This window comes from Gobius niger (genome assembly GCF_951799975.1).
Source record: "Gobius niger genome assembly, chromosome: 12".
Taxonomy (NCBI): Eukaryota; Metazoa; Chordata; class Actinopteri; order Gobiiformes; family Gobiidae; genus Gobius; species Gobius niger.
In genome coordinates this window covers 19702239-19756418 of record NC_136863.1, presented here as the reverse complement: position 1 = coordinate 19756418, position 54180 = coordinate 19702239, and the positions used below count along the sequence as shown (strand labels likewise).

Here is a 54180-nt window from a genome sequence, read left to right as displayed (position 1 = left end):
TTATACATCCAATTACATAATGGAGATAATTTCACTCAAATGTGGCTGTAAATACTGTTGAAGTGGCACTAGCCTGCAGTTAGCTTTGCCCGCTGGCCTGTTAGCTTCTGCTTCGTGATTCCATTAGTGTGTATTGGTGACTCTGACTCGGAGGCAGGAAAGCTGTGGTTTCTGGCCAGAGACACCAGGGGGAGATGAAAGACCCCCCAATCATCCCATTAACACTTGTATTAACCCCAGAGGGACTACGAAAAGGATTTATTATGGTAAACAAGTTACTTAGTTCTTCTTTTAAGTGTACGTGCTGCCTCTTTCATTGTTTGTGAACAAACAAAACAGGTTAATGCACTCTTTGCATCAGTTCCAAACCATGACACAGCTTGTATCCTAAAAGAAACGGTTTATGTAACATCACGATAAAATTCACTGAGACAAAGGATTTGCCATCACCTCAAAAGTCAAACGTTGCAGTTTTTTTCAGGAAGGGCATCGGGCTTGTATCGGATTCTAATGGAATTGTTGACACCACAATGCAGTTAACATCTCTGCCTCCTCTTCTGTTTACTCAAGGAAAAATGCAGCCCACTTGTTGGCCTGGAAGTGACTTTTTAATGCACCATTTTACTCATTCACACGGAAAAAAAGCAAAACGTGTAAATCCTATTTCGTTTTTGTCTTCAGGCTGTCAGATATGTAGATTGCTTATGTGGTTAATTAAAACTTCACTAAGCTGAGCACAAAATGTCAACAGTCGGTTTCCCATTTTAAAACCATTCTTAAGAAACACTGCTAACCATGAGGAAGTTACAGCAGCTCAATGTTTAGATGATGCTGTGCTGTAATGATAAAACGGGGTTACTTGAGTGGAACGCTTATTGTGGGCGCGGCGTGAATGTTTGAAGTTTATTATGGCTGTTATGAGATGGAAGTGTTTGCAGATTAAACTCTTAGCATACAGACAATCGCAGAGCAGTGGATATTTTGCTGTTTTAGCCATAATTATTCTATTATGTAACATATAGAGGTGGCAAATCTAAGCACTAATAAATGGTGGAGATAATGTCAAGAAGTGCATCTAGTTTCCAGGTTCTTCTTGTCGCACTTCATAAAAGTGTGTTTTCCATGTGCACACACAGTATTTTGTTTATTGCTTTTAAAAGGTAGCTATGCTTTGATTGGTTAAATCAGCATGTCACTCAGCAGCATGAGGGAGGCTGACCAATGGGGAGAGTGTGTGGGGAAAGTAGAAAAACAATCCTTGGCAGATTACAACGGAGATACGTTCACAATTTACTTTTTATTGTCATATTGCCCAGGCCTACACAGTGTCTCAACAACTGAGTGCAAAGGAAAAACAGTCTATTAGGGGTCAGCAACATCAACCCCTCCTATATTGAACCTCTGGCCCTCGAGAGGATTTTTGATAAATATTATTACACACATCAGAGATCAAATGTCTTTTAATCCTCTAAAATGGCTAGAAACGCAGTCATTTGTTTCTCCTTTTAGGTCAAATACGATACACAACCCTGCTATTTGTAAAAAGTGGTGTTTGGCCGTCGGTCTTTATCCTTCACCAAGGAAACTTGCCCTTCCCTTGGCCGACAGCCAATAGGTTTTTGTTTTTTACTATAGGTCAAAGCTTAAGTATAGCGCTACCGATGCTTGGTCATGCAAATGCCAGGATGATTTACAGCTGTGCATTTGTAACACCTCAGCCACAAAAAGCATTGAGGCTGCTCCAACCAAGCAATCAAGCAAGACGTGGCATATCCAAGGTGACTCAGGGGTGTTGGATAAATTCGATTTGGGATATTTCACACTTGGTCTTGCTGTCAGATTTAAAACCCATATTGGCACCTGCTTGAGTGAGTGAGTCCTTTCCACTTTGTCATTTAAATGAGCCTAACAGATAGAAAACTAGTGCCATTGTCATCAAGTGTGCTTTTTAATGTGTGTTATTGAAGAAAGGAATATGTCTCAAAACCTTTATTCAAAGTGTTATTCAAAGGGGGATAAAGATCATCTTTCACAGACACTAGTAAAAAGGAATGAATAAAGATTACACAAATGCATTACTTGAGTAAAAGCAGAAAATGTTGGAGTCAACTAAATGCCAACCTTGAGCTGCTGTGTTTTGCTCATGCCAACTCATCCTCTGCCCTGGATCTGATAGTGGCCTTTTAGTGCCCAGCAGTGATAAAGTGCAAGCCAGGGCGACTCTGTGCTCCAAAAAGCTGCCCTATCTCTAATCTGTGAGCTCCTGCCTCTTAAGAACATTAGTAAGGAAATTAAACTCTCTCAGTCTTCTTAATGTCATACCCATTGCTTTGAGCAAGGGGCTTGTGTATGGCGTGACAAAATGCTCAAAGCTCGTGAAAGTCTCCTGTCACGGTCTAACCGCTCTGCCCTTGGTTTGAACCACTCCTCGTCCGTAGCATAATAAGCTCACTTAAGTTCTGTATTTGAGTAGCGCTTTTGAGGATCTGTACTTTACTTGAGATGCGTTTTTGTTGAGATTTCTATATTTCACCACATTTGAAAGAAAAATGTGATGCCTTCTACTCCACTGTTTCCGTAGAGGCTCCAAAGTAGAAAGCAGAAAGTTGGCTGTGTTTTGCACGACTTAAAAGCCCTATCATGCACACTCCACAACAGCAGGTGGTGATGTTTAGATGTATTGTCAATGCCAGTATGCCACAGACTCGCAACAGAAGAAAACGTTTGTCCCCATTGTGTTGCCGTACCGGTGGCTCAGACGCAATCTGTATATTTTTGAAGCCACATAGATACTATTCACAGCACTTCTTTAACATGATTTGTATTTGCTGCTGATTACTTTCTAAAGCAAATCATGCCATAAACATCTAACTGAGCAACTGTACTTTAATTGAAATAATGAAGTTCTTTGACCACTTGTTTTTTCCTCACATTCCTTTCAAATGCTTTTGCAGTTGTCTCCGGGCTCGGAGGATGACGATGGCGAGGGGCCGATCTGTGAGAAGCTGGGACGTATCCAGTTCAGTATAGGCTACAGTTTCCAGAACACCACCCTCACGGTCAAACTACTCAGGGGACAGGAGCTCCCGGCCAAGGACTTCTCGGGCACCTCGGACCCCTTTGTCAAAATCTACCTACTGCCAGACAAAAAGCACAAGCTGGAGACCAAGGTCAAGAGGAAAAACCTCAACCCGCACTGGAATGAAACTTTCCTCTTCGAAGGTTTGTGTTATCTTGCATTCAGGAAAGCTAAGAGATTTTCAAATATCGTCGACTGGATGGACTGGGTTGATGGATTGTGCTGATAGGTTGTGTGCTACCAGTCTGACAACACAAGCGCGAGAAGAAGCGTCCGAAGACTCTGTCAACCCAGCTCAGACGACGATATTGAAAACCTCTTCTGTGATGGAATATTCTTGGAGAACAAAATGTAATGAACAGCACACCTATGATTTATTCTGACTGACATTTGATCACAGCTTCCTAACTTCACCCTTCACATTTATGTTGCATTTATCACACTTTATCGTGTCGTGTTAAACGATACATGCTGATAAAGGACGACAATACCACTTTTTGTTAATTGTTTGTGCCGAGATAACAAGATCGATGGAACTTCAAAGTCACCTCTGCGTCGGCTACAGAAACAGCCTTACATGTGGTTGAGATTTTAGTCTAGATGAAGTTTGCAGCCCAGTGTTTGATTAATGAGCTTGGGGCCTTTTAGGCATATTTACTGAATAGACTTTTTAAGAGGTGTTGCTCGTCTAATTTAATGTTTGGCCAAGAAAGTCCAAGCATGTGGTCAAATGTCAAGCCCACTCATGAGTCAGTAATTGATAATTACAGGGTTTTTGTTCAAATATGAATAAATTACTCTTGGAAACTGTGGGGGGAAAAATTGAGGTCTGTTATAAAAGAAAGTGTTTTTCAGTTTAACAATAGAAAACCACATAAACTTTTTGAGATTGTCAAGCTCTTTCCATGTAGAGCAGACATGCCAAAAATACAAATTAATCAGAATATTTGCACATAATTTTTTTAACAAAATACAACGATTGAAAACCTTGAAAATAGGGAATGTCCGCACTGTCATTTCGAGCCAGTTCCACCGAAAAGAGTGGCCTGTTTGATTTGAATGTGTTTCATTGTGACCATTGTGCCACAGTGACGCCGAAGTTAAAATAATTTCCAAAAACGGCTCAAGCTGCTGCCAGCGCTCAAACAACAAAGCGCACGCTTGATAAATGAATAGTATTGGTTTTGTGACACAAGCACAATGATCCCTCTGTTGTTTGGAAAAGTGCTGCCGATCTGAATTTTACTGCGTGACCTCTGACCCCGGCCACATTCATCAGTTTATTGTTGTTTTAGTATTTTAGAAATGCTCACATTATGAACACCGACAAACTACAATATCTCGCTGGTGGAGCAGAAGCCAAGTTTAAACTGCTTACAATAACAATACATCAAACCTGTACAGCGCTTTTGTGGACACTCAGAGACACTTTACATGGGTTTTTAAGGGTTGTTTTCTGCGGTTTGTTTTTGTGAGTCAATCATCATACAGTATTAATCTCTCTCAGCCTACCACCTCTTTAAGTCATTTATATAAAGGTGATGTCTCTCCCTTCCATCATCCTGCCATGTCACATTGCCACCCCTACATTCTCTGTAGCAGCAAAGCCATCAGCCACCTCAGCCTCTCCATCGCTGACCTTCACCAACATCATTGGCTAGAGCCAGACCTTAGACCAGATATTTTCCTTCTGGAAAATATTCTTTCTCCGTTCCTATTTGAGACAAAGGGCCAAAGTGTATTATCCAGAGTAAATGATTTGTTGCATCTCACACATTTCTCTTATCTATAAATCTCTTGTGACTGAAATAACACTGCAACTGTCGAAAGCAAAAATAAAAATCTTTCATTATTTCCAATGAATGTCTTGATAGACCAGTGGATCTAAGATCCTCCGCGGGGGTCATGGGATAATTATGGGGAGGCTCCAGATCAAAAAGGAGGCATATTTTCTTTGTAGTTTGAATGGAAAACATGCCCTGTGGGGGCTGCTAACACCAGCGGTTGTTACACTGGGGTTGGAATAAAAAATGGCTGAGAACAATATATGTATGTCAGTACATGCCTTCAGCTCGATCTTTGTCTAAATGCGAGAGACTGACTATGGTTAATGTCTGACCTGACATTGTCCAAATGTTTAACAGTGCTTGCAGCTTAAACTCTCCCGTCTTTCTCTGTAGGCTTCCCATATGAGAAGGTGAGGGAGCGGACTCTGTACCTCCAGGTGTTGGACTACGACCGCTTCAGTCGGAACGACCCAATCGGTGAGGTGTCGATCCCCCTGAACAAGGTGGAGCTAGGCCAGATGAAGACTTTCTGGAAGGAGCTCAAGCCCTGCAGTGATGGCGCCGTAAGAGCACACTCCTTCTGTGAACTTCCCTTTTAATCACATCCTCGATGATCATTTCACCTGGTTTGACATGTGGAGTTAAAGAAGTACCTTACATTTAACAGAACATGTTTACCAAGAAATATGATTGAGCTTGACTTTACAGCACAGTAATAACAGGGTAATGGGACTAAAGTAGAATGTGAATAAGGATCATACAACATACTGCAATTCAATCTTGTGAAGTTTAAACAAGACAACAGGACCTGCCATTTTTGCCAACGTTTTTTCTCTCCATCCAGAGGGCGTCCTCTTGTCAGTTTTCAGTGACTGCCCTGCCCACCAGAAGTAGACAACATGGGCATGGGTGGAGGGGGGCCAAGAGACAGAGGCAGTCACTGGAAACTGTCAGGAGGAGGCTCTGGATAATGAGCGAAACGTTGACATCTGGTCAAAAAAAATGTAATACAATAACATCACAGCCACCTGGATGACTGAGAATTCCACCATTCTTAATATACTGTAATAAAAACTTGGCCGTAAAGCTGAAGTTGTTGGAAAATCTTCATAAAGAATGGCTATCATCTACAAAAGTCCTGTAGAAGAGAGTGCTGTTGTCCAAGTGGCTGTTGTGTGCAATGAGCTCAGTGTTGCCATCTGTATTTGGCATACGAGCGTGACTAAGAGTGAGTTTTTACATCCCCCCGATGATGAAAATGCCGCATGAATCACTGTTCTTTGTGTCTGTGTCCGTTGCTCAGGGGAGACGAGGTGACCTGCTGTTGTCGCTCTGCTATAACCCCACTGCCAACACCATCACTGTGAACATCATCAAAGCACGCAATCTCAAAGCCATGGACATCGGGGGCACCTCAGGTATACTCAAGCTCGCTTAGCCTTACGCTTATGACAAGGAGCTCTCGCAGCTTCACACTTGCAATGACTGTGCTCTCAAAACATTGTTGCCCTGTCTGTGAAAAGGACAAAGTTGTCGGGCTCCTCGGCTGCGAGCTAAGTAGATAGTAGAGGTGACATCACATCAGCGCAGCCTCCCCGACCTCCTTTTGCCTCTTTGTATATCTATGAGGATCTGCAGACTCTTCGAAGCCAAAGGACTGTCAGCTCAGTCTGGGAGCACTTATGTGAAAGTAACAGGTCTCGCCATGAAGGCTTTGCCGAGGAAAAGAGGAAAGTGTCTGTTAGCATTACAGAATATGATAATGCTTCAGAACAAATCCCATGCCTTGTTTCCATAAATATCTGCTCATTTGTATTTTGCTCAGCTCTGGGAGATCTTGACCTTGAGCTGAGAGGAGGTATCTGCTTCCTGCTGCCTTTCGTGACTTTCACAATTAGGAGGATAATTGCAAACCTGACCCTACGAGTCACCATTCACGGGGGCCCCCTTATCTCAGCGCTGTTCAGTGCTTTTAATGCGGTTAATGCTCCTTTGTAAATACTTGTACATCTCATTAAGAATACTCTCTATATGTCTCTGTATAAGTTGAAAGCTTGATAAATAATGCCCATATTTTGAAATCAGAACAACATGGGCAGCAGTGGCTCAGGGGTTAGAGGCAAACTGTGCAAAATATTGTAAAAATATCAAGAATGATCAGTGTGGCTACTGTATACTTAGATCACCAACAGGCACTAGGCTTCTGCTGTCAATATGAAAAGTGAAAAAGCCTGTAAGGTGTGATGTACAGTGATAAGTACTGAGCAGGTGGTGAGTATGCATAGCTAAAGTGCAGAGTGCATGTTTTTTAACATAGTATTCTGTAATTATGTGTTGAACTTCCCAGGAGTCATAGAATTTAAGGGTGAAAGAGGAGTAGGGACGTAACGATTAACAGAAAATCGATTTAAACTGCTTAAAATGTGAATCGATGTTTATAAATAAAAGAATCGATGTTAAAGGAATAGGCCACCGTTGTTACATACTGAGATATGTTCTTACCTTAGACGAGTTCTTTTGTACCTCTCCTCCTCTCCTCTATAGCTCCAAATGAGGTGAAGATAGAAGCTACCAAAGCTCTTCCACGTTTTCCCTATTTAAATCTGGTTATATGAAGTGTTACACGATAAAGTATAATTACACAAAATTAAACAATGTGGATTTTCTAAGCGGATAAAAAGGGAACTATATTGTAAGACGTAATACTACCAGGAGTAGTTCGACATCCGCGCAGACTCAGTAATATCTTCACTTTACTGTGCGGATGTCGAAGTAAACCAATGGCCGCTGGCTGCTCTGCTTTATGACCACGGCACTGGGGGCCGCCATTGCTCCGCCATTGCTGTAGTACCTCCGTATCGCCACTAGGCCCCCATTGAAAAGCATTGGAGTTTAGACACCTTAAAAACAACTTTAACGCCTGGTTTCAATTTTTTCAACCCTAGACTAGGCTAGATATTCCTCCTGAGATAACGCTGGGTTACTCACAATTTATGAAACCGGGCTGGTTTTCGTAATATGAATTTTTGAAATTTAATGAGGGTCGGACTGTTAGCATTGGAGCAGTGCAAGCTACACGTCACGCAAGGGCCGAGTCTACGGTGAAGATCCCGCCCTTATGCCCTTTTTAGGCACATGCTTCGTCAGAGCTGGGGAGGAGGAGTCTGTAAATCCTCCATGAATTCCCCCCCTCAACTGTGGTCATTATGGTAAACGGGGAGGAGTGAGCAGAAGACGTCCATTATTTTTTATAGTCTATGAAGTAAACACATGCACGTGGAGGCATGGAAGCAGCAGTGCAGAAGTTAACGCACAATGACAGAAGTTTACCAAACTGACAAACATCTGACCGACCTGCTCTGATTCTGCCGAAATCCTCATCATGTCCGTTTGTCAAATAATCCAATATCTACAGAGAGCTGTCATGTCTTTTCCCTCCTTATGAAAGGCTGCACCAGGAGGCTGTGAGGCTTTCAGAGGTTGAGAAAAAACTGCACTGTAAAATTAGTTCTAAATGGTAGTGTTATGTTCAAACTGCAAAAAAAAAGTTTGGTAAATAAATATAAATCTTTATTATTTCAATATTTATGCTGGAAAAATATACAAGCACACATGTCAAAATGATCATAGTTCGTTTTCATGTCTTGTAACTTTTTTGTAATGTAAAGTTCACTTACTGAGACAGTTTGAAATTGAAATGAATTGGCGCTTGAGTGAATCGTTACATCCCTGAACACAAGATAATCGGGTGTTACGTTCTGATTCTAACTGCAGTCAAATCGGGTATCAGTTTGGTCGATTAATTGGACTTACAAATGAAAATGTTGTTGTCAATAGAATTCCTAAACCTTCCTATTCCATTTCCTCTTTTTCCTCCTCTTAGATCCCTACGTGAAAGTGTGGCTCATGCACAAGGACAAGCGGATAGAGAAGAAGAAGACAGTGACGATGAAGCGCTGTCTGAACCCGGTGTTTAACGAGTCGTTCCCGTTCGACGTCCCGGCCCACGTGCTGCGGGAAACCACCATCATCATCACCGTCATGGACAAGGACAGGCTCAGCCGCAACGACGTCATCGGCAAGGTAACGCCAAAAAAACACAAACCCGGCCCCGCCCGTGTCACCAGTAGCCGCGGTTTGTCCTCACTCCCGTCTCTCCCTCCTCTCTGTGGCAGATCTACCTATCATGGAAGAGCGGGCCGGCGGAGGTGAAGCATTGGAAGGACATGCTCGCTCGGCCGCGTACTAACGTAGCCCAGTGGCACGCTCTCAAGGCCTGATCGCACTGCCCCCCCAGCTTACACTCCGGATGCCCTCCCCCTCCACAGCCCCACCCCAAACTCTCGCTCCCTTCCTTATGCACAAGACTGACTTGCTGCCAGGCTGCGAAACACGGGTACAATTAGCCATCTGCTCTCTTAAACCTTTAAACTCTCTTTTGCTTTGCGTTTTGTTCCTCTGTTTCCTCTCTCTCTCCTCTCCCACAGACCGCCATTCCATAGTTTACACTTACTCGCCGATGGTCCCCCTGTTTCAGACTGTCTGTCCGTCTGTCTGTCCTCAGCAAGTTGTTCACGTCCCTGGCACCTTCCCTGGCTTCTTTTAATTGCGGTGTTGCCCTTGGTGCATTTTCTTCACACCAGGAGCATCCCAATTTGTTTTATGGAGGGCATCAGATAAACTGTTTTATGCCTTTTGAAATCTCGACTATAGGGTTATATTTAGAAGCCCTTCACTAATCCTGACTACTTGCCCAGGCACAAAGTAGCTCAAATATAAGCAAAATCTTCAGTCAAATGCTACAAGAATCAGCACATCTTCAGGCATAGAATCATCAATATGCTGGGTGCATATTGTTTTGACCATTTCAGACACTAAATGGCAACGTACCCCCATTTCCATGCTGTCTTTAGCTTGTACCTTCCGTGCCCCATCTTGAGGTCTCACTTCAGTTCTTGTCATTTGTCTCAAGTGTAGTGTGTCCATTCCAGTTCCCCATTTGGCTGAAGTCGTTTAAAGCAATCATTCAATAGTTCGCGTCGAAACCAGCTGAAGTCAGATGAAGTCATACCCCACCCGCCCCCGCCTCTCTCTCCTCTCTGCTTTATTTCTTTCTCTCCTTTTTCCTCTCCTCTGTGTTCTTTTACTCTAACCCCTTTTCTCCTTTGGCACAATATTAATGACCCCGCCCCCTCCCCTCGCGCTCCTTTTTCTGAGCCCTGCCCGTCGTCTGTGTGCTGTGGGTGCTGTGCTGTAGCTCCAAACGAAAAATAGAGATTATTTACGGGGAAAAAAATATATATATATACAACTGAACTTACCGGAACTTTCCAATGCTGGGAAAGACTTTTACAGATCTGCTCTTGATTCTTTTCCCAACAAAACAGCCTTGACGCGGAGAGAGAAAACAGAAGATGATTTGAGAAAAACACACGCAAATCCACCACCGATACTATGATGTCATTTTGTCGCAGGATCGCCAACTGAAGAAACCAAACCTTCCAACAATATTGGCATGAAAACAAGTGCCACTTTGCGCAGTTTAAAGTGTGTTTTCAATTGAAGCCGATGAATTCTTCTTTGTAGTGCCCTCTTGTGTTGAGTGTGCATGATTATGCGTGAGAGTGTGTTTGTTTGGGCAATGCAATCTGGGCAGAAATCTTCTCTTTTCTCTTTCTCATCTTGTGCTTCTCTTACTGCCATTGTTTCCCCGTCCTCCTTTTACTGCCCGGCCTTCGAAATGACGGCCCTGCGGGGGAAAGATCTATCTGCACTTTTTTGACAAATGTAATAACAATAATAATTCTGATGTTGTGTAGAGGATTTTAAAGGGAGAAGTTTGCGAGGGGGTGAGCCCGGGGGAAGCTTTAGTCTGTGTGTGATTTTTGTGCACTCAAGGATGTGTAGGGCTCCCATCCTTTTGTGTATATCTGTGTTAAGACTTCTTGTAGCAGGCTGTTGTGTTGTCAGACTGCAAAGTGCTGCGTGTCACATGTAGGTGAGCACTATAACAGACTGACTACACAATGGGCTTTGTTGCATGTTTTAGGACGGGTTTAAATAACCAAATTTCATAGTTACTATGTTGGGTTCAGTCTAGTTTAAACCAATTGGACTTAAGTTTGCTTCACTAGCAAGGACCACGCCACAACAAAGTGCAATTAAGATTTTATTCACAAGGTTATAGTGTGGAGTGAAACTGGGCGAGACTGTGGGTGGAGGCTCCGTCTCGGATGAACCCAGCTCTTCGGGACCCCCTTCTAAGCAGGAGAATCATTGCTGAAATGGAACAGACATGAAGGGAGGGAGGGTGGGGTCGACAGTTTCAAACAAACTGAGATGACGAGGCTTGGCTTGGTATATAATGGCTCGTGAGTAATTAGAGGCGTGGTTAGGTAAAAGCAGGAGCGGTTGGTGTGCAAAGTGTGATAAGTTGAGGCGTAGTCCTGCTCCCGAACCTAGTCAATAAACGTTGACTCCACGAAAAGATAAGCTTCATGTAAAGTGGCTTATGTTATAGATTTTGTTGTTTCTTTTACTTAATAGTTTGTATTAATTTTAAGAGGCCTCACGTTGGCACACTCTCTAACCAAACTGTGAGGAAGTTGTGTTGTTTGTTATTTATATGTATATTAGTTTATATGATGTGGCGATTGACTATGACAGACTCAGCAAACTAGCACATAAGCAGGAAGTGAATACAAAAGAGGAACACAATTGGACAAGAGACACACAAAGTCTTGGTCAGTGTTGTCCATATGTTTGTTACTGTAGCCTGTAGATTCAGCCAACAGCTGTTGTTGTTGTGTCTTTGGGCAAGACACTCGTCTGCCTTGCCTGTGTGAATGAGGTGTGTTAGTGAGTGGTTGGTGGTTCGAGGGGTTGATAGCTAATAGTAGTAGTAATAATAGTAGTATACAATTAGTAATATTATAGATGGGCCTTTGGAGTCGAACTTGATGCTCTTAGTATCACTTTAAATGAAAAGGGTAGTGTACAACATTAACACTGGCTGTGAATGTGTGAGGTGAGACACTGTGATGCTGCAGAAGCCGATTAGACATTATCTGGGCCCTGACGGTGTTTTGGGACCTGCCATTGTGTGCCAGCCCTGCTCCGTGCCCCTGTTCCTGTTCCATAAATATAGGCTATTTGGAGGTTCTCACACTCTTCCTCAGATACTAACGTTTCAGATAGTACTTCAGTTACTTACCTTAGTCGAATTTTACTCCAATGTACTTCAGTATTTTCAGTAGATAATATTTAAGAATTCCAAGTAGAAAGTACAGTGCTGTGGATTATAACTTTGTGACTTCAAAAACATGAATATATCACCTGAACTCACCACTGTTCAGCAGCACGATGGAGACAAACCTCTTTCCTTGCCGTGAGTCAGTGCACTGACATTACATCTGCACACTGCCACATTATCCAATTAGAAATGTCTTCTTCAGTTGTTCTGTGGTTGGCGCTCAACTTTAAACCAGGATCATGGTGCTGTTTATTCTAGTTACAAGCCTGCTTTAATTGTGTTCATTTCAGGAGCAGGAAAGACGTGGAATCGCACTAGTTTAGTGGCCGCTTTATTCTGGGTCAGCAAAGAGTTAATCCAAGTTTGAGTCTTGGTTAGGCTCAATCTTATTTATTCCCTTGTTCACTACGACTAGAGAGCTAAAGATCTTGCACATATGACCTTCAAAGATGTTTCTTGAATCACCTCATGTTTTCAGAGGTTGGATACTTGGTAAGAAATGTTTTAGCTCTCTGTCATTTCCAGGCACACCTAACTGTACTTGTTTTGATTGCTTCCCATTTTACCGCATATCCCTGCTAAAACCTGTGCCTATTCTGCCATGTGGTCCCAACTGATAAGATTTTGCCTGCTTTGCTTTCTCTGTTTGGGTCTAAAAAGTATTGTGTATTGTTTATTCTAATCTCGGGCAGGTTAGTCCTCTGAAAGCCGGGGCGAGGCTTTGCATCTGGACTGTGTTTGTTCATGTGGGGCCCGGTGTTGGACGCTTTGATGCACTGATCCAGTCCAGCACCCTTCAGAACAATTGGCCAGTCGTGGAACAGGGCCCACTGTTTTGACAGCCACTGCCTGGAGTGTCACAGTACATTACGCTCCCATTAGGTGGTCAGAAAGGAGCAATATCTTCCTGTCCAGACCTCAGCGACTCAGTCGTCTTTGGAGAGTTTGAATGGACTAAAAATTGTCCCAAGTACAGCAGCAGTCCCGGATTAGTGATTGCTAGCGTGATTGTAGCTGACATGTACTTTGCATTTAGAGGTGTGCAGCCGATAGGTTAATGCTAAAACCATCTGACTGAAACCTAAAATGACAAGGCTCAAAACATAAGCTTGTTTACAAACAGAAAGTTCATACCTTATGCCAGCATGATGCATCGTATCTTAAAACAAAACATACTATACATTTCAAACTTGAATCAGCACATAACCAGGCCCTACCTGGCATTGGTGTCATCAAAGGATGGATGAATACAAGGTTTTCTATCTTTTGGCTAGAGTTGTGTCTTTGTCCTATAACAATGATACAAGCCATAAAGGCATATTGAAAGTACACATTGTATTCACATTCGACAATCTGTCAGCAGTTACTCTTTATATGAAAGCAGAAATGTATTTCCCTGTATGATTTGTTCCAATGGGCTGGTACACAGTAAAATCAGATCCCTCACACTCTTAATGGTACCAGGGCATTTATCAATGTTCAGAAAGTTTCTCTGTTCATAAAATCAGCCAAAGTCACAAACATTATGTTCTTTCAGTGCCAGCAGTCAAACAGCAGTGCCATTAAGGATGGTGAGGCCAGAGCCAAACAGTATGAGGGAGAAAGCAATTTCAAAATCCCCCTTTTATTATCCTGCCACGTGTCCCGCACCTCTAAACTTATTGCATTTTGTTAGCGCCAGCCCTGTCATCTCTGACCTTCAGCTATTGTTGCCCAGTCAGGTCTTTTTAGATAAACTATTTCTTGGATGTTTTACTTTGAGTCTTAAATCATCATAAATTCGGTGACCGAAGAAGACAGAGAAGTGCCAGATTGATATTACAGTGCCAGAAACATTAGCACTGATATCAATCTGGGATTGCTCTGGTTTAAATCATTTGGGAAGAGAACAAACTTCTGGCACGCCTCCTTTTAGCTCCTTTTAGCTAATCACACTCAAGTGTCCAACAAAAATCCTCAAATCCATTAAATATTAAGTTGTGTGTTAGTGTCATGTGTGTTTGTCAGTCTGTAGCAAACTACCTTGTGTTTTTCTGTCATGACCGCATTGTTAATGAGTATCAATAAAACTGTTTGTTGGCAAATCTAACGCCCGCCCACTCATAGTAATGCCACGTGATTGGCCCAAACTCTGCTGTTTGGTTTCAAACACATCCACTGGTGCCGCACGATTCTGTTGTGTTTGTGAACACACAAACACCACAAGAATTCCGCTTGCAGGCAAGGTTAGCCAATAATTACAGTCTGATAACTGAAGTAATTTGCCACCATTGTTCCTGAATTAAGGCTTTCAGAAGTGTATCAAAACCATGGCCAGTTTTCCTGCTAATTAAATTACCGCTATTTCAGCATGTTCATGTTTTTAGTCTTTATCACAGCCATTTAAATGACAGCCTTTGTCTCTCAGGTGAAAGAGGAACTCATGCTTTTATCTGCAAAACTAATACATTCCCTTTATATGAAAACAACTGAATGAACTGAACACTCACAGGTATGAACAGGTTCATATACAATACTATATATTCTGTATAGAAGCAAAATAAAATCAATTGTTTGGTGAATTGTGAATAAATCAAGTTTAACTTCCAAAATAACTTGAAATATCGTCTAACATTTGCCACCAAACTATCTTTGACCATATGTAACTATAGGACTGCTGAATATAGCCGACTACTTCTATTGTTTTGTACTTCTCTCAGTTATACTCGGGACGTTCAATGACTCAGCTGTTGGAACGAGGCCTGTTTTGTTATAGTGCAATATTAAATTACTTCAGCTTGAAAACTTTTTTTCAACACAGGCTGGATCAATCCTTCCCTCAGTTCACCCTCTCAGTTGTTTTATGCATCTGGTGTGAAAACCGATGTGACTTCTCCCAATCAGGGTTATGTGAATGGTAACAGAATAAACAATAATTTGTTGTTAAGTTCACGTTTGATTGTTGGTCAGTGTGTATGTGTAAATTTGTGTGTTTCTTTCTTTACTAAAATGTGCTAAGAGATCTTCTGTTTTTGAGAACTTTGTGTAAATATCGTTGTTGCAAAATATTTGTTGTAAGCAGAGTTTTTCATTTGTCACTTAAAATGACGAAGAAAATGATATCTCATGATCTAAAGTGGTGATGTTGACGCTGATTTTACATGCCCTTCTTGAATAAGGGCTTTTGATGTCTGCTGTATTTTTTGTTTGAAGCATGGTGAGGTTTCGGCAAGAGATCCTATAAAAAAACAGGGAGGGGTGCTACCTGACACACCCCCGTCTCACTGTAGCAACACTGCCACACCCGCTCCCTCATGCTCCAAGGACTGAGTGGTCTCTAAATGTGGCCTATGATGTGCAGACCTTACTGTAGCCTATGGTTGTAATTTACAACTCTGATAAACTATGGTGTATAGGGTTAGAATACATGTTTTTAGTGTACAAGGTCTGGCAGTTATCTAAATACATGATATCCTCACTAGTATTTTACCAATAATCAAAGTATAGGTCTAGCACTATATATTGCCCAATGCGTAAGAAAGGAAGTGATTTGTCAATATGTTTTATGAGACAGTAGCCTTTAGAGCACATACACATGACAGTGCTCTTTGGTATCATCTTAGAGCAAAACATATAAAGGTGTTCCTGGAAACGCATCAAATCAGATCATTTCAGTCATATTTCTCTGAATTGCTCACCTCGGGAGCGAGATAGCCGCTTGGCTGTGCTCCTCTTCAGCCTGTTTGCTCAAAGGCTTGGGGATTTACAGTAATGCCATTGTGTTAGATGCGATTGGCCCTGTCCTGACACCGATGCAGGCTTCCTCATTGAAGTCAGAGATTAGTTCAATTCAGAGCCGTTCCTCCTCCTGCCGGAAGCCGTGTTTTTAGGTGGGCACATGTGAAGAGTTAGACCACTTCAAGATCCACTTTACACGTTTCAAAACCTTCTGCTACGAAGCACAAGTGCCCTGACGCATGAATCGCTGTGCTAAAACTTGAAAGTAATCCAAGGATTATGCCTAAAGCCACATTTAAAGCAAAGTATATCAAGAGTTGTTTTTAATCAGGACTTAAATCCTACAAAAATGAACTACAACTCTGCAAAGTTGGAGTAATGTGTAAATTTAATCAATGCAGTTTGCAATTTTGAACATACATTGCACTGATATCAAGTCAAAGTAGGGAGACCAACGGGCAACATTGCTTTTGGAACTTGGAGTTACCTGTATTAAAAAACTGCCCTGTGCCTTTTCACTATTTCCTGCTGTCAGAGAGTTGAAATCCACTTTATTGGAACAGCATGTCTCCACCTATACTTCGCCCTTTTTCATATGCTCCGGCCGCATGACTCTGCCCGGGCCTGTGTACATCACAGGCTTGTCTCTATGAAAGTACTTGTTCTGCTGTCTGCAATGAGCTGGGGTCATAGCCGTGATCTCTTGATACCAAACAGGAGACAGGGGGGCACAGGACAGGGCGGATAGGGCCTTGGCTTGAGTGGTAATAGCACATATAGTTTATGTCATCAATCAATGCACTGAAGCTTACTCCCTTGTTTTCCACCCCGTCTTCTGCTGCTTGTACTGTAAATAGACTTTGGTTAGAGCATCCTCTAACTTCTCTGCCATAACATTTCTTGATCAGGTAGGTAAGAAGCAATACGACAAACTGATCCAACGCCATTCTAACTAACACTGAGTCCTCTGTATTGCGGGGATGTCCGGGGTACCACTCCTGTTAAACTCTTGCCCTGACCAGCCTCTTCAACAAAGAGTGCCCTAACTTTAAAACACACTATTGTGATGTATACAATCTAATTTATTGTATTTATTTATGTATTTTTGCCAACTTTGTATAGTGTATAAATATCTATAAATATATGAAAAGACAGTACTGTATAGATTTTAGCTGCCTGGTAAGGTCAATAGTATATACTTGGTAGACTAAAAGAAAAAGCGTAGAGCTGTTCAAAGGCCAGTTATTGACAATTGCTTTCTGTAAAACTTAAGTTGTTTTATTTTTATTTTTATTTTTTAAATTGGCCGGTGGAAATCCAAAGTGTGTGTTAATTTTCCTGTCTGTTCATTCGTTAGCTATCTGTTGTTTTTCCTCTTCTCGAGACACAGCGAGGTTCTGGCAGCCAGGAGAGTGCATGGGAACGCAGACCGTGGACCCTGTTATACTGTAGTGACCGTTAGGTGTGTGCGTCTGTCTATGGTAGTAACTAGTGATCTCTGTGCAGTGCCTATAGCCCCCATGACCCCCCCTCCCCTCTCTACTTCCTCCTTCTTCTCTGGAGTAGTGTGCCGTGTGACGATGTACGTGCTAAAATACAGGAGCTGTACATATATATACTCAAGCTGGCAGTGGCCTTCATCCTCCTCTTGGGCCCCGCTACGCTGCTTCTTCATTACAGCGCTTAATTTTAATCCTCCACCGAGTATGGATTTCCAATTCGTCTACTCAATTGTTCATTTGCTCTCCCATTCAGCTACTAATACCTCACCACCAGAGTCTAATTTCCCTGTAATCCATGCTTTTCTCATCTATCTCCCGATTCTTCGGCCATTAGAAGTTGCCACATGAAACGTGCTTTTATTTTTCCCCTCAAGAATCCAGATATAAATTTAGCATCAATACACAAACGCCGAAAACTACTTTGCTTCTAACTTGCACCAATCAGGCATAACATTATGACTAGTGAAGTGAAAACAGATTTGTGTTTGTTCAGTGGAACAAGTCGTCAGTCGCCTTTCATTGTTGCCTGAGTCAGTGGTATTTGTATCACTGGTGCTTCTTCAGGAGGTACTCACAATCTTCTGTGCAGATGTTTTTCTTTTCTTTTGTGTTGCCTTCTGAGGACACACACCTTAAAACCACAGCCCTGTTTTTACAAAATTATCAAAATGGCCCAAAAATGACTGAGGCAATTATGCCAGGAGGCTGACGAAGTGGATAGTTTCACCTCAAAGATTAGAAATCCTGGTGTGTCTTGATATTACCCTCTTTTTTTGTTTTGCCTGATATAGTTCTATGTTTTGTTGCCTAATTTCCAAACCAAACTGGAGAAGGGCAGCTGCCAGTGTAAAGTGCACAGAAACATAAAGCAGCCATATCTGACGAGCACATTGTGGGACTTACTCTATGTAGCAGGAGCAAGAGACAAGCCTTAATGGTAGGACCAACTACAAAACGGAGCAGTGGGATTTGTGCATTTGTAGTGGACTATTCTTACCTTCCCTATCTCCCGCACCAAGTTTATTACTCAGTATTCAGATGTGTTGCTTGGTTGCTCTGTACATATCTGTGTAGTACTTCTGTTGGTGTCCCGTGTTAGGATAGTAGCGGGTTCTTACTGGGTTCTCCTCCACAGACGTCCTCCAACAAGGCCTGGATGCATTTCCAAAAACTTCAAACATTCCACTATGTAAAAACCATAACTATAAAAATTAGATGTAACATAAGCTAATCAGCAGAGGGACCAAAGCACAGATGTCTTTACCTGGAGCCATGTTATTAATAACTACACTCTGTGCTTCAGTCACTCTCTCTGTCACATTCAAGTCTAGCTTCTTCCTCCAGACATCGCACAAGCTTCACCTGCCTCTGGGGGTCAGTGCCAGTGTTTGTGGGACTGATGAAGGGGCTGGTGAGGTGGTGTGAGGTGGGAGAGCCCTGGGAGGCAGTAGACAGACTTGTCCCTGTGGCATGGGTCTAGATAGAAGATGGAGGATGTCTTGGACACATTGGCCAGTAACTCTTGGGTTTTGCGTTCCATGTTTTTGTGCCTCTCCTGTTTTTTGGCCGAGCGGACTGTGATCTTACCGGTTGATTTTTGCATTCTCCTCCACCCATCAGTGTTACTGAGTGTGTTTTGGGTGGGCGGAGTCTTAGAGCTGAGCTCTGATTTTGTTCCATATTAAAGAATCATTTTTACAATAAAACTTTGTTTTTCTCTTTTCTTTTGAATTTGTCACTATATACACATATACTCTAAGTGCCTGTGACATGCATTTGATCACAATTATGTTTAAGTAATGGTCTGTTATATGTAGGTTTGCATCAGAATCCTTATAAAGATGACATAGACATAAGATGCTTTGTGGTTATATCTAGCCTTCGAATTGACCGAGCAAATTATTCCTAATAAATAACTTAACTCTCTCCACTGGACAGTGATCAAGTCACTGTTCTTTGGAACTTCCCTTCTTCCTTTGTCACTATTTCAAAACATACAAATTGAGTCTAATGGTGTAAAACTAGTTTAGTTTAGTTTAGTTTATTTGAGCGGCTTACATTTTACAAATTTGCAAAAATACACGTTTAACAGTCATAGATGCTTAAAAGTATTAGGCTGAAGCAAGAGCGCCTTCAACATATTAAACATTTGCATTTCACAGTAATATGTGAGAACTGTATCCACAACAAATGAGAATTTAGCACAAAAAATAGTATATTCCTTGAGTAGACAAGTGTCCTCAAAAAGGTATTTCATTTACATCTGAAGAACATGACTCGAACGTATGTACTCAGTTGCTTACATTTCCCATAGGGAGGAATTATTTACATTAATAACAGCATCTATTCCAGATCTCTTTCCATAGTAAATAATGTGATTGTGTGTTTTTCCCCTTTCAAAAACGACAAAAAGCAGGACGAGTGTTTGCTAACTTGTAAGCCATTTACCATCTTGTTGTTTGCCAAGAGTTTCATGTGCTGCCATTCAAATTCAAAAAATTTTTTTTTTTGTGGTTGTTTGTTTTTTTCTACTATTATTATTATTGTTTTTATTTTTTTTTATTTTTTTTTTAATGATGTAACATAACCCACTTCCCCTCGTGCCCCCCCCCCCCCCCCCCCACTCTGGGGGATCATACTATAAAAGCATTAAAAAAATAAAATAACAAATTCAAAAAATCAATCTGCTGTTGATCAAAGTGCTTACCAAAGGTCCATATTGTTCAAAAAAATATTATAAACAAAGACAATACACAATATACAAAACGCTCAAATTGTGGCCATGATATGCACCAGACAGTGTTAAAAGCTTTTGTGTTGAAATATGTCTTAAGCAAGGTTTCTCTTATGTGGAGAGGCAGTTCATTCCATAGTTTTCCACAGAGAAAGCCCTGTCCCCTTTGGTCACACGAGATAGTGCTTTAGCCCTGATAGCTGTATTGCCCCCTTTGTTGCATATTTTAAATATATTCCTCCAATACATTCCTGCAACCAATTTTGCCTGGATCTGGAGGATGTCGCGGTATTGGTACTGGTATTGCACAAAAAGAGTCACGAACACCCACTTCTCCCCAGTTATGACATGTGTTAAAGGAATAGGCCACCGTTTTTACATACTGAGATATGTTCTTACCTTAGCTTTGACGAGTTCTTTAGGACCTGTCTGGTCTTCACCCGTGCCTTCAATCACGTAAACACAGCGCAGACGGCGTTAGCATTTAGCCTCTCCCCCACTCCTCTATAGCTCCAAAACAGGTCAAGATAGAAGCTACCAAGCTCTTCCACGTTTTCCCCATTTAAATATGGTTACGTGAAGTGTTCCACTACAAAGTATAATTACACAAAATTAAACAATGTGGATTTTCTAAGCGGATAAAAGGGGGGACTATATTGTAAGGCGTAGTAATACCGGGAGTAGTTCGAAATCCGCGCAGTAATCTTCACTTTACTGCGCAGTAATCTTCACTTTACTGTGCGGATGCCAAATTACTCCTGGTATTATTACGCCTTACAATATAGTCCCCCCTTTTATCCGCTTAGAAAATCCACATTGTTTATTTTTGTGTATTATACTTTGTAGTGTAACACTTCACGTAACCATATTTAAATAGGGAAAACGTGGAAGAGCTTGGTAGCTTCTATCTTGACCTGTTTTGGAGCTATAGTGGAGAGAGGGATGCTGGATTGGTAGCTACATGATCTTTAGACATGTTTAGCTTTTATTTCAAATTAGAGCAATTAATACTGTGGACATAATTACAGCACAATGGCACATGTTCTGTTGCTCCTGCCATGGTTTACAGATACTCAGTCATTTGCTGTTGTTGCCTTTGAGAACAATTAAAAATGTATGGTGTGTGAGCCACATTAGTCAGTCAGAGATAAATTAATCCCAGCTCTATGTTTCACAGTGAACCAGTGATTTGTTCTGTGTGGAGCTTGAAGACAGCGTCTCATGTAGCTCTTAATTAACTGCTGCACACCCGGGTCGCTCCACCTTTGACATTTCACACTTTAGACTAAATCAGGCCTTCATTACACCATTCTGTTTCTCGCAACATCATCAAACACATTATTTTTAATTTAATCTCCTTCTTACTGAGCCACACAGCAGCTTGTCTGGATGCTGTCAAGAAGCGTTTGATTGTAAAAGGTCTTTGTTTTACGCATGGCTTCCCCTCCTCGTCTATAGGGCCTACTGCCTCTGAATGCTTGGAAGATGACTCAAATCCCACCCCAAAAAGGAAAAAAAAGATGACAACGCAATTTAGCCTAAACTATGCAGACCAGATTTGCCTGTTTAGAAGTCCAAAGAAACAGATAAGCTTGTGAATAGTTGTGCGCTGGAGGAGAGCACTCAAGAGACACAGGATACAAAGAAGGGTCTTATGCTTCTGTCCTGAGCTTTATTCATTCCATTCTTTTCAAAGCCAGACAGTGAACCTGCTCTCATCCAGACTGGGACACACTGGTCTTGCTGGGCTCATATGCAGACACTGGTATTTGTCCCTCTCTGAACCGTGACAGACGGCTGCCAGCAAACCATGCGCATCAGCTCAACAGGAGACCCTCATTGGCATCACCTGTGTTTATTTTTAGCAGTGCTGTATCCACCTTTTGTCTTTTAAGCTGTCCAAGTGGCATCTCAAGAACAAACAGACAAGGAGCACCATAACTGTGGGTGCATCTGATATATTTGAAGGGATAATTAATTCCCAAAAGGAAACAGTTGTCAACACTGGAGCCATGTCTCTGAGACCTGTGCTATAGACAAGGCTGCTACAAATGCATTGGTTTGATGTAGCACCTGTCAGGACACTTTTATAGCCATTCACTCCGGTAGTACAGCGAGTGGCTAGCGCTCGTGCTTTACAGCTCGAAGGTCCCGGGTTCGATTCCCACCTGGATGGGGCCTTTCTGTGTGGAGTGTGCATGTTCTCCCTGTGTCTGCGTAGGTTTCCTCTGATTTCCACTACCACTAAAAACATGTACAATAGGCCAGGATGAATGAGAGTGTGTTTGAGAGTGCGCCCAAGGCACCATTCCGGTGTGGCATGTTTACATGCATGAGACCCATGTGTGTTCATTAGCATGCACTGTCCACACCAAATAAACCAATAAATAAATAATATATATAAAAAATATTTTCTTGAGTTCATGCCACAGCGTCTATTTAGGTCAGGACTTTGACTGGGCCATTCCAGAACGTGTATTTTTTTCTTCTGAAACCATTCTGAAGTTTTTTGCTTTTGTGCTTTGGGTCATTGTCTTGTTGCAGCACCCATCCTCTTTTGAGCTTCAACTGTTGGACAGATGGCCTCAAGCTTCTCTGCAAAAATATCTTGATAAACTTGTGAGTTCATTTTTCCATTGATGATAGCAAGTTGTCCAGGCCCTGAGGCAACAAAGCAGCCCCACCCCATGATGCTCCTGCACCAAACTTTACATTGGGATAAGGTTTTGAAGTTGATGTGCTGCTACATTTTTCCTCCACACATGACGTTGTGGGTTCATCAGTCCACAGAATATTTTGCTAGCAGTGCTGTGGAGCATCCAAGTGCTCTTTCATAAATCTCAAACATGCAGCAATGTTTATTTACACAGAAATGGCTTCCTCCGTGGTGTTCTCCCATGAACCCCATTCTTGTTCAATGTTTTCCATTTTGTAGACGTGTCAACAGAGATGTTGGCATGATTTCTGTAAGTCTTTAGGTGACACTCTAGGGTTCTTTTTTACCTCATTGAGTATTCTGCGCTGTGCCCTTGAAGTCATCTTTAGAGGGCAGCCACTTCTGGGGGTGTACTCACTTATTCCATGCTGTACTGTGAATGTTTGCATGCTATGGCCAATAAAAATATGATACAATGCAAATGTTCGGGTAGTATTAGTTTGAGCAGACACTGTTTACTCATTGGTGTGATTTTAATAAAGATCTGACCACATCTTATGACCAATTGAAACATAAAGAAATTCCAAATGGTGTACTCACTTTTTCTTCCCATTTTATCAATGTCGTAAAATGATGAATTTGTGAAAATGTACTCATTTTAGATTTATTTAATTCTCAAACTCTTCACAGCAATCATCTGGGAAAATACAGCCAAATACATTAAAGACATATGCTTTTACTAATGAGTGAACTGTCCCTTCAATGCCACACTCTCATTAATGTGGTCGTTACAGCTCATTGATGCTGCGGGGCAAACTTATATGAAGCCTGGAATCAAAATGGGATAATCTTGGACTGGCATCTGCTCTTGCTGTATGTGCATTTATAATTAGAAATGCCAATAATGTGCTCATTGTGCTTAAGAGAAAAGGAGCAGGAAATGAGACTGTCACTTCCAATGATGCAGGCGGTGCTTGCAGTTATTTTTCGTGGAGATAATGAACAGTTCCAGACTTGGGCGCGACAGCACGTCAAGCAACAGAGACAGTGGAACGGCAACTTTGGGCAACAGCTTGGTATGGAGGGGCGACTGGCAGCGTGGGACAGATGGAGGAGAAGGAGAGCACACAGGGAATGTGACAGAGGTGAAGATGCAGACTGCGTCCAAGAAAATTCAACGAAATGACACAAATGTGTGGATGTGGATGGCAGATAGGTACTGTTCAGTTTTTAAGCGCTAAGGTGTGTTTGTTTGCGGTCATGAAAAAATAAAACATTTGATTTTGCTTTTACTAAAAGGGTGCTTCGATGACTATAACTACGTGTAGGTACTTAATATTATGAGCATATGTAGACAAAAGGTCATATTTGGTAAATTCATGTGTTGGACGTTTTGCCTCAGCAGCAGGGCCAATAAAAACCTCCAGTGGGCGTGATTTAACTTATCATGGTACAACCCACCACTATTCTAAAAAAAAAAAAAAAAAAGGAAAGATTCAAAACCAAGGCTATTCCATGGCCTCGAATCTCGCTTTTTTTTCTAGTGAATTGTGGTGATCTTGTGCGAGTGAATGTTTTTGTGGTGTTTCGTCGTCTCTTTGTGGACTGGAGAGCACAGTTGTATGCAACCAAAGAGCTTCATAAATAGCTATGGAATGGGGTGGAAGCTTATTTATTTGTATACCACTTTTTCACACGACACAAGTCACCCATTGCGTTTCACACAGGGGATGTCATTTGCTCCAGATCTCAACAACTAAAGAGAGACAGAGGAGAATAAATAGACATCTGACCAAGACAAGCCGACCATCGTACACTTGTTGGATATCATGACACTCCTCTCTGAGGACTGTGCAAGACTGTAGTGTTAAATGTGTAACAATGATCCGGACAGAGCCTATTCGACTGGCTTTCCTGCAGCAGACCTACCGCACAGTCTAGTAGTCAGTCCTGCCTCAGAGAGAAGACTGCAGAGTCTCAATCAGTGACAGGTCTAACCGGCTGAAGGACAGATTCCTCCACCAGGCTGTCAGGAAGCTGAACTGTCCTCTTCCCTCCCTCTGCTGCCCCCTATTGTAGATACTGCATGAACATATAATAATTAGAGATAGATGATTACCTATTCAGCCCCATTCATAGTAAAGATCCCGAATCGTCTGTGAAACTTACATGGCTGCTCAATCTCCTTCTACGCTGGGCAAAAAGGCGAGAAGCCTCACCCTCGTAGGGGCGGAGCCTCCACAGAGCTCCAGCGCTTGATTGACAGGCTCTGGAGCCAGTCAATGCACTGAAAATGCTTCCACTATTTCGGGCTGATATACAAAAACCAGCGAGGTTAAAAATATTTCACCTACCCCAGCGTTGTCACAGGTCATAGCAATTTTTAGAAAAAATAAAACTCTTTAGAGCTTTTAAGCAGTTCTAGGTCTGAGGTCCCATTAGAATCCTGTCTACCAAGTGTCATTTGGAGTCGACCCTGGCCACAAGGGGGTGATATTACTACAATGTCAGCTCCCCGCCATGAGGACCATAGAAAAGCATGTTCCTTGCCCATTGTGTATGAATTAACAATTGCCTTTTTGCATCAAACGATTGAATGGAAACAACATGTAAATTCACTGCATTACATGTAGGCTTGTAGAACTGACAATAAAGATGATTGAAATGAATTTCGTTTAGTTTCAGCCTCTGTTTATGCTGTGTTAAAATGCATTTTGAACAAACAAACAAATAAGTACATACAGTAGTGTACAGTAGTATACAGTTACCTTATAATCATAACTTCTGCTAAAATAAACCAAAAGTTTCCGTGTTCATTTATGCATGACTATGGCCTAATGATTGCGGTATGAAGATACGTTTCTCTAGGTAACAGCCATAGACACTAACTCCAAGCTGAACATTTTTATCAACATGTCATGCGAATTTCAAGCCATCCATCATTTTACATAACCTTAACATCGCTGTCCGCGCGCGTTCCACGATCCACAAGCACTGAAGTACCACACTGCCATCCCGTGGTTGTACAGAGGTACTGTTCAGTCCAAAATTAGAAATAAAACACATGGCCTATTAATTACTTTCAAATACTACATCTGTTAAGTATGTTTCCTGCACATTTTTATCAATGACCAGCATAATAATCGCTGTAATTGGTTTGAAAACAGATCAAAGAAGAGTGGTGTGTAAGAATAATCTTCAAATGTTTGTCTTTATTAAAAAATAATTGAATAAACTTCAAAGGATAATTTAAGAAAAGCAATTCCAGCCATGAAATTAATAATCATTTTAACATCATGACAAAATGCTGAATGGAATGATTGTTTTATTTTGATTGTTTAGCAACGCTGCTATAGCAACAGACACCTGTTTACCTCTGAATATACTGTAACACATCAAAGGAAACTATTTCTACTGGTGCAGGTAATCATTTCCATGAGCATTTAGTTAGCTCAGACTCTATTTGGAATTTAGACAGTGTTTAAACTATTGGCCTGTACAATGTGAAAGCCTTTTTCAGCCATAAACTGTTTGTTGATGCGCTGTGGCCATGGCACACATGGCCTGAGTCAGTCGGCCTCTCTGTTGTGAGTGTAGGTTTTCATTACAGCAGTCACAGATGGCTGAGCAGAGGACCGGCAGTGTTGGAGCAACAGGCAGCAGGGGCCAGATCACCAGCAGCTCCCTGCGCCCCCCAAATCAGCCTTCACATGGTGAGAACTACATTGTTATGATACATATATAAATAATGACGATGACTACAGAGGCCATTGTGACTGTCCCAGGAAGGAAATGCCTTTCTGGCGAATCTGGCTTCACATCCAACCAGCGGCTTGTTCTTGGATATCGCCCCAGTTTGGACCTCATTGACAACCCTCAGTATGGGTAAGCATCATGCTGCCTGATCACCAGCTTGGCACGATTGGCCTCACAATGATGAAGCTCGATACTGCTCTTAAGTGTATTACCAATTTTACTAAATGGCATCACAGTTATCACCATGGCTCCTCTATAACAAATACTATAACCAGTGTACATCATTAGGGCAAGTATGAAATAACAGAAACATATTGCAGGTTTGTTTGCTCCAAGACTACAAGAAAAAAAGGGTCCATGAACATGTCAGAAAGCTGTAACCAATCATATTTGCTGCATGTTCCGGGTGTAGAAATATGCCTGTAAATTATCCTCAGCAGGTGGTGTATCGAAACAGCGAAACAAGTGCAAATGATAACGCCTATAAGGGGCTGGTGATTTGATTCGGGATTCTATGGGGAAATTTAAAGGATTATTTCCAAGTTACTGATGTGTTAGTGTGGCATGAATAATATGTTCTGCTTTTGTTTCCAGATTACTGTTGTCTGACAATTTCATCTCTCAGACCAAACGCCATTACCAGCCTTATGTTTATTACGATGGCTCTGGGTCATTACCAGGCCTCTTCAACAAATTCAGAGAAAGTGGCTTCTTTCAGCTGAACACCCCCCCTAAACCACTGTTTCAGGAAGAGAAGGTGTCAGTACACTGAATATACAATCATCAAATGAATGAAGGAATCAATGAATCAAATTGTTTGTTTATTTTTACAGACAGAATACCAAAGCCTATACGTGACACACCCCCTGGTACCAACAGGTATCAAGATTTAGAATTTCCAACTTTTAAGAAAAAGTATCATTTTAATTCATAATGTGGATTTGTATTGGTTTTAGCACCTCCTCAAAAAATCATCACTGTGGGTCAAAAAGAAGATACAGGCTTCACAGAAGAAAAGCAGCGGCAGATAAACACGTTTCTGGACAAAGCTTGGCTCCCTGTTAGTATTTTCGTTGGCTTGATCAACTAATTTAAGTTTATTAGGCTAACATATCACATTTTTAGCCTGAGCGTAGATACATCCACGACTCTGTGATGAAGACCGACTTCCAGGCTCCCTCTCCTTTGCAGGTAACTTGACGTTTAAAAGGGAAAAGGATTTCTTTTTCTTTTTTGGTCATTGCAAAAAGCTCCATTATTGTCTGCGTTTTAGGAGTCAGAGGGCATCCCCAGCCTACGAAGCCGTTCATCTCGAGAGACAGGATACACCCGAGGCGCCACTGCTCCTCTGGCCTACCCAGTGAGTATAAACTCACCTGCTGCTCTATGTACAGTCAGTAATTGCTGGGTACTGAAAATGTGCAAATGTTTTCCTTGATCATTTTTCAGCTGGATAATGAAAAGGTATTATTCATAAATCAGGCCTTACCTTTATTTATCAACTTAAAATAAAAAATACTCTTTCTGGCGATGTGTGCCAAATCAGAAAGAAGCCTGAGGGCCAACAAAAATTGGTCTGGGGGCCACATTTGGCCTCAGCACCTGTAATAACACAGATCCAGACTTGTTTCCAGATAGACGACCAGCTAGCTTATCAAATAAAGCGTTCAAATCATAATAACTTCCTGTTTTAATCCAGCATGCCAAAGTAAAAGCACCATTTTATTCATGAGTTCAGCAATTCATTAGCTCAACTTTCTTTCCGCCTGACTATGAACAGACAAAGCACTTGAAATGTGTGTATTTGATTATATTCTTGTAATGTTGCGAGTACCTGCTGAACTAATCAATGAGACGAGCTGTGTGCTTTATTTTGGTGTGCTGGTCACTGCTTGGGCGGCGTTATGCACAATTGTCAATTGGCTAGCTGTTGTAAAACAAGGCAGAAACATCTCCATGGAGACTGGAAAAGTTAAGAGTCAAGTCTAAGGAGAGGCAGGTTCACTCACAGTAAAGGCACATGGCTGGTGGGTCATGTATAACATAAAATACAGTATTTTCCCCAAGAAATAAATATTGAATAAGCATAAAACAAGTATATAAAGCTGAAAATCCTGATCAAAACAACACAGAAACCGTCGTTTTAACAGACTCAGGGAGTGCTTTTGTGCTTTTTCAGTCGATAAATTAAAGTGTTCTCTGGGAAAGGCTTGCATCCCACTTAATTTGACTCCAGACCCACCAGCTGAGAGACCCCGTCTTTGATAGTTGTGACGTCATATAAACGCTGCTTATATTATCTTCCCATCAGAGCTCCCTCCTGCCGTCGCCGTGGAAATCTCTTGCCCCCAGTCTTCTGAAAACTACAGGGGAAAAGGTCAGCTCCAGCTCATTACTGCAACATTGTGTCATCATAATCTTAAGACAGGGTTTTATTTCATTTCACTTATTTCTTTTTTAGGAGCCATCCGGGTTCCTCCACAATGCACCAAACCACAGGACATACCATCCCCTCACCCCTCTGCATAGCTCCCACTTTGTCACACATTATGACGACGTGTAAGCCTCTCGCATCTAAATGAATCATCAATCAAGCATGTTTTTAAACATGAGTAAAAGTCCTGTGTTTCAATATGCTCTTGCAGGTTTGGTCCGGATTCTGGCCTGAAACCCAAAAGGAGCCACACCGGAGCAGGGATCATCCATAAAAGAATGAACACAGGCTATAATCAGCGTGACACAGACAGGTATTGACCACAACATATTATACAAACAACAATGTATTTACTTTTATCTCTCTATTCTTATTTCCCAGGCTCATCTTTAGGAACTCAACCTCCACAGTGTAATAATGTTTGCACATCCGCATCAATAAAGACTGCTTGCTCTGGGTATTTCTTGTTCTTCGAAAGGAGCTTGTTGGGAGTATCATTATTCCATATATACATCATTGTGAAAAAACATAATCACTGGCTGCTGCACAAAAGGCCCGTCTCAAAGTGGATAATTTCCCCCTCTTTACAAAGTCCTTTTGTATGAAGTGAAAAGCCGCCAGTCATACATCGAGATGGAGGGCCAAAATGGAATGCCTTGTGATTAAACTTAGCGATTCGCCAGCACACAGTGACAGTGAAAGTAAAGTTATGAACAAAAGGATTATACAAAGTCATGGTTCATGTTCATTTTAGATTTTATTCAGACGAAGAGACTCACTGCCACAGCTGGTCACAAGATGTAGTGTATTACATCTCCAACAGCTTCTAGCCCGAACAACTATAGCCCTCATCATCACTACCTCTGCTGCCATTTCAAACACCCTAATGGATGTTACTTCAACCTACTTAGGCAAATTAAACTCCGGTGCTGTTATGACCTGTATGAGGCATCGACGTTATCACTGTATCTGCCTGCTCTGCAAGTGAAATGTTTGCATATTTGAGAGGCGCAGTGATTGCTCTTTTATATATCAGTTTCATGCAGAGTTTAGATGCAGAGCCACATGATCATAATGCTAAATATTTTAATCATGGCATAAATATTTCAGCTCTATAATGAGATGTGAGAAAGATACATGAAGGCAGAGGCAGATTGGGTTACACAGCGGCCCCACATGAATAATTGGTGCGGAGATGAGAGCGGAACAAGGCCCCGCTGCATGTTAGAGGCAGGGATGGAGAAGGTGTCGACAAAAGGACACATGCAAAGCTTCTGTCTGCTTAAAGATCCATCTTTGGCCTGTTTTCGTTTCACGGAGGGAGAAACTTTATCAGTCATAAAAAAAAAAAAAAAGTCTCTCATCTTCCACTTGAGTGACTGTGACTCTCTGTATCTTTCACAACAAATACAACCGGTCAGATGAAACCACATGATTGCTGAAAGTCGCTATTGCGGCTACCAATTGTCCAGTAGTAACACTTTTAAAAGCCCTGGTTTTTGCCTCCAAAACATAATGTTTGAGAGCAATGTTGACTCAGCATCTCATAAGACCCACTCACATTGACTGATGAACCACTACGAACATGAATATTAACAACATCAATAATGTATAAGTAGTTAATTGTTTAAGGTCTCCCAAGTGCAAGTAAAGTCTTTCTGATAGTTATTGCCTATTTTCTGCAACAATCTATAATGTATTTCAAGATGGCTTTAAGCCCTTTTGCCAAATCTCCCCATATGTGCCCCGCTTATGAAAGTATAATCCTATATAGGGTCTCTCATCCTCCTTATTGTATTCACGCGCAGTGTGCTCAGCTGGTCTGGGTCCTTCTTTTATCAATGTGTCTGCTTTATTTAACTTAGTGCATCTGTCACAGCTGTTTGCTGTCAGGTGTTCCTTTCTTTACAGATCCAACTGTACATTTTCCTTTCCTTATGACTCAAGGCAATGGCTAGCCTGATGCTTACATTTACCAGAGAGTCTTCTGTGCACCATTTCCAGTTTGACTAAGGGTGGTCCACACCCATAGGACGTTAGGGATTACTTCAAAGTACTTTTCGTTGAGAGATAATCCCCTGAAACTCCTCACCCTCAGATCTGGAGCAGGTGTCACCCTGTCCTGCTTGATCAGACTTTGATCAGACCTCTGATGTGACAGAAGTGGCACAGTCTCTAAGTCCTCATAGGCCTGAAACTGCATTGGTTATTACAGTAGCCTATTGGTAGATTTGCAACAAGCATAAAGACACAGGGATATCTTCTGTGGCCAGGACTCATGGTCTAAAAGAAAATGAAGATGTGAGAGCTGACTGAAAATATTATAATGTCTAGTGTCTAATTTGCTACCGAATTTAGGGACTTTTAGTCCTATTGAGTTTTAATCTCAATAGGACTTTCTTAGTTAAAAAAAGGTTTTAAAAAAAATTCAAAAATAAGACAGGCAACGCAAGGCAAGGCAAATCTATGTAGTACACAAGGCAACTCAATGCGCCTTATAATAGCCTAATAGCAGAAGTCTCAAACTACATTGCTTCTTCTTTTATATCATGTATATTTGTTGTGATTATTTGCATAGCCTAATCATTTATAAAACACAGTTATAACAGTGTTTAAAGCGTATTACCACTGCTGCGGTAATACTCTTCCGATGCAGTAGAGGGCACTAAATCTTTAATCACAATGGTACTTACAGCCCCGAGTGAAACTGCAGTCAGAAGTAAACACCATAGACGTAAACACTAGCGATGGCCACAGCTGACAGCGGCGTCAAGCCGCTCCAATATGCCATGAAAATGGCCAAATCCGCCATTCAGCTGGACGCCGGGAACAAGCACCAGGTAAAGGCAGGCTGGAGTTCACAGAGTTCTGGCAGTTTCTGGTGATACGGCTTTTTACACCCTCAGCACAGTGGACAGTGGAGCAGTAAGGGCAGAAGCCTGCGTGGGTGTGGGTGGCCTCATGATCCCCCACTGGTCAATGCTCTGTCATCATGACTGGAGATGTTGAGTTTTCGAGATGTGGGGGCAACTTGAAGCAGCTCAATGTGTGTGACTGTCCACTCCAGTCGTAGGCAAATTAGTTTAGTCTATGTGTGTATCTCTTGTTCCGAATAATGTTACCTGCTGAATGAGTCTGATTGTCAAGTTCTAAGTTCAGGCTTACCCGGTTTCCCAGTCTGTCACTATAAATCCGCTCTTGTTAAGGGCAGAGGCAGCTTCATAGAAACTAATATATACATTTTATTTTCTCCCATTACAGGAAGCCTACTGTGAATATCTTCGGATTATTCACTTCCTATCGTACGCGCTGTTAGAAGAGGCCACTTCCCAAAGTAAGAACTGTGACTAAATTCAAACAACGTGACTGTCATTCACCTAGTTTTGCTGAGTGGCCAAGATTATCATCCTAACTCGCCCCTGAATAACAACTGGGCACATTATTCTGACTGTGTGTAAGAATAGTTGGGCCCTGTGTCATTATACAAAGAATTGACATTTCTGCCTAAATGCCATGTTTTATTTTGTTTTGTTTTTCTTATTGTTTTTTTTTCTTATGTTACTAACTAGTTTCATTGAGTGAATATTTCCAACCTCAGTCCCAGAGTATTGAAAAATGGCATCTCTCTTGTGTCCATTTTAGAGGGAAATGATCAGAAGCAGGAAGTGGAGCGGATGTTGAGGCTGGCCGAGCAATGTCTGGAAAGAGCCAAGTCCTTTATAGAGAAGGCCACGGATGGCCCTGCCCAAACTACCTCCCCTTCTGCTGTTTCCGATTCTTCTGTGGCCCAATCAGTAACCCTCCAGCCTTGTTTTGTCCCTGTGACCAGTGTAACTAACTCAGGTGTGTTTTTTTTCCTCCTCCAATCCCCATGGGTCTCAATATGTCTCCTAAACCAGTGACGCAAATCAAAATAGGCCAATCTAGTGCAACATGACAAGTCTTTCAAACCAATCTCTTCTTTGCACGTTTGATCTCTCTTATCACAGTGTCCCCCTCTGATACTTCTGCTGTTGTCTCAAGTCCCAAGTCCAGCAGCCCGACAAAAACACATCGAAGGGTTTTGTCTGACGGGGGTGGCTCGAGCTCATCCTTCATCCCGCCAGAGGTTTTCCAACAACTGCAGACATTGCAGTTACAGGACCCCGGCAAAAAGTAAGATCTTAGAGTCTTTTTCATTTGAAACATGTGATTGTATAATAGTGTTATGTATCAAAGTTGTATATTGTTAAGTGACTTATAACGAAGATATGCAAGGTTTCACATTTAATCACGGCACAATTTAAATGGATGGTAGAAATATTTAGGCACTACATATCCTTTCTCCACTGTTTTGTAGGTGTTTTATATTGTCTTATAGGAAATTGGTAAATCAAAAAGTTCAAATACCGTGCTGACACATTCTCACGATATGCTAATCGACTCTTTATTTGTTTTGTTTGGTAGAGAGCTGACTCCTATTGAAGAAGCATCTCGTCAAAACCAGAAGCTCAAAGCAAGTTATGAGGCCCGTCTGGCCCGACTTACACCTGGTCAGGCTTATCAAAAGACCTCTTTAGTAAGTGTTTTTTGTGCACAAAGAGGAGATCGACATTCACAATCAAAACATGTGGTGCGTGACTGTTGTATTGACGCAACAAGTACTGCACTGACAAAAACATGACAAACAAAAAAAGACAAAAAAAGAGATGAAAACACAACAAAAACACCTAAAAAATGTGACTAAAAACGCGGTCACTTTTGTAGGTTTTAGCTCTCAAATTGCTTTCCAGTCGAGGAGCTTTTAGATTTGGGTAAAGGTGAGCTGGAGAAAATGCACTCGGTTCAGTGGAGTTTAAAGACACAAGCATAAAGAAAAAAACAATAACTCATCAATCAGGGTTCCAATTTTTAGTTTTTTTCAACCTTTGAACTTTGGATGATGTCATTGCTGTCTGGGAAAATTAAGCCAAAAAAACAAACAAGCAAAGAAATAGTTTGTTTTTCGTTTTTTTTTTTTTTTTAACAAAGGCCACTGTAGTTGAGCAAATAGGCAACTTTTTATCGCCACACTGTGGAATATTCCAGATTATATGTTGCTACATCACAAGAGTGAATTTGTGTAAAATTGAAACCCTAACCCTCAGCCACATCAACAAAGCCACTTTTGCCTTGAATTATCAATAAAACATTTGGATGAGATGAGGTCTGATTTTTTTTTTTTTTTACCTATTATTTGGCTGCATGTTGTCAGATAATATTAACTAATAATAAGGGGAAGAAATAAAACACCTTTATTTCATTTATTTGGTGAAAAATGCTACACAGTGTGGTCTTAAATTGCGCTTTGACCGATAGCTACGCGTATTTACTTATATGAGGGAAAAGGTAAATTCTAGTTTGCAAAATGCTTGTGTGGCCATAATATATAATTAGTATTTGTCTTTTACTATTCTGGACTGAACACGTTTCTTTAATCTTTAAATATGTTTCTCCAGTGAAAGCGCATGGCCTCGTGGATTCCTCTCTGGTATTTGCGCGCTTTCGCTTTTACTTTGAGTAACCAGTATTTCCGGTGCGGGCCGTGTGGCTGAATATCGTAATGAGGTCAAATCTGCAGCAGCAGGTTCATGTTGTTGTCTTTGTCCAGAGCCTCCTCTTGAAATCAAACTATCAGCGTTTTTGGTGCCGGAATGAAAGGCGAAACGCGCTGAAAGTGGATGTAAAGTTAAAGTGACAAACTCTCTGCTGCGCTCGCCATGACACCATCCATATAACGTTTATTCTTTGTTTTATTTGATTTTCTCATTGTATCTTTCGGCGTCACAACAGCGAAATGGAGCTGCGGAATTATTGGAGAAAACTCAAGACGTTCCTCAAGGTGAATTCAACAAGTGTCAAACAAAGCGTCACGCGGTGCTGTGGTCTGAGATTAAATTCATTTGTCTTGGGAACAGATTACTCCTTTTTTTTTCAGCGTAAATCTTCTTGGCTTTTCACAGTGACGATTGTTTTGCTGCCTTGGTGCAAGTCCTTGGGTCAAACTGTGTTATTTCGTATGATCTTTGCTACTGAAACTGTCTCTGTTCCAGGTTTTATTGGAACTTCTGACAGATTTCTCTGGTTATGAATTTGCAAATTGAAAAAGTGGTATTATTGTTATTATTGGTGTTGTTATTGGAGAACTGCAGTTTAAAAACACAGTTCAAATCAAACTCATAATTTGCTCATTGCACCAGCCTTAATTACTGTGGTGATGTTGTTGCAGACACTGACTCTCCAAAGGCAGATGATGGAGAACCTCATCATCGCCAGGGCCAGGCAGGACGCTGTATCCTCCTTAACTGGTTTATACTGATATTATATGACCATCCATGTTTCTGCATAGCTTCCTTTTCACCTGAAACGGGACTAAATTCAATGGCGCATTCAGGTGTTTTATCTGCGACTTTTCCTTAATGATGTTATGACATTAGCTTCAGAGAAAAATGGAAGACAGAAGACTGCGGCTGCAGGAAGAAGCCAACAGGTACAACATTGATCATTGGAAGAGATGAGTATATGGCGTAAAATTGCTATAATGTTGGATGTATGTTTTATTTATTTATTTTAGGAGATTTGCAGCATCTGGGGCTATGACCGTGGAGGAACAGGAGCAGAGGATTCTTTACACAAATGTGCTTGAATATGAACAAGACCATGTAAGCATCTCATTCCATTTATCTAAAATGTGCCAAGTAACTTACACAGGTTTTGCTTTTATTTTAGGATTGGCCAAAATTATGGAAAGCCAAGATTAAGATGAATCCAGACAATATGAATTTAATGAGTGAGCTCGTCTCCTGTCTGTTCAGGTAATGTACTCTCTGGCTCATCACTTTACACCAGCAGTAATGATTCCGAGTAAACAAATGGATGGACCCGGTTATCATCAAATACATGATTCACGTGTACTTTCAGCATTTGTCTGCCCTAAACAATAGTGTGATCAGTGTCATCCTGATTGGTATGGGAAGTAGGCGCATTGATATTGGTGGCATGTTTGTTTATGTTTTGACTTGTCAGTTTTATATTCCACTAAACTTAAGTGGATTTTGTCACGTAGCGACACACACATACACAACTTTGATTTTAGGTATTAGATGCATCTCATCTATGTCTGTGTTGGTTTCTGCTTAGTTCGATTCTATCTCCCACATTCTGGGCTTTTTAAAGAATACTCACCAATGAATGCATTTTTTATGTGTCCCTTCAGTCAGTCGGACCACCCGGTGGTAAAGCTGCTTAGAAAACATCAGTTTCGCATATACAACAGGCTCTACCCCATCGTGAGTAAAAGTGTCCAGAGCCCAGGAGTGGAGGTCAGAACATCCCTCAGCTCTCACAATCTCCAAGAGCAAGGTCCTATTTCATTTTCTGTTTTATCCTTGTCATGTTGAGTTGTTGTTTTGAATAGTCATTTTGAAGCTGACAGCTTAGTTAGCTGTGGAAAAAATGTTGTGTGACCCGATTAGTGATTTTATAATTTGGTTTACGTAACCCTCAGATTCCACATCTTTCGCCTGTTCGCTCAGTTCCACTCCGCTCCAGACCGCCTCTGAATAACCGCAACATAAACATCCACAACCTCTACTTCAGTTCGCCCCGGTCCTCTCAGCAGGTCTGCAGGTCCACGAGGAGTTTGAAGAGAGCATGCGCATTAGTTTGTAAAATAAAAGGCTTAATAAAATAACTCATGTCATAGAGGACCCCACCCCCCCATATTGTGGTGTAAAATAGTGACATTTTCATTTACTTTGAAAATCCGGATGTTGTTAGTATTCTTCTCCTTTCCCGTGGTGCAATCTGAACTGTGGAGCTTGATCCAGTCGGTCTCTGATGGAGCTGAAAATACAGTTTACATATTTTTGCATATTTTGAATGGAGAAAGAGGATGTGGAACCTGTTTCAATATTTACAATAGCAACATATTTGCTACGGAGTGCAGGGCGGAGCGAGGCAAACACAGAGAATGTGAAATCTGGCCGCAAGGGGTTACTACAAGTCACTACGAGACAAGTGAACAATCCAGTCAATATATAAGATCATGTTGTATGTGCTGTTGGTTCTCTCAGACACGCCACGAAGGATGAGCCACAGCATTTGCACCGAGCCATCGCTGTCACCTTCACACTCTCAAGACCACAATGTCCACCCGGGCCATGAAGAGGGGGAGACGACAGTGGACCGAGAGAACTCCTTTGAGGACCTTGAGCAGTTCCTGTCCCAGATTGACTGGATGCCACCTCAGGACAGAACAGACGACTGCAGTTTAAATCCAGAGCCCCAGACTCTTCAGTCAGACCAGGGTGATGTTCAGATCCTGGAGCTGGAGATGAGAGCTCTCAAAGATCACCTCAAGGCCATTGTCAAAGATATTCACATAGCCATCGGTAAGTCGCACAGAAGCTAAAGACACAAAATCCACGGTGTGCTCCTAGTATTGTGTAATTGGGTTCGACCGATATGGATTTTTGGGGTCCGGTGCTGATTTGAAGCCGATATATAGACGGATATTTTAAGTCATTTCAAGGGGTTAGATGGAAGTTGTCATTTTTATACTCAATACTACCACCACAGGTCTTACTCGTAACTGCAGTTTCTATATTAAGCTCATTGTACACATCAGGACATTGCTGGAGGAAGTGGGGGTAGAAAATATATAATTAGCATTTTTAAACTCTGTCTAGTCCCTTTAATTTCATGTTATTTTGTTTCAATCTCTCAAATAGGTTATACTTAAACATTTACTATTATAGTAAAGGTGTCAATTAAGGATGCACCGATCCGACACTGGTATTGGATATCGGAGCCGATACCCGAAAAAATGCGATATTGGGTATCGGCTAAAAATATCTGATACAGAACCGATACCAGTTTTGGCTCTCACCGTTTAAAAAAAAAAAAAAGTTTCTCTTCACCAACTAAATCTGAGTGGATATGGGCATGCTGTCTGTCATTTTAAAGGGAAGAACCTGGAGAATCGCTGAGTTAGTTTTAAAACGGTACTAAGTAGCTTGTTTACCATTCCGTAGTCCCTCTAGGGGTAATACAAGTGTTGATGGGATGACTGGGGGGGTCTTCATCTCCCCCTGGTGTCTCTGGCCATAAAACCACAATTGCAACTTTGCTGCCTCCGGGTCGGAGCCCACCAATAAATATCGGGTATCGGCAGATACTCAAACCCCCAGTATCGGTATCGGAAACACAAAAGTTGGATTGGTACTAATTTCAATCTTAGAAATATATAGAAATATATCTAATAGAGGTCGACAAATATATTTACATTATCGTCTATAATCCTGTGTATGATGCGTCTAAATGTGTCAGTGTTGAACTATGACAGCAGGGGGCACTGTTAATCTGTATGTATTATGTATGACTGTATGAGGGGCATAGGGCTGATAAAGGATGTTTTGTAGAGACTTCAGAGGGGCATTCCATTCCTGTTTGTACACGTTTATACTAACATGTTACGTGAGCGACCTTTCGGTGCCTCTTAAAGAATTGCACTAGTTTGGGTTTATGTATTTCAGATCAGCTCCTGTCTTTGTGTCTACTGTCTTTCGAGTGTCTGAACACTGCCACTTGTAAGGACCTCTGTCTGGCCAGCATTGAGGAAGCCTTCTTCACTCCTCTGTGGAGTGCCATGATGGCTCTCTTCAGGTAACACACCCTGAAGTCTTTGTCAAATCAGTTGTGTTTGCGTTTTGTGTCATGGCCACTGTGTGGCGGTGCTCCTCTGTCTGTCATCATAGATTCTACTCTTATTCTTGTGCTCTTTTTCACTTTCAAGCCTTGATTGTTACTTGCAAGCATATCAATAATATTAAAGCTCTGCAAATAATTATTCAGCTTTAATAATTTCAGTCTGTTATATTATTAGACCATGTACCTATTGAAAAGGGGTATTTCTATTAGGGCATTTAGGACCACTGATTTTTAAAGATCGACTTATTTGTCAAAATAGTCGAAGTAGAGTCGTCTGATGACGTCATCATATTTACAGCGGAGAAATAACACCTCATTTACATCGAGTACATTAAGTTCATGTCCAAATCCCTCATGTAATGCTGCAAACTCACATGTAAGCATAAAATATAGTGGCTTGTTTCCATTTCCTAGGTTTTAACTTAATTTTTAGGCAATGCTGTGTTACATATTAATAGCATTTAAAAAAAGGCGTAGCAGCAATTATAAACATAAAAGGATGATTAACTTCATTGTTCTGAGCCAAAACACTCCACAGCAGAAAAGTATTTTACTGACCCATCTATATCATTATAGTTTAAGTTCTGTTTGTCATTTAAGGATTCATTTTACTTACTATTATAAAATATCCAGTTTTATAAATGTACAATGATTGATGAAATGACCATTATCAGTATCGGTGTCGATATCGACAAAAATGACCCCATAAGTAGCGGTACTATATTGATTCCAAAAAATGCCCATCAGTGCTAGGCAGAGAGAGCGAGAGATTAACACTAGTCGACTAGTGCTGCAGTAGTCTACTAGTCTGTTAATGCCCTAATTTATATACCTTTTCCGTTTCTGCTTAATAACTTGTCTTGAGCAAAATGTTTGTATCCATCGCATGAACACGTTTCAGTGTCAGAGCGTTTCTGAATAACAGTCAAAGTGGTGTGTTTTTGTAGGAAGGTACACAGGGAGAGAGAGCAGGCATTTGTGGCCAGTGTGAGGCTTTACAAAGATGCCTCACCTGCAGACGTTGGTGTCCCACTGAAGTTGTTTCCTCCTGAGGGGAGCTCCCCACAGGGCTCGTACCCCTACCAGTCTGCGGTGCAGGAGCTCAAGCTGCTCATTAAAGACGGCTGTCCTCAGAGAAAACTGGATTGTATTGGTGCGTCCTGCAGTAAACTCTTTTTAATGTCTTAATTACATCATAATAATGTACTTTATATCATTCCACAGTGAGGACATTACGGCTCATTTGTGCATGCGCAGAAGACTATAGATGTCTCCACGAAGCAGAGTCTGCTCCCAAAACTGCTGCCATGTAAGTACATCCCCCATTGAACATGATCTTTCTTACTGATGGTCTACAAAATTGTTCAAACAAATCACAGTTTTAAATTTCCACACTCACAAGGTCATGAAATGTACCACTGGACAGGCATGGAACAGCCTAAATAATAACCAATGCATTATTAGAGGGATACTGTAGTATAGCAGAGGGGTCTCTTGAATGACAGTAACTTTTTTGAGAAACCAGCATTACACTGGACATTTCATATTGATTTGCCACAACATGATTAACTCAAACAGCAAAGCACATTTACACAATTGTCCTTGCAGTTTCCCTTTTTCAAAATAGTGTATCTTTTTTTTATTTCCCCTGGTAACTGGTTCAATTTGTTTAATATGTCATGTGCCTTTAATTGATTATGTATTATACAATAAATAAGGCAAATTGATATGGAAAAACTACCTAGAGGCAATGCCTTATGTGTGCAGAAGAGAGTGGCTGTCCCACAATTTGGCCAAAGTACCAAAACATGATGTGGAACTGGGTAGCTGCTCTGTCACTTCACATCAGTCCACTCTGTCAGGCCTGGCACAGCGGGGACTGTTGTAGCTTTATGCCCCCCACAGTGACGCTTCCTGCCCCGTCTGAAAGTGGGTCGTCATGTCTAGTTTTGGAGCGCACCAAGGGCCGAGGACGTCTGTGTATAATTGGTGATGAGTTAGACAAAAGCTCAGTATGGGCCAGAGCAGAGAGTGTTTGAGGACAAGGAACAAGCAAGAAAGCACACGCATCTTCGATCTTTCAATTGCCATTTCCACATGGCCACAACATTAGAGGAGTTTCTCTTATGACAGCTGCTACAGTATAATTTAGTATCATCCATCTTCTGCCCCGTTCAACAAATTAATCCAAGTATATCACACTGACCTGGTTGGACCCGCAGGGGGAGAAGATCCTGTTACATGTATCAGGCCCATTTTGGGACCAGAAATCCCCCTTTCTCACGCAAACGAGCATCAAACCAGAGTGCGTGTGAGATTCATAAACAAGCAGTCTGCACTGAGGGACACTGATGTCAATAATGTCTGAGATGTCACAATGAAAGTTTACTGCGCACACCAGGATCAATGTTATTTATTGGACTCAAGGTTGTAATGGGGATTGACTCCTCAGTTTAGAGAAGTTTGCTTGAAAATAATTTCATCTGCAAAACAATTGTTTTGGATTGTTTTGGCTAGGCTAGAAGAGTTAAGATTAAACTTTTGGCTTTGGGCTGTATTGGTCGTAGCATAATCAGCTAATTTCTTTTACTCATTGAGAACATCATTCTTTATTTTTTTTATATATTTTTTGGCACATCCATATCCAGGACAGTGTTACCCTAATCCATATTGATACAAATCAGCTTTATTATTTGTAAAAATGTAAAATGAATACCTTGTTAGATCGATCAGTATGTGGAAATCTCAGTTTCACTGAGTGGGCGGGTTAGAGAACATAGACGTTTGGTCCAGCTCACCGGTTATCCAATCCATCCACATCTTGTAGAATATGCTGCAGGGGGGTGTCTGGTTACATGTATGTGAGGTCCAGGACCCTCCTTTCTCACGCAAACTAACCAGTTTGAGTCAGGGCTGCGTGTAAGGATTCATAAACAAACACTCCCTGTCTGCACACAGGGAGAATGCTATCTGCTCTCATCAGGTCAAGCTGCAATTTGTCCTCCCCACAGACATTTGCACACAGAGAAACCAGTCTAATCATAATCATTCCCCAAACAGACATGTCATTTAGCTTGTGCTGCCCAATGGCTGTTTATCGTTACAGGCCACACAGTTTGATTCGTTATTTGCCCCACTTTGCACATCCTTTAGTCTGTCCAGATCCATTACATTTGTATGTTGTCTTGTGCCAACTTTAAGAATGCCTTCAGTAAATTACATGAATTGTATTATATCTGGTATTTTAAAGATATTATTGTTTTTATTTTGTGTGTTGTTGTTTTTTCTAAGACCTTGCTATCTTTGGCAATGGCTTTACCCTTAAAAGTTCAGGCCATTGCAGCAAATCACCTGCGTCTGGAGGTCGACCAATATATTATCCGGACGATATTTGGATATTTTACAATATCGGCTGTCAGCTGATCTAATGCCGATATAAGCCGATATGGACCGAAAATTACTTATTATATTGTAATATCCATCTTGCTCATGTAGAAAATGGGGACATTAGATGCTTATTTTGTCTGACTGGGAATCCCACGCAAAAACTAGAAACAGTTCCCATGTCTTTTGTCATATGAAGGGTTACCATTGTGTCTAAGTTTGGAAATACAATAAATTATGATTTTGAATGTGGTGTTTCAGAGGTGCGGACGATCTATTGCCAATCCTTTCTTTTGTGGCTCTGCGGTCCCAGTGTCCTCAGCTGGTCTCTGAATGTGCTGCTCTGGAAGAGTTCATTCATGAAGGGTAAGTCAGCCCAGTTCGGAAGTTAGCAATACATTATTTTCCTCTGAAAGGCCATAAAAACACCCCCTCGACTGTGTTCATTTTTACTTAAAAATACCCTACCGTTTCTTCCAACTTATCTGATGGCTGGGTGCAAATTGTCTCTTACATATAGACACCGCAATATGTCACAGCTGGACACAAATGGATCAATTATCTTAACTTGTTACTTGCTGTCCCCCCTGATCAGGGGATTAGGGTTAGTTTAGGGTCAGGGGTTAGGATTAGAGTTAGAGTTAGAGTCAGGGACACAGATCTTCCACATATTTTTATAAACTGGAAGGTCTTGGCTTTCAAATGAGGTATCACACTGGGTTTGGGATTTTCTGATTCATAATTGGAGAAAATAGCTCTAAATCTAACCCTCAAATGGCAGATAACAGGTTAAGGCTATGGTAACTGAAGTCATACCAAACACGTGAGGGGGTGATAGACTTACAAATAGATGTTTTAAATTGGAACATTAAAGGCAACATCTCGGCTGGTTCTCTATAGACTTGAATAGGCTTGTATTGTGGGCTCAGGTGGGGGCTTAAAACTTCGAGTTTACTTGGATTTAGCACTGGCTTCTGATTTTTGGGTTTTCTGTCAAAAAATATTGATACTGACTTCTGACCGCAAGTAGATGGATCTGAATTTCACAAAAAAAGGATTTAATGCGGTTTTAGTGATCTGAAATGGCCTTTTATTCTAGATGATCTAAAAGCCACAGCTGTTTTCTTTCAGATACCTAATCGGAGAGGAGGGCTACTGCCTGACGTCCATGCAGAGTGCCCTGTCATTTGTGGAAACACTACACACTGGAAAGTCATAGCTCACATAAGCTCACAGGTAAGCACAAATGAACGGCGAGACCTATGTCCAGCAGCCTCACGTTAATGTATTGAACAAGTTAGAAACACTGGGAAGCTCTTGACCCCAATCTGTACAGCAGACTGAAGTTCTGTTCTTTGGACTGGAGCAGTGGTGATGTGGACTGAGACTGATGAGCCCCTCACTGAGACGGGGCACACTTTATCTCATGTGACAGGATTAAGTGGCACTGCCCAAAACTCCAGTGACACAATGGTTCCACTGGAGCCAAAATGTTTGGAGCGGTCCGCCTCTGTAGTCTGACTCACTGCTCTGTCACCCAGCAGTCAGCAGAGATGCAAACAAGTTTGTTAAATATTTGCTCCACATTGAAAAGAAACTCTGAATAAATAAATAAATAAATTGAAAAACAATCTAGATCATTAAATAAACTGGTTTCTGTGGGTCATGCCTATATTATTGTTGATCATTTGAATAATTTGGGTGGGTCTCAAAGCGATGTCAGCTGAGAACTATAAGTGTAAAGTAACATGATATTGTTTGCTGCAGCAGTTGCTTAAAAATCCCATCTATGTTTTAGGGCTGATGGACTGAAGGAAGCCCTCTATAAAAAGATAGTGATGAACTCGTAATATCGTCTGGACTGAGCCTTAAGGACGAAAAACAACTGTGTTTTCAAATGGACTGTGACAGTGACCTTTTATTATTAGTTTTTTCTAATATTTTGTTGCTTGTTTGGCAAAAGGGACTAATGTTGTAACTCCATTCACGCACATGTTTTATGATTTTATGCACCTGATCTTTGTTTTGACACTGCACTCGCATCACGCAGCACATGCATCTGTGGCTAGGCATGTTTTTTGGTGACTGAGGGTTAAGCACTTGGTGTAATTTCAGCTTTTTTGGTGACTATGGACAATGCGGGTGTGGTTAATTCCTGCTCTCTTGCACTTAAGTGTACACTGTTTGTTGGACAATGTACCTGGATTGTATAGATAACCATTTCCTACCATTTCAGTCTTTCTTCACCTAACGCTTCACAATGTTAATGGAACCTGTTTGGAAACAACAGTAACAGTATTTGACACCAAAAATACTCTCTAAGTCTCTATATTTGCACAGCTTTTTTTTTTATTTCAATTGACCCAAGTATTTTTACGTTTACTGTGACCATGACTTAAACGTGGTTTTAACCACTATCTGGAAGTTAAGCAGCTATTTGACTCCTGTTGTATTAGTTTTTATTAGCCGTGTTTAAGCACACAGATTTGTTTTAGCACTGCTAATAAATAATATGCTTTCTACTACTGTGATGGAGAAAAGTTCAACTAAACTATGTCTTTTACAATGATTTTTTCAAACCATGTTTATAATATCATTAATTTGTCTGTTTGGGAAGCCCAAGTGAAGACTAGAGACAGTACCCTGACTTTTGTCGTATGAAGGGTGACCATTGTGTCTAAGGTGTGAATATACATAAAATTATACTATTTTCTGTGCGCCACAGACTTAAAAGCTTTTGAAATAGTGAAGGTTTTATGTTACTATATGATTATGATCTGAGTGATAATGCAAAAATTATTTAAAACATTTTACAATTCATTACTAGAATAACAATATAGCATATTAACCAGGATTACAATTGTATTGTTTCATAACATGTCTTGAAAAAAGGAATTGTGAAAACTTAACTTGACTTTTTGTCACAAAGCATTGTCATGTATAGTGCGCTAAAGGGACAGATGTGGAGAGCTTTGTTATGCAGCTACTTGAGTGAGCCTTAATCTAGAGACTCCAATATGCAATATTCATACATTTTAATGGCACATTGTACATTCTTAAATGATCTTAATGAGAGAGTAATGTATCTACTGTAAATGCATATGAGCATGATGAGGGAACAGTGCATCCTTTTGACGTAAATTACCATAAGCATAAAAGCTTAAACTGTTGGCCTCTTCGATAATACTTTCTCTCAAAGTAGATGTAACATTAAATATTTTATTTGTCTAAAAGATCTGGTTGATCCGACTGCAAACTACTGAATGTGAACAGCCCAGTAAGACATTTCAGAGATTATGCCAAGCTATTCTTTTTAGCTGGGTTTAATGACAGATTGTCATTGTCTGAATGGGATTTGTGTTTAAGAAACTGAATGTATGGCTCCTTTTAAAACCATTATTTGCTAGGGTTAAATAAAACATTTATTTCACGATCTGTCTCTCTTTTTTTTTTGGTCATGTTATGGGCAACACAAAAACATGACGCGAATAATAAGAGTGGTATTTTATTCATCACAGATTTTTATTTTGTTTGTTTAATCTGTGTTTGGGGCATCTGGAACTTAATGATAGGCACTTGACTGAATACTAGTGGAAGTCTGTGAGGAGAAAAGCTGATGTGCTTCATAGATCAGTTTGGATCCTGTCGTGATCCTCCTCTGTATCACTTATGTCACTCCCTCTCCCTGTTTCCCTCTTTGTACCCCTTTCCTCTGCTGTCTGTTCTTTTGGTCATTTCCAGTTCACTGAACAATTCCCACTGAGTTCCTTGGGTTCGTTACTGGTCACCAAGGTCTGTCTCTCTCAGATACAAACACTTTCATGTGCAGAAAGCTCCTGGCACTTTCATACTAAATACTCTTGAGCTTTCCAAAATGTGCTTATAGTTACTGCGAGAAAAGTAATTTTCAAATGTATGTTTTATTGGTTTATTTATCAGGGTCTTGCATTTGTAATACATCTCAGTGAGACATTTTAGGAACCAATTTGAAAAAAAGTCCAAGTCCAGCCTCTCAGAGGTTAGTATTTGTGTTCGCAACTGTAGATGCTGATGAGACTCCATGGTATGCTTAGTGTGACTCAGAACAATGATTCTTCCCTCATGACATTGTTGTCACCTCTTCAGTCCTCCTTTGCTCAGCGCTAAATGTCAATGGTCTTGTCCCACACCCATCTTGTGTGTCCTTGTGATCTTTGATAAAAGATTTACAAAATGTAGTTGTTACTTCAGTTCTAATTGCTCTGGACTAATGTCCATCTCGTCTAGTATTTAATTGAAACCACACGCATTTACTTAAAGGGGCTAGATGCAAGTTAGCCATTTTATACTCACTACTGCCACCTCAGTTCATACGTAACTGCAGCTTATATATTAAGAGCGTGCATGACGACAATTCGGACCCGAAGTAATACCTTTTTGAGTGACAGTGCAGGATTTTAGAGGCAGTTGTGGTGAACAGATCTGAGCTCATTCTACACATTAGGACATTGTTGAAACATTTAGGGGGAGGAAATTAGATAATTTTACCATTTTTAAACTCCGTATAGTCCCTTTAAGCTTTTACTAAATATCTACATTTAGGCTACCACCGTGTTTTAAAAGACAAAACGTGCATTTTAAGTATAAATAAACAATTCATATAATTACAAAGTATAACTATAAGCACACAGTGGGCCCGCATTACTTCCGTTTTTGATCCCTGCGGCCCCTTGCTCCCAGCCAAACAAAAGCCAGTTTTCTTTTCCAATTAGACTGAGATGCGTCATCTTCTGAGTTCATCAGTCCGCCTATGTCGGCTGGTTCTTGTTTTTCTCTTTTAGAAGAGCTAAAAAGGAAAGTTGGGGGAATTCTAATTTGTTATAATTGAGTTATCAGACAAACAAAAACGATGCCCCATCATCACCCAGCACCCTCCTCACCAAACCGTGATAATGCCGAGCGTTGACATGACCGAGGGAACAATGGGCCCACTGATGGAGCAATTTGCCCCTAATTAGTGTTTAGTTTATTTAAGGGACATGGCGCCCCAAATTATTACAATTAGAATATGGGGCTATACAGTGAAAGTGAAGGGGCGGGGTTTGGGGGTCATGTTTTCTATAGACGACAACTACCATCATCATGTTCTATAAAACGGTTAATCAACAAATAGTGCTTTCAAAAATCTATGATTGTTATAAAGTGAAATAACACATGACCCAATGCATTACTCAAAGCTGTGGAACTGACAGAATACCAGGACTTAAGTTTGCTTTTATTTGTGTATCACACTCCTAATCGGACTACTCTGAAATATGACTGAAATATACAACACACAATAGCATAATGCAGTTACTGTCCCACCAAAAGAAACTATGTAAAGGAGAGAGTGTAAAGTATGTGCGTTTATTTATGTGGGTTACAAAAGGAATCAGTGCTGACAATAATACAGGTAACATAATATACAGTATATATAATGGCTAAAACATCAGGCAGTTGACATGTTAGTGCAAAGACGGGTCACAGTGTACATGTCTGTGTGAAGCTGTGTGCAGAGTAATATCTGAAACCGAGTGAGGCAGAGCTTCGTGTCTATAGATGCTGGCTTTGGAAAATTCCCTTTAAGTCCGCGGGACAGTTTATGTTGTAAACCGAGTGGGAAGTGTTACGTCGTTCCACCAGAGCTGCCACGGCCTCCCCAAGCTCCAGTTGCTTCAGGAACCCAGGGGCCAGGGGCTCTGAGGTCGCCACGCCTGTGTCTATGTTCACCTGCAACACAAGAAGTAAACATGAGATCCTTTTGTTGTGTGTGGTTTCTCGTATATCTTTACTGGTTTCTTATTAATACAAAATACATAGTTATGTAGCAAATCACTAATAGTCAGGAGACCCGTAGTCGCTCTGTATCAGCTTAGTGTTATCTTTGGGGGAGGGATGGGGGGTAAGTGCCTGGTAGATTCAGACGTTGCATATCTCTGATCCAAGTAGTTTCTTCCTCACAGAGAGTACATCACCAGTCATTAACGTGTCATAGGTAATAGCTGACAAAGATGCAGTAATACTTGGAGATATTTGCAGGGGTACTGTCCTCAGATGTGTTCTAGTTGTTTGTATAGTGCACTGAATGACCCACCTGGTTGAGTTTGCATGGCACATCGGGGTACTCCTCTCTGAGCACCTGGCAGAAGGCAAGGCTGCTCGCTGCCCCCACTGTCAGAAACCCAGTCCCAGGCATCAGCAGCTTCTCACCTGCACCACCTTTGCAAAAGTAATGTTCAAAAGAAATCCATAAAATTTGTAAAAGTGTAGAGATTTTTTTTTCCAGAATTAAATAGATTTTGAGAGGCTTACCTGTGATAAAAGTGTAGGTGCAGTTGGGGTCATCGCTCACCAGTGGAAAGAAAGCCTTCCATGAGACAAATGTGCTGAATAGTAAACAGTCAATCACCTAAAATCAGAGAGGGTCAGTGGTAAGAGTCGGTCTATATGGCCTTTAAGTATCAGTGAAATGTCAGTAAATTAACTTAAATTAAAAATTAAAAATTTCACCAAGTCTTATCTACTACTCCTAGACATTTGCACTTGTTCATTCATTCAGTAAAGACATTTTTCCATTTGCACGAATCTCTATGCAAGGGTGGTGGATAACCCCCCAAAAGTCAATCAATCAGTCACAACTTTATTGGACAGGGACTGTTTTTGAAATAAATATCCAAACATAAAATCCGTGTCTTGTGTCATGACTATTTGTTAAGGATTGGCTCCATGTTAATCTTATCAAGCTTTAGAAGAGCCTGACTTGACAAGTCTCTCAAAGCGCTACACTGTGGTCATTATTCATTCACCATAATCGGTGGGGCCAAGCTGCTGTTGTAGCCACAGCTGCCCTGGGGTAGACTGATGGAAGCGTGGCTGCCAATCTGCACCATCAGCCCCCCACTAACCCACACACTCAATTCACACAGGCAAGGTAGGTGAAGTGTCTTTTCCGAGGGTACGACGACAGTGTGCACCAGAGGGAGCTGGGATTGGAATCGCCAGCCTTATGGTTTCACGAAACCCCACTCTACAATCTGAGCCACTGTCGCCCCATATGTGATTAAAAATAACACCACAATACTATATGAAGAAACATTTGTTCATTTGCGCAGACAAGGCATTGAAACATACAGTATGTCAGTTTTATGCTTGTGGTTGGACCCAATAATAAACCACTTCAAAAGATTAACATTTTGACAGTTAAAAGTTTGACCTCCCCCTCGATATACGTAGGTATATTGGTACTGTCACATGAGCTCAACCTATTGCTATACAGACAGTATCATTTCCCTCTAAATATTCCAATGCTGCAGAATTTAGCAATAATCTCAGGAGCCCTCACCCAGTGCAGGTCTTTGAGAGTCTGTGTGTGAGGGGGCCCTCCCTGCCACCAGCTGAAGCCGAGAGACGACACCACATCAGTCACTTTGCCCACTGTTCTCAACAGCTCCTGCTTCACCTGCTGTGCCCCATCCTCAGACCCTGGATAAAACACAGCATTAGAACAAATATTCTCAATTGAGATCAACCTTCAATGTGCTATATTACTAATAGAAAATAGTACATCATGATGATAATAATAATAATACATGCAGCATTTCTTTGCAAATTTCTGTTGTTCATGTGTTCATAAAACTGACAATTTATCAACAGTCATTTTTGGAATAGGCGATCCACGGAAATTGGTCCTGCAATGCATTTTGGGGCCCAAACCACCAGTTAAGAACTCTTGCATTAGAGGATGTACCTGAGAAATTGCACAAACCCTGCGTAAAAAATTATAGTGCTCTCCATTGTAAGTATTCTTTTATAAAATCCCTGTGAGCAATATCCTTTTCTAGATCTGTCTTGCATAAAAATCCATATAAATGGTTTATTCAGCTATTTTTTTTTTTTTTTTAAGAAATCAATACTTTTTCACTTCGACTTACACTGTGTTGTGAGGATATAACAAATTAAGGAGATTCATTTAGCCTGACAATTTAACTACATTTGTGCAATAATCCTGTAACATATTATTCTATGCATCGTATTTCCTGTTGTGCAGCCCTATGTGCACAGTAGGTGTGACAAGTGCCAGTGGCCTATATTACTGTCTTCACATGTGTCTGTGGAGGAACAAGCAGATGTCTAGGAAAAGCAGACTTACCCACATTACCGACTATAGTGGTGAGATTATCCTTTGTGTTGGGAGACACAAATGAGCGCAGTGTGTCCAGCCGACTGCTGTCTCTGGAGATGACAGCCACTTTAAAACCTGCGCACGGCAACACACATGTAAGTCCACGTTGATCCCTCTGACATGTAAAACAACGCCACTAATGGGCCTACATTTAATCTGTTTATTAAGGCCATATAAGGAAGAAGCGTGACACAAGAGCAGATGGCAACAGCAGACACTTTATGACATGAGAAGCCTGCAGACTCAAGGAAACCAACACCAGGTCCTGACTGTTATATGAAACTATACACAAAAATACTCCATAACCACAAACTGAAACAGCATTTAAATATTTGTTTGTAATACATATTCTTTGAATGCATTAGGTAGGCTAATAATGCATAATATCCGGGTAGTCCAATGAAACTGGTCCCGAAGTTACTATAAGCAAACTGCAATGGTAAATGAATGCAAGAAGATCAACGTGTAAAGTTAAAGATACTTATGGGGAATTATTACGTTATGCAAAACCGTAATAATCATTAGGCAAAAGGGAAAAAAAATGAGACGCGGACATCACTGGACCAACCCTTTCAGTCATTATTTCAATTTATTTCTAACAGAAGCAGGTGACACCTGTAGTATCAGACCTACCTTTGTCCAGGAGCGCTTTGACCACACCAGAGCCCACAGTGCCCGCTCCTCCCAGCACAAGGACCACCCGATCCGAGTTGGACATGCTGCAGATCCGACAAGTAGAGCTGAAAACTTCTCTGTTCACAATAGGAATACTACGTGGCAGCGGGGCGTCATTCCCTGTTTTAAGAGAGAGAAGGACCATGGATCCGCCCCCTTCAGGGTCACCGGGCAAGCCCCGCCTCCTGCTGCTACTGATGCTTCCATAATAATAACAATAACAACAACAACAACAATAAATGCATGATTATTAATGTAATGTCTTTTTAACGCACCACACAATATAGGACAAACACAACATGACAGAACAAGCAGGGCGTACTACTACTACTACTACTACTACTACTACTACTACTACTACTACTACTACTAATAATAATAATAATAATAATAATAATAATAATAATAATAATAATAATAATAATAATAATAATAATAATAATAATAATAATCAGAAGAAGAAGAAAAAGAAGAAGAAGAAGAAGACTATAATAATGCATCCTTGCATCGGAGGCTTATGGTCGGTTACTGTAGAGACAAACATGGGAAGTGAGATCCTTATGAAATTGTGAATTCCTCCAAACTGCCCAGTTACAAAAACTATGGAGACCTGATTGAGCGAGCTGTGTGTCACGTGACAATGTTTAGGTCGCGCGGAGCGGAACACGAGCGCGGAAACAGTCGCTAGCTGATAACTCGCGTGCCGAGGACAGGAATTGTGCTGTTTTTTTTAAATTGACAATCTGAAACACACACTGATCTGCGACACGGTAAGCTTAGGTGTCTTTGTATTTTAGATAAGTGTCAAAAAGTCGCTGTGTATAAGGGAAATGGGACATTTCTCCAAGTTGTAGCTTTAGCTGATGCTACATTCTGTTATTTTTTTGACTCTATCAACAAAAGCTTTTCAAGTAACAAAAGGAGACGTCTCCATTTTCAAGCAAAGATCGATAGTGTCATCAACAAAGATCGGCCCACCTTGTTCCTAACTTTGGAACAAAGTTTACTTTCTGTTTGAAGAGTGTCACTTCCTGAAGTGTATGTCTAATTAGTTTACATCATGAAAACCATAGGCTCGCCATATTATAACTGCACCAAAAACATTTTTAACGCGTATATTCATTATTTTTTGGTAATTAATCATGGCATTGCAGTCAATAACAGCATAGTCTTTGTGAAAAGGAAAAACTACACATTTAACACAAACTTTAGTTCTGGTAGAACCTGCTGAGCAACAAGCATTTGTTTTTTTTCATCTGAACAGAGATCACCATGACGGGACAGCGAGCACGAGACCTGGAGGCTGCATACAACCACTATTTGAAAAAACAAATTGTAGACCAGGGGTCTAGTCTGCCGTGCAGAGATGAGAACCTTTGTAATGAGGTAGAGGAACTGCTGAAGAATGAAGATGGTCGTGACACCCACTGTCTGGGTCTAGATACATTTGACATCATGGAAGAGTCTCTGCAATCTGCAGGGAATGACAGCAAACGAGTAGCTAAAGTCAGAAGTGGGCTGAGAGACTTGGCTAAAGCATTTGAGGTGCTGGAACAAGCTGCACTTAACCTGTACCTGGGCCCATGGAGAGAGGAGTACAAAGTTGTGAAGGTTGGTGATTCGAGTAATTGAGAAGAGTTTTTCCTGCACTTTTCTCTTATTTTAATTTGTATTCCTCTCTTCAGATGTACTCTGGAATATTTACCCATTGCATCAAGCCAGTGTTTACCACACAGCAAATAGAGCTGCTCTTCGGCCTTGTGGGCTACAAGAAATGCCCTACACAGCGAGAGCAGCTTCGCCTTCAGCCTCAGAAAGTCAATGCAGCCAGTATGGACAAGCTGCTGCGCTTGTCCTGTGCCTTCTTTGTAGCTCGTTGTGAGTGTCTCCTCCTTCTAGCTGCATTGGGCAAGCATGCTGGTCGGCCCCAATGGGAGCTCAATGTGGTGAGAGAGCGGCAAAGAGGACACAGCCTTGAGGTAATTTATCTGTTAGTGCTTTGCTTTGATGGAAGTGTATGAAGTGTACCCATAGTTTTGTTGTTCTTTAGATTGCTCTTGACAACACTATGAGACTGGTGGATGTCAAGCAGCCCCTCCAAGAACTGCCTGAAGAAAGTGACATGGATCTGTACACGGATGATGAGCAGAGAGAGATGGCTGTTGATGAAGCTCCTCAATCTTTATCTTGGATGCCAGTAAAAACTGCCAGTGGTGTGCATAGAGAGCCAATCAATGTCTCTACATTCCGCCATCCGAAGTCGGGGGCAGACTCGACTGCCAATGACTTCTCTATCTCTAGACATGGCAGCGATTTCTATAAAGAAACCTCTGGAGACAAGGAGGCACTGTCTGTTAGTTTTGAAGAAAAGGCTGACCAAGAGTTTCATTGCGCATGTCTTGAAAATGAATATCTCTGTTTTTATTTATGTACACAATGCCAAACCTACCACCACATAACTTGCCCCAACCTTGAACATTGCCAAAGCAATCACACAACAAAAGTAGAGTATGTTAATGAACTTCCTGAGCAGTACTTGCCCATGCGAACAGCAGCTTCACAGCGTAAAGAAAGTCTATCTCCAACTCTGACTCGTAGCAGTGGTGCACTTTCTTCTTTAACCTTGCTAGAGAAGTCAGAATCCTTTCATTCAACTACTAGTCCTTTAGGTAGGCACGACTGTTGTGAGGTTATTACCAGAGATCCTCAAGTCTTGTGTTTGACCTGCAATGTCTTTCATATGGACTATTGCAATGAAGCAAAACACTGCCTCAGGTCTCATCAGGCCAAACTATTGGGAATATGTTCTAAAGAAAAGTGTACTCAACTGACCCATATCCTGTGCAAGCACTGTGGATATGAATATTGCAGAGACTGCTGGTATAAAAGTCCTGTTACTTGTAGATGTGGAAAAATCTTAGACTTTTCATCCTCTGTGTAGTTAGTTAGTAGGCCAGACTAACATTGAGCAACACTATTATTCTCGAAGTGCCTTAAATCTAGGTACAGGTATCGCCGCTTATCACTCAATAGCTCAGAACGTTCATAAAAGCTTATACAGTCCTTATTTTACAAATGACAATCAGGAAATGAAACCAACAGTTTTCTTTGGATAAAATGGAGATAAGAGCAAAGCATACCCATGCAAATGATATAACTTGAGTAAGTGTAGCTTTCTCTTTAAAGTTGGCTCCTGTTGGAAGAAGGCTGAAAAGCACCTTCAGTTTTTTTCTGTACGCACTCAGCAGCTCCTTCCTGCCTGGTTGTATTTAATG

At 41.1% G+C, this 54180-nt stretch overlaps 5 protein-coding genes across 5 annotated transcripts in view; 4 read left to right on the top strand and 1 right to left on the bottom strand.

Moving 5' to 3' along the window:
* syt7a (synaptotagmin VIIa) overlaps positions 1–9613 on the top strand; it is a 92185-nt gene extending 82572 nt beyond the window's left edge. Inside the window, exons 9-13 of the mRNA XM_079568480.1 lie at positions 2923–3222; positions 5260–5429; positions 6170–6284; positions 8750–8949; positions 9042–9613. Coding sequence (XP_079424606.1) covers positions 2923–3222; positions 5260–5429; positions 6170–6284; positions 8750–8949; positions 9042–9146 — 890 coding nt within the window. The 3' untranslated portion in view covers positions 9147–9613. The remainder of the gene's footprint in view (positions 1–2922; positions 3223–5259; positions 5430–6169; positions 6285–8749; positions 8950–9041) is intronic.
* A 16733-nt stretch (positions 9614–26346) lies between these two features.
* Positions 26347–29237, top strand: saxo4 (stabilizer of axonemal microtubules 4; the record flags this gene model as incomplete). The annotated part of the gene is made up of 10 exons (XM_079568479.1): positions 26347–26440; positions 26492–26612; positions 27078–27240; positions 27317–27362; positions 27440–27543; positions 27609–27674; positions 27757–27843; positions 28795–28860; positions 28945–29042; positions 29129–29237. The coding sequence occupies 10 exons, from the start codon at positions 26347–26349 to the stop codon at positions 29235–29237; spliced, it is 954 nt and encodes a 317-aa protein (XP_079424605.1).
* Positions 29238–31615: 2378 nt separating this feature from the next.
* Positions 31616–45175, top strand: vps9d1 (VPS9 domain containing 1). The gene is made up of 17 exons (XM_079567969.1): positions 31616–31757; positions 32179–32251; positions 32560–32760; positions 32907–33072; positions 33364–33475; positions 35165–35227; positions 35373–35425; positions 35510–35597; positions 35665–35750; positions 36152–36297; positions 37011–37328; positions 38472–38601; positions 39594–39799; positions 39871–39955; positions 42292–42396; positions 43162–43266; positions 43829–45175. Exons 1-16 carry the CDS (start codon positions 31665–31667, stop codon positions 43247–43249), a joined length of 2013 nt encoding a protein of 670 aa, XP_079424095.1. The 5' UTR covers positions 31616–31664; the 3' UTR covers positions 43250–43266; positions 43829–45175.
* Positions 45176–47390: 2215 nt separating this feature from the next.
* LOC306971723 (uncharacterized protein) lies at positions 47391–51009 on the bottom strand. Its single transcript, XM_079568087.1, has 6 exons — positions 50864–51009; positions 50198–50305; positions 49391–49530; positions 48361–48457; positions 48143–48267; positions 47391–47778 (listed from the first exon to the last, which is right to left on the bottom strand). The coding sequence occupies exons 1-6, from the start codon at positions 50946–50948 to the stop codon at positions 47602–47604; spliced, it is 732 nt and encodes a 243-aa protein (XP_079424213.1). The 5' UTR covers positions 50949–51009; the 3' UTR covers positions 47391–47601.
* A 552-nt stretch (positions 51010–51561) lies between these two features.
* On the top strand, positions 51562–53972 carry spata2l (spermatogenesis associated 2-like). Its single transcript, XM_079567999.1, has 4 exons — positions 51562–51675; positions 52170–52516; positions 52591–52884; positions 52956–53972. The coding sequence occupies exons 2-4, from the start codon at positions 52178–52180 to the stop codon at positions 53844–53846; spliced, it is 1524 nt and encodes a 507-aa protein (XP_079424125.1). The 5' UTR covers positions 51562–51675; positions 52170–52177; the 3' UTR covers positions 53847–53972.
* The last annotated feature ends 208 nt before the right edge of the window (positions 53973–54180 follow it).

Excerpts from the sequence above, each read along its gene's own strand:
- vps9d1 (XM_079567969.1), top strand. The coding sequence starts at position 31,665 with ATGGCCACAGCTGACAGCGGCGTCAAGCCGCTCCAATATGCCATGAAA. Across the intron at positions 32,252-32,559 it reads AGAAGAGGCCACTTCCCAAA|AGGGAAATGATCAGAAGCAG; the intron begins GTAAGAACTGTG and ends TGTCCATTTTAG. Across the intron at positions 37,329-38,471 it reads AGATATTCACATAGCCATCG|ATCAGCTCCTGTCTTTGTGT; the intron begins GTAAGTCGCACA and ends TATGTATTTCAG.
- LOC306971723 (XM_079568087.1), bottom strand. The coding sequence starts at position 50,948 with ATGTCCAACTCGGATCGGGTGGTCCTTGTGCTGGGAGGAGCGGGCACT. Across the intron at positions 49,531-50,197 it reads CACTATAGTCGGTAATGTGG|GGTCTGAGGATGGGGCACAG; the intron begins GTAAGTCTGCTT and ends TGTTTTATCCAG. Across the intron at positions 48,458-49,390 it reads CTCTCAAAGACCTGCACTGG|GTGATTGACTGTTTACTATT; the intron begins GTGAGGGCTCCT and ends CTCTGATTTTAG.
- spata2l (XM_079567999.1), top strand. The coding sequence starts at position 52,178 with ATGACGGGACAGCGAGCACGAGACCTGGAGGCTGCATACAACCACTAT. Across the intron at positions 52,517-52,590 it reads AGGAGTACAAAGTTGTGAAG|ATGTACTCTGGAATATTTAC; the intron begins GTTGGTGATTCG and ends TCCTCTCTTCAG. Across the intron at positions 52,885-52,955 it reads AAAGAGGACACAGCCTTGAG|ATTGCTCTTGACAACACTAT; the intron begins GTAATTTATCTG and ends GTTGTTCTTTAG.